This window comes from Peromyscus maniculatus, chromosome 4, assembly GCF_049852395.1.
Source record: "Peromyscus maniculatus bairdii isolate BWxNUB_F1_BW_parent chromosome 4, HU_Pman_BW_mat_3.1, whole genome shotgun sequence".
NCBI lineage: Eukaryota > Metazoa > Chordata > Mammalia > Rodentia > Cricetidae > Peromyscus > Peromyscus maniculatus.
This window is the reverse complement of record NC_134855.1, coordinates 154,715,563-154,784,805: the sequence shown is the minus strand read 5'-3', so window position 1 is coordinate 154,784,805 and position 69,243 is coordinate 154,715,563. Positions and strand designations below refer to the sequence as shown.

The 69,243-nt window shown below is 45.4% G+C and overlaps 3 long non-coding RNA genes across 4 annotated transcripts; 1 reads left to right on the top strand and 2 right to left on the bottom strand.

The window, feature by feature from the left end:
* Positions 1-38,946: 38,946 nt before the first annotated feature.
* On the bottom strand, positions 38,947-45,621 carry LOC143272797 (uncharacterized). The gene is made up of 2 exons (XR_013050377.1): positions 45,496-45,621; positions 38,947-39,255 (listed from the first exon to the last, which is right to left on the bottom strand). It is a non-coding gene; the product is annotated as an uncharacterized LOC143272797 (long non-coding RNA).
* Positions 45,622-46,118: 497 nt separating this feature from the next.
* On the bottom strand, positions 46,119-60,531 carry LOC143272795 (uncharacterized). Of its 2 annotated transcripts, XR_013050374.1 has the most exons (4): positions 60,386-60,531; positions 55,228-55,441; positions 49,130-49,237; positions 46,119-46,628 (listed from the first exon to the last, which is right to left on the bottom strand). It is a non-coding gene; the product is annotated as an uncharacterized LOC143272795 (long non-coding RNA). The 2 variants fall into 2 exon arrangements; XR_013050375.1 differs by lacking the exon at positions 55,228-55,441.
* On the top strand, positions 60,489-69,023 carry LOC143272796 (uncharacterized). Its single transcript, XR_013050376.1, has 2 exons — positions 60,489-60,524; positions 67,961-69,023. It is a non-coding gene; the product is annotated as an uncharacterized LOC143272796 (long non-coding RNA).
* The last annotated feature ends 220 nt before the right edge of the window (positions 69,024-69,243 follow it).

Here is a 69,243-nt window from a genome sequence, read left to right as displayed (position 1 = left end):
AGCATTGGGGTTTTGTGATTTTTTTTTTCTAGTAGCTTGATTGCATGGCTCTTGGGCATAGATTTTTGTAGATGATGATGCCATGTTGCCATTTCAAAAGGTTGGGCATATCCCTTAGCATTTCAGAGGCGCAAAGACCACGGGGCATAGTCAAGGTCGACAGGACTCATGCAGTCTGCCCACTGGCTACCTCTTATGCCTTCCTCACTAGCCTGCCATCCCCTAGACCTTCCAACAGGGCACATAGAGCCCTTCCAGTTCTGAGTGACCTTCTCCTCCTCTCCCTCCTCCTCCTCCTTTCCCACTGGGCTTTGCTCAGGTGATCTCTCTTCAGAGAGACCTTCCCCAGCTGCTGACCTCAAAGATCCTTCAAGGACTAATGAGGCATGGAGAAGAGTGGACATGACAGAGATGTGAATATATACATTGGCCACAGCTTATCAAATCTAACACTTCACCCCAACAGAGCAGTGGAATTATGCCACATGGAATTATACCAGGTTGAAATGCAACAACACACAATGAAGAGCCCCCTCTCATTGGTGTTACCCCTCCCTTCCTTTAATGGTTAGTGTCAACAGCTTGACAACCTAGAATCACCTGGTCTAGAGATGGGCCTCTGAGGAGGCCTATGGCAGACTGTCCAGATTGAGTGACTGGACTCAATTGAGGTGTGGCCATTCCTCTAGCTGGGATCCCACAATATAATAAGTGAAGAAGGGGGGCCAATCAGCAGCATGCCCTCCTTGCTCTCTGCTTCCCAATTGTGGATGCATGTGACAGCTGGTTCCAGGTCCTGTACCCTGATGTCCTCACCATGACAGACCAGACCCTGAGCCGTGAGCCACAGCTGAGGACAGACTGGACCATGAGCAGGAACAAATCCTTTCTCTGTCAAGACACTTCTATCAGAATATTTTATCACAGCAACAGGAAAAGACATTTCCTCAAAAAATAATTGTTTTTAGTCTGGGTCTCCTGTAACGCAGACTGGCCTTGGGCTCCTGATCCTCCTGCCTCCATGCCCAAAGTGCTGGGATGACAGGCATGTGCCACCACACTCAGTTGACTTGACTCTGAGCACAAAACCTAGGACTTCGTGCATGTGAACATTCCACCAGTCCAGCTCATGTCCAGCCTCATGCTGATTGACATTTGTCATGATTTACATCATCCTTTTTGTTTGGGTTGCTTTTTAATAGAAGGTCTCTCACTCTGTAGTCCAGGCTGGTCTCACAATTAGTCTTCCTGGGATGATCAGGTGTGCTGCCATGGTCCACCTCGTCTATTGTTTGAGATGTCTGTCCTCAGACCCACACATGTGTGTACATGCACACATGCACTTGCAGTGCCCTTACGAGGCCTAGTGAGCTGAAGACTGACTGGGGATTCTGCATCTCCTGTGCCTAGTTTGGTGCCTGGCTGCACGTAGAGCATAAAAGTGTCCACTCTTCTCTTGTCTTGGCTAGAAAGTCCACTCGGATCCACTTACCTGGAAGCTGATGTGGTACTCAGTGAAGCAATGGACACCACAGTCACCAGAACAGCAAAGGCCTGTTCTAGAAGCCACTCTAGGCTACGAAAGTCCCAGGATCAGAGCACAAACACCTCACAAGTAAGGTGTCAGAACAGACACAAAATGAGGCCAGTGTGCTGAGCATGGATGAAGGAGCGAGTGCTGAACACACAGGGAACTGAGAGCCAGAATCCAAACCACAGACATGGTGGAACAGCAGAAGAAGCTCAAAGGGACTCAGGTGGCTTGAGGAGGTAGGGGATGTGGGACAAGGGCTTGGGACCCTTCCCAGGAGAGAGGGATGCCTCAGGAAGGTGTGCCCATGGCTAGGGTAGGCTCTGATTTGGGTCTGAACAACACTCCACTGAAGAAGGATGTCAAGACTGGGGATCAGGGTAGAAAGACTGTCACCCAAGGGACGGGTCTGACTGGGCTTAGGAGAAGGGAAAGAGGGCTGGACTTGGTAGTCCAGCAATCTAGAAACTGAGGCAGGAGAATTGCCACATAGTGAGTACCAGACCACCCTGAGCTACTCAGAAAGACCCTGTGTCAAACAAACAAAAAAAGAAAGAAAGAGAGGGAGGGAGGGAGGGAGGGAGGGAGGGAGGGAGGGAGGGAGGGAGGGAGGGAAAGAACCCTGCAGATACGAAAGGAGGGTAAGAAACAAACACATTGAAATCCTTCTCTAAGGGCAGAGCCAGAAGGATTTGCCGGTAGACTCCATGTAGGGTGAGAACCAGATAACACAGCCAGAGCTCACTCCCAAAGTCCTGTGTGCAGAACAGGAAATAGCACTGGAATGGACTCAAACAGTGAACACGTGGGTCGGGGAGCTCCCTGAAGACACATGAAGACAGCTGCAGTGTGGAGAGGCCCAAGATCAAGCGTGAACTTGGAGCCTAGCACATGGGAGGCAGGGAAAGCCGTGATTCCTACACCTCATGAGAGAAAAGCAGGAAAAGTTGTCCTCAGACACAGCAACATGGTGGCACCAAAGAGGAGAGGCCAACAGAGTGACCACTAAGGGGGTGGAGAATCCAGGGGACCAAGGAAGGACTGTAAGTTTGAGGTCATCTTGGTCTACAGAGTGAGTCCAAAGCCAGCCTAATCTATATAGCAACACCCTGCTTCAAACAAATCAAGGGCAGGGCCGTGGCTGAGTGGTAGAGTGCTCACTGGCATGCACAAGGTCCTGTGCTCAATTCTCAGCCACCACAACCCAAAAACTATGTTTCTAGAAAAGAAAGGAACCAACTGCATTTAAGGTCACTGACTAGAACAATGCCAGCCCTGATCTGTGGCAGTATCGGGCCTCCTGTGAGCTCACAAGAGCATCACCCTTGGGAAGCGGGTGGGGTGAGAGCTGAGAACAGGGACAGAGAATGGTTAACTCTTCGGAGAGAACAAAATAAGAAAGTAGCCAGAGACACTGAATCAAGACTGGAGAGATTTCTTCTTTACAATGATAGAAATAACGGCAAGAGCCGTTACAAGAGCCCTTGGAGGGGGCGCAGTTGGAAGGGGCACAATCAGGGCTGGGGATGGAGCGGGATGAACAAGGAGGGAGGTGGCTGTGTGCCTGGAGAGGCTGGTGGAAGACAGGAACACAGACTGGGTAAGAAATTGCATTTCCTAAAAACATCCACTTGTCTCCAGTACTGAAGTGTGTTCTGCCAGCTGGGGACTTGAGCATAAGGAACACTCGGTGAATATTTGTTGATGGATTGATTTTCAAGAACGACTCCCACTGAGCTTGAACACACTGAGGGTCGTCGATAATTGGGGACGTCTCTTTGCATCCGCCCTGTGAGCCAGAATCCATGGAATTCACTTACTCTCCACTGCACGCTACCTATCCTGCAGCCCAGCCTCCACCTCAATTAGCACCTCAGAATTGGTGAGGTCTAAATTAATGAGATTTCTCTGTGCTCACAACTCAAGATTAAAATCGATACCGTACCCAAATGGGAGTCAATGAAAAATAGTTGGGCACATCAGAAAGTAACTGCTGGGCCTCCATCTTTCTGAACATTGCTCAATTCTGGCCCACCGTGAGACTTTGCAATCCACACAGCCAATGCCTTCTTCTCTATCCCTGTTAATGTGGGTTCGTGCATGTGGGAGTGAGTGTGGGGGCAAAGGTCAACTTCAGGTGTCCTCCTTAGCTGCTTCCCAGACTCTGAAATGAAGCTCTCTGCATCAGCGAGGCCTGCCAATGAGCTTCAGGCGGCCTCCTGTCTGACCTCCCAGTGCCAGGGTTATTGCTGAGCTACTAGCTTTGTCTTTTTACATGGGTCCTGAGGATCTGAACTCACGTCTGTATGATTGCACAGCAACCTCCTCACCCACTGAATCATCTCCTCAGCCCCCTTGAGCCTCCTTTTTGTTTTGCTTTTTGTGGTTCGCTTGCTTGAGCTGCCTTTCTTAGAGCCCTCGGCAAACATCATTTTGAGTCTCATAGGTCAGACCCAGCACAAATCAAAGGCATGAGATGGCCAGAGCTGACGATCAATCATAATTCATGCCTGCCTAGGGATGACAGCTTCACCCTCCTACATGTCCAGTGTGAAGGAGGCCAGCTACCCAAACCAGTAATTCTTGCTGGGGCAAGATCCCTATGTTCCACAGTGAGTGTCTCACAGGACCCTTCCTGCTGGAGGGGCCGAGGTTCAGAGAGGCATGATGTAGCCAGAACCCCGACTTCCCACTACAAGTTGGTGTCTCCTTGTGGGACCTTTTTCTTGTCAGAATGTGAGGATCAGGGTCTGAAGTGGCTGCTCCTGGACACGCTGTGCCCAAGGAGGCATTGAGCCCCCCGAGAAGCCCACTTAGGTACATCTATAATCCCCAACCAGATGCTCAGAGTCAACAAAAGCCAGACCCACAGCTAATTATGGTTGCAAAACCCAAATTATCAGAGAGCTAACCCTGGACAGATGGTGAGTTGGGTACACAAAAACAAACCCTGCATGGCATTGGGGGACATTGCCAAGGGACAAGAGAGGCAATGATTTTATTCAAAATCAGAACCTGTGCACACTTGTGCTTCCAGCCGGCCAGTCCTAACATGAGGCCAGACAAGGCCACCAACACAGCAACCATGTTTCTTTGCCAGTGGGGCCTGAGGGATGACCCTAGAGACAGAAGTAATAGAACATAAACAGCCGTGTTCACACACATACCCCGAATCTTGGGAATGGAACAGCCTTAGCAGAGGAGCCTTCATTTACCCCCAGCCTCCAGAGAATCACCTGATGTTGCCACCAACACAGATTATTTTGCATCAGGCTCCCTCCTCATTCCCTCCACTCTCGACACCTGAACCAACATCGCTGACCTTCACAAGGAATGGCAGATGTCTGGCAGGAAGGGACCTGTGTTGCCCGCTTATGTCCTGGCTGAGCGAGTTACCAGACAAAACTTCAGTATCCTCTAACCTGGCACCCACTTCACACATGCTCTGCAGGGCTTCCAAACTGGTCTGTGTTCAGTGAGAGATGTTGGAAGAGAGCCCTGCCGCTAAGACCCAAGGAAGGCAAGGTCCCCTGAACCTTGTGATCAGTGCAGGGAAGTCTCAGACTCCCAGGAATTCACAGAGGCCCACACCTTCACCCCAGTGACCTTCACCCCAGTGACCTTCACCCCAGTGACCTTTGCACCAGTGACCTTTGCACCAATGACCTTTGCACCAGTGACCTTTGCACCAGTGACCTTTGCACCAGTGACCAGGAAGTTGCGTCACTTCCACACCTGTCTCTTTGTTGCTGTGCTGGTCTGGCCTTGACCACCCTACCTGGCCCAGATTGTGCCCACCAGTTCCCACTTGGCTGTGGACTTAAGGCGGTGACCCTGTCAGCCTCTAGACCCTTTCTCCAGCCTTGTGTAGAGCCTCCCCCAAGGCAAAGCAAAGCTCCCCGCCCCGGCAGACTTCCCGGCAGAGACGGTGTTCCTGGCTGCAGCGCACCTCTGCAAACGCACATGGGTATTTTCCTACCATTTATTTGCTATGCATAACATTTCCACGCACGACTGGTGATTTTTCTCCCACAAAGAGATGCCCCAAACTTCTTTCCTCTCTCCCTTCGTTAAAACCAACATCTGGTCCTCTATGTGGAGGTGCCGTTCTGCAGGAGGCAGTGAGGGATGGCGGAAGCAGTCCAGGGACCAGAGACAGTTTAGACCTCAAGCTTCAGAAACTATCTGGAGAGTCTGGGCACACTCAACCTTCCCTTCAGCTCAGCTCTCTTTTTGACAAAGTGGAAAACTCTGTTAGTCTAACCCCTCCTGGCTTGCCCATCAGGGAAGAAATGGGGACTCAGAATTGCATTGAAACTTAAAAACTGTGACATCAAACCCTGAGCTCCCAAAACATGGCACCATCAGGACTCTCTTAGAAGATTTGGGATCGGGTTGGGTCTCCTCTGTTTGACTTCAGTGATTCTGAAGAGTCGGGCAGAGTGACCATGACAGTCAATGTAACTAATGGCAAGCAATGGTCTCAGACCCACTGCAGGCCAAAGGTTGTGCCAGGCTTGCTGCGCCAATGTTAAGGTGACGCCCAGCTTCCGTGATATTTGAGAGCCACCAGACTTGCACAGCACCTCACAGCTAGGCATGGTCTCGCTGGCATCCACGTCCAGAGCTGGCTGACTTCAGAGCCGAGTGCAGCCCTCTCGTGCTACTGAACATGGAGCAACCTCTCTAAGCCTCAGTTTCCCTTCCTGCCAAAGGAAGGCAGGAGCAGGGGACTGGAGGTTGTAAGCCCCCTCTAGCTAGGCAAGCTCTGACCCTGGGAGTGAAATTTGGCTAATGGCAAACTGCAACTCTTAGAGGAAACACTCCAAGGCCATGCTTCCTGCAGCTTCCTGGTTGTGCAGTTCTCTCCAACTGTGGGATGGGCCATGATGAGGAAGTGCTTCCTGTCACTCCCTTTACAGCTCCCAATTCAGATGATACTTGCCTCTGATAGGCCATCAAGGGTGTGAAGGAGAGATGTTGGGGAAAGGCTTTTTAAAGTTAATCCCATCTTCATTTTTTTATAGTCCTTTGCCTTTCCAGATTCCAATCGCAACCTTGTTGTCAAGGCAACGCTAGATTTCTCTCTTAGCACTCTAATATCTCAATGGAAGTATCCATGGCAACAAGAATACCTTGTGCTTTCAAAGTCAGTGACCTCTCAAAGCTTCCGGACTTGTATAGCTTACATTGTGTTTAGACAACTTTTACCACAGCAGTAGTGCCTGCTCAGAGCCCAATAAGCCTGATGAGTGATGTCTGTAATAGTTAGCTTTTGCTGAGTAACAAATAACCCCAAAATAGCCTCGGACAACAAGCATTTTTCATAACTCTGAAGGTCAGCTACATGGTTCTGGGATCAGCTATGTACACAGGTGTAATTCTGGTGAGTCACCCACTGTAGCAGAACTCTTAGGTATCTGATTGTGGACTGGATCAAGATAACCTCACTTAAGATAACAAGATTCTCTCCCCCAAAAAATTCCCATTCTGACCAGGCTGTCTCAAGCTCTTCCAGCAAGGCAGAAGGTTCCTGGGGAGCCCCAGGGGCAGGGAGGGTGTGAAAACAAGCTGAAGTCCTCAGATATTGGGGTGGCCTGGCAAAACCTCCATTCTTCAGACATGACAGTCCCAGGCTTGGGCAGCAGAAAGCAGTGAAGAGGCAGACTCCACTTTTGGGAAGGTTAGGGATGGAGGGCTGCTGCTGACATCTTTTCAGCCATCTTCCTCGTTAACTTTCCTGTTTGTGAGGAGACTCTGCATGTGACATGAGTTTAGTAGTCATGGAGCAGCCTTGGCAGAGATGAAGCTTCTAAACCCTCTCCCTGATCTTCTAGAGACAGTGTCCTGGGCTTCCTGTCCTAGGCAGAGCTATAGTTACTTCTATGAAAGCTGAACAGCCCCTTTGAGCTATAGGCTGAGAACACAGTCCCTACTCACCCCCAGGGAAAGGGAAATTGGTCACCTAGAAAAAGGAGTTTCTCTTGAGTTCCAGACAGCCCAACACACAGATGACAATCTCCCCACCGTTACAACCTCCTCCAGCCGAGATGTAAGACACTAGGTCAGTGACTGGCTTGTTAACAAAAGGAATCAGGGCCTTGCTTATGAGGTTGAACCTTTTCCTGTGGTGAAATGCTGGGAATCTTTAGAGTTCTGTCAAAACTCTTTAAAAAACAAGTTCTAACGCCTCAAATGTAGCACAGTTGGTAGAGTGCTTGCCTGACATGATGAGGCCCTGGGCTTGAGCTCCAGGGCCACCTAAACCAGGTATGCTAATGCCTATAATCCCAGCACTTTGAGGTAGGAGCAGGAAAACCAGAAGTTCAAGGTTATTCTTGGCTACATAGTGAGTTCAAGGCCAGCCCGGGTAACTGAGAACCTATCTTAAAAATAAATTATTAAATTAAAAAAATCTGAGACATATCAACAGTCCCAACCCTAGGCTGAGATGACAAGAACTGCCATCTTCTGAACCATGATGCAGTCTCCTTCCCGAGACTGTGGAGACCCAGAGCGAGCCGAGCTTCACACCCGTGCGGGGCTTACCTGCAGCCCAATGGAGTGATGAAAGCCTGACACTTCCCCACACCACTGGAACCACCTCAGTCAACAAGTATTAGCTTCCTGTTGTTTACTCAAGATTCTTGGGATGACAAGTGACAGAGACCCAGCCTAGACTGGCCTTTTCTGATCGACTCAGGATTGCCAGGCCAGGTTCCTGAAGACAAATTTAGGTGCATCCAAGTAAGGATGTCAAATGCACCTGAGGCCACACCCCGTTTTGTCCCTGGTTATAAACACAAGTGATCCCAACAGGAATTCATCAGTGAGGTGTCATGGCCTCAGTACAACATTCTGGGACATTTCCAATGCTTGAACAACAAAGAACTAGAGAACAAAGATGATGGGAGAAAAATCGTTTACATATCAGAGATTTGGGGTTATCACTGAGTTTCTTTTAAGCACTTGAGAATTGATAGGTAGATCATGAGTTCAAGACCAGCCAGAAAGAATGCGACCCTGTCTTAAAAGACCATTGGGTTCAGAAGATGGCTTTGCTGGGCAAGAATGAGGATCTGAATTTGGATTCCTGGGCAAGGAAGCACATGGCATAATCCCAGCACAGTGGGCAACAGCAAGATCATCCCAGGGAATGTGCTGGCCTGTCTGTCCACCTAGCCAAATCAGCTTTGGGTTCAGTGAGAGACTGTCTCCAAAACGAAGAGCAGCTGAGAAGGACACTTATTGTCAACTCACCCTGACCTGCATGCTCCCCTGAACACACACACACACACACACACACACACACACACACACACACACACACACCAGTGTTAACAAAACCTCTGCTCCAGCGGGACAAAGCTTAAGCCCGACACCCTCTGGGACAGCCAGGCCCTCAGAGGCAAGCTGAGGGTTAAGTCTCTTCCCCAGGGCAAGATCCACCTGTCTCTTCAGTCAGTACCCTGTCACCCACCATCCCACCCCCTGCTCTCTGTGCGTCAGCAATTGTCTGCCATTTGGCCTTCACAAAGGCAAGTACCATGTCGCCTTTCAGAATAAGCCCCGAGAGCTGCTGTGAAGCCTCTGCCTCCAGCTGCTGCGGCTTCCTCTCTAATCCCCCATGAGTCATCCACTTTAAAATTCCCGCTTTCCACCCACTTCCTGAAATGTCAGGAGCTGCCTGTCACCACATAATCAAGTCTCTAATCCCCAGTTTGAAAACCTATTTAAAAAAAAAAAAAAAAGAAAAGTGATTGTTTTAAACAGAAGGAGAAGAAGAAGAAAAAAAAAAAGAAAAAAAAGCACCTCAGCATAAAATGATGAGAACCCAGGAAGACAGACACCAAGGACAGACAAACGATACATGAGGCTGTCTGCATGTTCTCCTTTTATTAGCTTTTAAAGTAACTTGAAAAATGGATCCCGAAGAGGATTCTTTCCTGTTGTCTCAGTGGTGTGTGAAAAACAATGGCTCAAAACTGTCACCCTAAGTAACCCAAGAATGCGTCTTAGCCCTGATTTAATGAGATGAAGCCTTGTCTGGCCTGTGCTAATAAGGCAGCTTTTTATGAAATACCCTTTAGATCAGCAGCAGGTTCAATGGTCACGAAGTTGACAAAAAAGCAATATGTCAAAATTGATTCATCGCCTGCATTTTTAATGCTTTTAGATCATTTCCTAATTCACAACCTGCTGATTTTCCATGACGAGGTTCCATTTTTGTCTACATTTGATATGAGGAAATTGAGCCCATCAAGAAAATAGGAGGCCGGGTCACCTCACGGGTCAGGGAGTAGGCGATGGGCTGTTTCAATAAACAATTTGCTTTTGGCCTGGTCTAAAGCCTTTTTTCTCCATAGGTTTCGTCTACTTTTGCTGTATGGTTGAGGGGGGAAGGTGTTTGGTTTTTGCCTTTTTGAAGGGACAGGCTTTTTTGTAGAGCTTCACCATGGATCCGAGACTGGCCTAGAACTCATTTTGTAGCTCCAGTCTGGCATGGAATTTACAACCCTCCTGCCTCCACTTCCCAAGTTCTGGGGTGATGGGCTGCACCACAGAGCCCTACTGCCTGGTTTGTGACATAGGAATAACTGTGACCCCTCTCTTGATACTTCCCTGGGTTGCCTTTCACAGAGGTCTGGAACCTCTGAAGTCCGTGGGGGAAAATGAAGCTTCAGCGTGTTGCAAAACAATTCTTGGGATGGAGAAAGATGCTGGCCTCACTCCTTCCTCCATCTTTCTTGGCATTTCTCCACACTCTGACATAAGACATAATATATTTGAGTGACTGAAGAGAGCTAATCCCTTTGGAGACAGGGCTGAAGCTGCCACCTGTCCATCCCATCAGTCACGCTGGGAATAATTTATGTGTGCATCTTTCTGGTTTTACTCAGTGGCATCCATTATCTCACACTTGGCAATATGATGACCTTCAGAAAGCCCTTCCTCCCATTTTTCTCTCCTGTCTCGGTGCCATTTCCCCACCAAGACAGCTGGTGATGGAGACAAAGAGATGGAGTACCATTGACCCCTTGAGAGCAGGAAGTTATCTATCACTAGTCCCCTGGAGTTGGCTCAGGGATGGGGCTTTGAAAGTCTGTCTAAAATGAGCTCAGAAAGTTTCATGCCACATTAGGAAACCAAATGATGACTTAGAAGATCCTGGGAAATACAGTTCTCCATGGCCTGGAGCCACAACTACTTAGGGGCATTTCTCAGCAAGGTGCAGAGTGCTGAGTCCCAGCTGGGTGCCGTAGAGGAAAGCTGACATCGTGGATGCAAACACCGAGGGCAGGGGCTTGGAGAGGATGGGCATCTGGGCATCTGTCGTAATGACAGTAAGATCTTAGCTCCCTCCACTAGACATATTTCCTCTAATGCCAGCTTGAGTCAGTCACCCTCTGCAGAACACAAGCACTGACCATTTTATGTGAAGTCCTGCAGCAAGATAAGACCATTTCAGAGCATGTGACCAACTTGAGGATATCTCGGCTTTTGTGACAGCCCCCCAACACACATGCACACTTCTCTGCTAGACCTTAGACACACTCTCCCAAAGCATAAGGCTTTCACCATGCTCTGATTCTAGGAGGTCCCCAGGCCCACTCTAAGATTGAGTGTGCGCTGCCTCCATTCCTAAAAACAAAGACTTGCAGGTTTATCGGTTGTCAAGGCAACAATAGCAGTTTTCTCTCTGACTCCTTAATGCCTAGATTTATGTTTCCATAGTTACAAGAAATCCCTAGTTCTTCAAGGAATCAAAAATCGGTCTACTGAAACTTTCAGAAATGGGATTGTGCTCATCTGTTCCTCACCTTGGGGCTGCCCCTGGCTCTTGCCCATCCTGAGGTCCCTTGTAGCTAGCAGAGGCTTCTCTGGCCACCTGCTAAGTCACTCAAGGGATTCTTAAGAGGACAGGGAATAGAAAGGACCTAGGATATGGTACTCATTCAAGAGACCTACTGTGACCAACACTGCCACAGGGAATTCTGCCAAACGGGCTGTCCCTGGGGATCCAGGCACAGCCTTGGCCTAGGAACAGACCAGAAACTCTGAGATATCCCATCAAGACCTCAAGCCCCAACTCTGTAACATCCATGCATAAGGCATAGGAGTTTGCCTTCAGGATTCACTCAATGCTCTGAAAGGATTTTATTTAAGCCAACTGACTAGCAAGTCATGTTTGTGCATATGTGTGGTACTGGGCATAGGAGCCATACTAGGCAATTGTTATACCACTGAGCCACATCTCTGGCCCTCTTCTCACATCTTAAACAGGGTCTCACTAACTCATCTAAGCTTAAACTCACTCTTCAGCCCAAGAGGACTGTGAACTTCTCATCCTTGATCCTGCTACCTCAACTTCATGAAGAGCTGGGATTATAGGCCTGCATCAAGGCCTAGCTAAATAATTTTTCTTCCCTTCTTTTAAAGCTTTTTCTGAGGCTTTACTATATATACCAGGGATGACCCAGTAAATAGTTGACTATTGTTCTGGCAGAGTAAAGACAAGTCATTGAATGTGTGTTTGTATGGGAATGCATATATGTGGGAATATCAACCACACTCAGGGCAGGTCCCATACTCAGTAATAGTGGGCCAATACAAATCATACCATGGGTTTGTTATTGTTGTTGCTGTTGTTTGCTTGCTTGTGTGTGTGTGAATGTGTATACATTCTTTTGTTTTGTTTGGGGGTTAGAATTTTTTTTAAGAAAAAAGACATAAAATTGGGTAGGTAGGAAAAGTTGGGGAGGATCTGGAAAGAGCTGGTGGGGAGAAAGAATATGATAAAACATAGTACATGAAATTCTCAAAAATATATATTAAAAAGTAAAATAGAAGGTATGTCCAAGACAAGACACCCAAACAGAAAGAATACATCACAAGGTATACCCTCTAGTTTTGAAGATCTTCTTTGCCATGGCAAGAAGAGCTGTGTTCATCCTTTGAGACCTGATGAAGAGACTGAACCAGGCTCATAGGAAATACAAGTTCAGGGATCACAGATGTAACCTCAGCAATTGGCAGTCTACTAGGACAAGTACCACAGACTACACGGCCAGAGAAAGTCATTGTGATGTGGATCTGGAGGCTGGAGATGAGAAGCCAAGGCTCCTTCTGAGTTTAGAAGAGGAGATCTGTTCTGGGCCTGGCTTCTCTCCTGCAGGTGACTTGCCCTCCTGTTCATCACTTTCTCCTGAGTAGCTGTCTATTCACTCCTTTAAAAAGTCTTTACATGTATTTATTTGTTTGTGTTGTGTGTGCATGTGGGTCTCAAAGGACATCATGCAGGAGTCAATTCTCTCCTTTCCATCATGTAGGTCTGTGGTGATTGGAATGAAACTGTCTCCCGTAGGCTCTACCATTTGAAGATTTCATCCTGGTGGCTCTGGTTGAGGAGGCTTGCAGAAATGGCCTTCCTGGAGGAAACATGTCACTGGCAGTGGGCAATGAGGTTTCAAAGCCATGTGCCATTTCTAGTTTGCTTTCTCAGCTGCCCTTGAACTGGGGTTCAAGATGAAATCTCTCAGCTTGCTGATGCAGCCACTGTGCATGTCTCTGCTCAGCCATCATGGACTCTAACTCAGGAACCAAAAGCCCACATAAACTTTCTCTTCCCCAAATTGCCTTGATCATGCCTTTTTATCACAATAGTAGAAAAGTAACTAATGCAGGACCCCAGGGATGGAACTCAGGTGGTGAATTTTGTCAGCAGGGACCTTTACCCACTGAGTGATCTCATCAACTCCGTCAAATTCCTCCAGCCACAAGTTATGACCCATTCCAAGCATAACAAAATACACCTGGGGTAACTCTGTGCCAAATAATGTTGCCTTTCAAGGGGTGAGATTAGACTGGATTAGACTGGATTAGACTGTCTCTACACGTGCGGTTGTTGTCTCTGGCTGAATTACAGCCCACAGTGTTCAAGTAGCTGTCTACAACTGAGGCAGAGCATTCTCTTGAATGTGCCGTGAGGAGTAAGGGGCAGGTGTCCAACATCACATGGCTGGATTGGAAATATTGATGTCAAAGCCTAAAAAACCACTGGCTAGTTCCCTGTATCCTCCATTCAGGACAAGGATGGTCCTAAAACCTCATGGGGAGGGCTATTTGTGGGGAGGCAGGCCGCAAAGAGTCCCAGTGGAATGAGACCTGGAGGAGGCCTGGGGCAAAGCAAACCAAAAGCTTTGTACATCAGATTTAGAAAGTACAGAAACAACTCACAATGGCTTTTATTATAAAAACAGTGTTGCTTTCATTTTAACTGTTTGTAATAGAAATGATCAAGTCCGCAGAAGCCATCACGGAAACAACAAAGTAACTCTCCATGTATCCACCACACAGCTTCAGTGACTTGTCAACGTCTCACCAACAATTTTTATCTACACAACACTTTTCTTCAAGGCCTTTAAAAAATTTCGAATTTATTTATTGTTCTTTCACAATTCCATACATGCCTACAATGTGTGTTGATCTTTTTCATCCCCTATTGCCCTCTCTTCTCCATCCCATCGTACTGATCCTCTTCCCCCAGTGAGCTCTCCTTCCTAGTTGCCTTGGCGTGTGAACCTGTCTTTAGTATTACTGGCGTGAGCGTGGTGGGGCTTACTTACTGAAGCATGGGAAACTTACCAATGGTTACAGTTTTCTTACCCTGAAGAAAAATGATGCCCCCACCCAGAAGCAATCATTAATGGCAAACTGGTCACTTGGACAATTGATTTGTTTCAAATAATTGTAGTTATTATCTTCCTTGTTGCTCAAATTTCCCCATCCTTGGCCAGTGAGGACAGTGACTAGTGTTGGCCCTGTGTTCTTTGGTAACTTTCTTGGTTTCATCAGTGGGATGGAAAATGGTACACAGAGCCAGGCACATGTGAATACAATCAGGATTCTCTCTGTCTCTGTCTCTGTCTCTGTCTCTGTCTCTGTCTCTGTCTCTCTCTCTCTCTCACACACACACACACACACACCACTGCCAAAGGGGCCCAGTGGGGAAGTGGAACGTGAATGGAAAGTGTTCCTTCCCCACATGGGACTCTTCGCTCTGTCCCATTTTTCAGTCTTAGTCTCCGATGACACCTTTGTCTCCACAGCAATAGTCCAGACTGTCCTTGCTCAGCATCTCTTGTTGGCACAAGTCACCAGTCACTTCCAGACCTCCACTGCATGTCTGTTTCATCAGACATGAAACCCTGGGTTAGTGAGGGCAGCAGTCCATCCCTGCCCTGCTCTCAGGCCAAGCCACATTCACTCAGACCCTGGGCAGACTGTTCATACGAAGCCCTGACCTCAGAGCAGCTGTGAAGCTGAGACTCCAAAACACTCAACTTTCCAAGAGAGAAAGACAAAGAACATCAAGCCGTCCCCCCAGCCAACCTCCGTGATTGCTGGCACAGAGAAGCAGTCATGGGAAGATGCTGGCCCAGGCCAGAGGAAACTGGCGTTCATGGTCCTGCAGAATGCCTCTGGGGCTCTGAGCAGGGCCTCGGAGTTTTCAAGGTCGCCTCACAGGGCAAAGGCCAGTGTGGGCAGAGCATCATCCAGAACTCTGCAACAGGAGCTCATCTGTTCATATGGGGTGCAGTGCCCATGAGTGCCAGAGAGGGTGTTGCATCCTAGAGCTAGCGATACAGGGAAACCAACCTCCAGTGTTCTGTAAGGGCAGCAAGCACTCCTAGCCACTAAGCCATCTCTCCAGCCCCAAGAAAGTTGTCTTAAAACAACTTGGTATAATTTAAGTTACTCACTAAAGACGGAAGTAAATTTGCGTACTAATGAGATGTATATGCTTGTTTATTTCACTTAAAGAATTAAATCTCTATCAGAATATTTGATCCTAAAGGACATAAAGCATCTTCAATGTTTTCCAGAGTGGACAGATATTTTGATTTTATAATTGACAATTTATAATCAGCAATTAAAGTCAATCACACTGCTTTGAGTGAGTATGTAATCTAAAATGGAAGAAGTATATTTAGGACCATTTCAGAAATTTTTGGAAATTCTATCCTAATACTGAGCCAAAGTCCACTGACTGACTGCTTATGAAATTCAAACAGCAATTTTGATACAATATTTTAATTAATTCTTTGAGAATCTCATGCATTCATTCAATGTATTTTGATCATATTTGCCATCTCCTTCTGACCCTAACCTCTCCCATCTGCATGTCCTCTTTGTCTAACCAAGTCCAGGCTATGCTGCTCATCCATCCTTCAGTATGGGGCCATGGAGGATGCTGACCCACCAGGAGCCACACCCTTGAAGAAAACTGACTTCCCTCGCCCAGGAGCCATCAACTGTCAATAGCTTCTCAGCTATCGGAGGGGGTCTTTCAAATCCCTCCTTACTCCGTGCTCAAACAACAATATTTAAAATTAAAGATTCTAACACAACAAAGACAGACTAATTTGATATATACTGAGGGATGATAGGGGCAGAATGCTGTCTTTGTTTTCTGTTATTAATGAGCACCATTTTAAAAGCACAGTAATCTGTAGCATGCCAAGGCCTTGAACAGGTGTGAGGTGTGTCAGGCAGCCCCATCAGTGGTACAAAGTGCACAAGTGTGTTCACCAATGCTATGGTGACATACCTCACTGCCTCATGGGTGAGAGCTGTCACAAACGCCTCAGATGGGAGTGTTGCCACCTTACATATTCGATTTTGAATTCTCTTGAATTGGTTGTGTGTTCAGAAACCACCTATTGTGGATGAATCATTTGTAACCCTTGAGTGTGGTTGATATATTGTGCACCCCAATAAACTTATCTGGGGGTCAGAGAACAGCCACTATATTAAACATAGGTTTGGGCAGTGGTAGCACACACCTTTAATCCTAGCATTCTGGAAGCAGAGATCCGTTTGGATCTCTGTGAGTTCAAAGCCACACTGGAATAGTGACACATGCCTTTAATCCCAGGAAGTAATGGCAGGAAGCAGAAAGGTATATAAGGGATGAGGACCAGGAACTAAAGCCTTTTTAAAAGCTTTTAGGCTTTTAGCAGCAGTTCAGCTGAGATCCATTCAGATAAGGACTCAGAGGCTTCCAGTCTGAAAAAACAAGATCATCTGAGGAATTGGTAAGGTGCAGTTGGATGTGCCTTGTTCTGTTTCTCTGATCATTCAGTGTTCACCCCAATACCTGGCTCTGGGTTTGTTTTTATTAGTAAGACCTTTTAAGATTCGTGCCTCACGTGAGTTCAGTTGCACAACCCCACACAGGCTCAAAGCATGGTTCAAGAAGCTTGGTTGGCTTCTAAGCAATGAGTCCAAAGAATGCATTGCAGGGGTGGATAGAAAAGAGGACATGGGGTGCAGCCTGTCCTGACAAAGTGGAGGAAGATGGGTCGTGAGTGTCCTGTGAGATCAACATGTGTAGCACTGAGCCACCGTGACCTTGTTCCTGAGTCTAAAGCTAGTGCCCAGACAGGATCGAGCAAAGACTTGACTTCCCATACTCAGGACTTAAGTTGAACAAGAAAATAAATTCGCCAGGCGGTGGTGGTGCACGCCTTTAATCCCAGCACTTGGGAGGCAGAGGCAGGCGGATCTCTGTGAGTTCAAGGCCAGCCTGGGCTACCAAGTGAGTTCCAGGAAAGGCGCAAAGCTACACAGAGAAACCCTGTCTTGAGAAAAAAAAGAAAAAGAAAGAAAGAAAGAAAAAAGAAAAAGAAAATAAATTCCCTATCTTCCAGCCAACTTCAAAATCCAGGAAGAAATCCACTGAGACCTAACCTCAGAAGCTAGGGGTCATGGAGAGAACAATGCAGAGTATCCAACCTTCTGACCTAGGAAGGGCTCACAAGCACAGGGGCACTTGCATGCAAGATGCCTGGAGGGCCCATAAGGAAAGGCAGCTGCCATACATTTGAGGGGCCAGAGCAGAAGCACTGGCTCCTCTGCTTGCCTGAGTGTGTCCTTCCAAAAGTCACATTCTTCCTTGGAACCTCCAAATATGACCTTGCTTGTTGGGATGCTAAGTTCAATACGACCCGTGTCCTTATAAAAAGGAGAGAGACAGGAATGCATGGAGGGAAGGACTCGTGACTAGGAGACAGAACTGAGACTGGTGTAGCCGCGTATCATAAACACCAAGGACGGCAGCAATCTCCAGGAACTGGAGACAGACTTGGAATTTGGCCCTCGCTGCAGCTCCTCCCTGAAGGTCCCATCAACACCTACACTCCAGAAGGTAGAGAACATAGCTCTGTGTTTTTAAGCCCACTAATGTGTTATGGCCCCAGGAAAGCAACACAGTTCCTGTTTAGCTGAACAGTAAATCTGCATTTCATAGCTTCTCCGCAGAGGGAGGCAGTCACCCACAAGCACCACAGTGTGAGCCATCGTGGCTCACTGGCCTTCCGGGGAAACTTTTCTGAAAGACCTGTTAGAAGCGACTCACAGATGCAATCTCCATGAAAGTTCAAGAAGCAGAGGCGGGAGAATTCTGAGTTCCAGGACAGCCTGTGCTACACAATGAGCTCCTTCTAAAAAACATTTTTAAATTAAAGGAAAAATAACATGCAGTTGGCTCTGAGATTCAACCAACTGAAGGTGAGGTGTTTTTAAAGATTTTTTTTAATTAGTTAGAGGAGCCGGTTTGAAGCTGCAGGATGTCACACTAGATTTTACACCTTCACTTCAGTTTTTATGCATTTATCTAAAACACACACACACACACACACACACACACACACACACACACACACACACACACACAATTAAAAATCAATGACAGTTCAAACTAGAAAAACAATGAGTTTTATATCCTCCTTGCTCGATGCCTGTGTCCTGTACAGGATCCTACCCTTACTCACCACCTGGATTTATTTGTATGTATGGGTGTATGTCTGCCACGTGTGCTGCTGCTCAGGAGACCAGAAACGGCATCAGATCCCTTGGAGCCCAAGTTACAGGCAATTATGATCCACCTAATATGGGTCCTGGGAACAGAACTTGTGTCCTCCTGAAGAGCACCAGAGCCACCTCTTCGGCCCCATGGGGCATATGCATGTGTCCTGAATATGAAAAGACTTTCCTTGTCCTAACATGAGTCCCCAAGCACTATGGCACAATTATTTACACAGACGTCTGTTCTGTACTGGGTGCCATTGACCATCTGAAGGTCATTTAAAGAGAATGGGAGTGTCTGGAGGTGAAGGGCAGAGGCTAGGAGGACCTTGAACGTCCACAAGCTGTGGACATCCCCAGGGAGAAGGCTGCGTGTGTGGCCTCCTGCTCTGAATCTCACCTTTTCCCTTCTTACCCCTCCATCCAAAATTCCATGACGGACTGAAGCACAGGGTTTGTGGCACACTGGGAGGGAAGGGCCAGAAGTGTGGCAGAGACCTTGGACTTGGCGCCCTTGAGCTACAGGCCCTCCTGAACACCTTTGGGGCAGCGGGGTTGGGGGTTGGGGGGTAGGAGGTGGGGGATGGGGGTGTCAGGCCCGGCCTTGCTTATATTGTCAAATCAGAGATCAGGAAGGAGATGGGGTCCTGCGCACAGAGTACAGGGCCGGATGAGAGGCTGGCGTGCCTCACTCTGGAGGTCTTGCAGGAGCAATAAAAAGAGAGTAGCAGGCCAGAACTGACTGCTGATGTACAGCCAAGTGAGAGGACTCGGGTTCCTGGTTGAGATATCTCAGCCCAGCCCCCAGCCCAGCCCTCTCTTCGACCTAAGTAGGAAGATTCTAGAACCTAGATCCCACACGTGTACTTATACTTCTGACCACAAGGCATGTGGGGACTTTGGAGTCATTCTGTCGATGTTTGGTGTGCTGAGTCGCATTATTGTGTGAAGGGACCATGGTGGTGAGTGAGGGTCAAGAAAAGAGTCTTTCTCTCCGGAGTAAGGAATGGGCACAGGAGGCTTGACTTCTCCAGGGTAAGTGTGTCTCTGGAGCAATTCCGTGACCTGCAGATACAAGGTGAGTGCGTGAGGAAGTAGAGGCAGTGACTGGGCACAAGGTAGTGACCACCTGGTGCCCCTCACTGGTGCCGCCTCCATGTCTCCCATCTCCAAACCACCCTTCAACTCCAATCAACCCTAAGAAGACAAAAATAACCAGAAAGGAAGGGGAAATGAGCCAACAACTAAACCAGATGAGCCAGTGACAGAGGGTCTGCGATAAGACTCAGACAGCAGCTGGGGCCAGGCTGCCACCCGCCAAGCCAGGCGTTCCCAGCCCACCATGGACCGCAGGGCTTACCACCAAGTCAGCATTTCCAGCTCTGCAAAGAGCAGGTCTCTGTGTCAGACCTTTGGCCTGGCAGCCCAAAGTAGGGGCCAACCGACATCCACCTTCACCCAGTTGAAAACTAAAGGCTAGGTCAAGGAGGACAGCCAAGGAGACACTGTGCAAGATAGCAGAGCCCAGGTATCCTTCGGGAGAACCCTGGAGGAGACCACGGCTTTCCACATGGGTGCTCCCACTGGGAACGGTGGAGACTATGAGCAAGGCTTTCTTGGAAACTTCCCAGGCCCTGGCAGCCCAGTCACTACCCTCCCAGCAAACTTCACCGCTTTCTTATGTTGCTGTTACAGTTTCCAAAGGAAATACAAACATAATGCGTTCAGCCCAGAGTGAGTGAGACATTACCCTACAGAATGTTCTAATGAAGACAGGGTTATTAGACACAAAGGAAAACCTTCCAAAGCTTATGTTCCCCACTGAGGTCCTTTCAGGAGGGCAAATGATTGGCAGGTTGGCTTCCATTTCCGATCCACATAGGGTAGAGGTTACAAGGACACTGTCAACAGAAGAGTCTCTAGGGTAACTCTCAAATTTGGTGGAGGTGACATGTGACCAGTGTCCTGGACACTGTGGGGTGAACAGTGCTGCCAACCTTCAGGCGCTTGTATGAGGCCCATGGCACTCCCCAGAGCTGTAATCAAGGGCTTCTAGACACTGTCCATGTCCTCTAGGGGGCGGAACAGCCCCAGTGGTAACTCTGACCCAAGCGCGCTCTGCTATCTGCCAAGGGTCTGACCTTCAGCAACCCCCCTTCACCCCACAGAGCCTCACTTTCTTAACAGCTGCCCTGCTGGCTCTGAATTCTCTTACTTTAATAAAAAGTGTGTGTGTGTGTGTGTGTGTGTGTGTGTGTGTGTGTGTGTGTTCCCATGCCTATGTGTCCTGGTACATGTGGAGGTCAGAGGTCAGACACTCTCCATTTTTTTTTTTTTGAGACAGGGTCTCTCTTCTGGCCTAGAACTCACTGAGAAGGCCAGGCTGGCTAGCTAGGGAGCCCCAGAGATCTCCCTGACTCTGCCTCCCACCCCTAGTATTATAAACACGCACCATCATGCCCAGCTTTTTAATGTGCGTACTGGGGATCGATCTCAGGTCCTCGTGCTTACACAGAAGGCATTTCACCCACCTTAGCTACATTCCCCTAGAAATTGGGGCATTTCTGTTATCTTCTACCTAGAAAGTACTTAGTAAACACCTATGAGTTTAAGGAGCAAAGTCTCACAACTACAACTTTGCTGGTTCCCTCTGCCTCATGTCCCACAGAGACTCTGAGAGAACCAGATGTCACCTACATGTACATATAGACTATATAATGGAGAGGGACTCCAATACTCTGAATCTAGAGGTCTTCAGAGATGTTCACAGTGGCCCTTCCAAGCCTGAGAGGTTGGGAAGCTCCTGCTCCTTTAAGAACCTTCAGAATATGAATGATTCATTTAGAAAGAGGATGGGGGAAGACTCTACCCACCAGTGCAAGCATTTGACCCTGCCCTTGAATGAGACTGAGTAGGGTGAGAAGATTGTCCAATGGCTTTTGATAAGGCTTCCTTAACATGCAAAGCTGGAGACTTCTCACCCCTTGGCAGTCATGTCCTTGGAAGTCTTCCTTGAAGAGTCTGTCACCCTTGTCCCTCTGTCTAGCTGGTAGTCTCAGGTCTGTCTTACCTAGTCCCTGGAGACCTCCCTAGCTGAGGCACTGTCCCCCTGGCAGCAATCCCATGGAGGTCCCCCCCCTCTCGTTTATTGTCATCAGGGGGTTGTGTCTCCATTCAACATTTTCAGCAGTGCCTCACTGATTCATCAGCATGGTCCAAGCAAGCAGATGGTACATCTATGGCCCATAGCATGACTCCAGCTAACGTGAGATGGCATGCAGATACATGCCTCTCCTCGTGTTGATGGTCATTTGTCCAGGGCCATTTCATAACCACTTACAGCTGAATTATGATACTTCCTTCTGAAAAAAAAAATTTATTTTCTAAGTACAAAAAGATACTTCCATTTAAATAGAATTTTTTAATCCTGTAAGATGTTAGTAATCGCTAAAAATACTGCAAAATGTCCAAAACACTGACTCTGGGGGCCAGTGGCCCACTGTTAAGGACTATGGGAGTGTGGAAGATCCTCCCTGATATGATCCCTTCTCTTCGCCATTTGTCGCTCTTCACCGTCCCTCACCACAGGCCACCATTCACCTCAGCAGGGCTGTGTTCAAGGATTCCGCTACCCACCCAGCCCTCTACTTCCCTGTTTCAGTGTAAAACGGACTTCTGAGTGGAGCCTGTGCAGACAGCATCACCATCTGAAATGATGACTGCCTGAGCTTGCTTGTTCATGTGCACAGAACCACACCCTATCAAGTGATCCAGCCGGGATTTGAACCCATCACTGGCCTGGGTCAGTATCACTGGTTTATATCTACAGTCTCCCCATATACCAGTAAACAATGCCACCCAACACCAGGTATGCATTTATATCACCCCCACTGCCCCACTCTGAACCCTCAACTCCCAAGATATGAGCTGACACACACAAGGCACCCAACTGAAGCTTGCAGCTTGCAGAGTGACTGGCTTTTATATTGTCAATATCACTTTGAGATTTCTTTCCTTTCTTTCTTTCCTTTTTTTTAGAAAACCAATATTGAGGTTCTGCTGCATGGTGAAGGCTGTCTGAACAAACACTACTGACAGCTGGATGCTCAGACCTGACATCTATTGAGGCAGCAGCTTGCCCTTTGACCCCTCTTCTCATAGATCTAAGAAGTGTCTTTGACTTTTCCATTTGTTCGACTTTTTATTTGTTGTGAGGAAGGAGTAGAAAATTCTAAGCTCTTCACGTCCTGAACTGGAAACGTGAAGTTCAATATTGGTTTTCTGAAATGAAATACAGAAAAAAAAAAAAATCTCAAAACGAGACCAGCAACATAAGAATCAGTTACTCTGCAAACATCATTAGTGCCTCCTGTGTGCCAGGTCCTATCATGGGTAGTGAGGCCTCAGAGTACAGCAATGGGGGGCTGCACATCTACTCTGGGGAGGGGAGGGGGCTTTATTGGTGTGTGTGGAGCCTGGAGAAATAAGCCAGTAGTTACCTCACAGTAATTTTGACTTTGGAAAACTGCTTGTCTCTGTGGGTACCCACAACCTGATTCTTCAGGTTCAAATCCTGGTTGAATATCTTTAGGGGTCTGGACATGTAATTTAATCCCTCTAAGCTTTCATTTTCTCACCTGCAAAGTCGAGAGCTCATAGCTCTGATAACTTTGGAGGATTAAGTGAGTTGCCGTGAGCAGCATGCTCAGCCCAATGCTATGACATAGAAAATCATACCATGGTGGAGCTTCAGCTATCACTGATGAGCTGGTGGAGACTTGGTATGAGCATGCCAGGGAATAAAAAGCCTCAGAGGGACAGCCCCCATTGCTTCCTGTCGCTGTGATAAGACACTGACCAAAAGCAGCTTGGGGAGAAAGGGTTCTAGGTGGCTTGCAAGTTACAGTCCATCATCCAGGGAAGACAAGACAGGGACCTGAGGGCAGAAACTGAAGTAGAGACCATGAAGGAACACTGCTTACTGGCTTGCCCCTCACCCCATGGCTTGCTCAGATATCTTTGTTACATAACCTAGGTCCACTTGCCTAAATGTGGAATTGCCCACAGTGGGCGGGGCCCTCCATCAGCAACAGTAAACAAGAAAATGCCTCCACAAACATACTCACAAGCCAATCTGATGGAGGCAACTCCTCAGCTGAGGTTCCCTCTTCCTCAGTGATTCTAGTCTGTGTCAGGTTGACAAAAAAACTAACCAGCCCATGAGAACCATCTAGGACCCCTATACTTCTGTGAACTGGACCCATTTCTTTCAAAGATGGGGGAAACCCTCACTGTGCTCCACTGGAGGTGGGGAGGTGGGAGTGAGGAGTCACTTTTTTGGCATTCTACAGCTTTCAGTTATGTTAGCAGGGCCCTCCCTTGAGAGAAAGCAGTTACCAGAGCTAAAGCTGGGCCCTTATTTGGGATCTAACTGAGCCAGGAAAAGGGAAACACACAACTCCATCCCAACCCACATTCACAGGAGATTACTGAGAAGTGCACGGTTTAGAGGTGTGGGCCTGCTGCAGAGATGGAGCAAGAGTAAGACTCAGGTGAGGCAGAGATAGTGGAGTCTTCAGGCCGAAGACAACACTAAGAACCTCAGTGAACGAAGTACTCAGCACAAAAAGGCAGGTTGGTGGTGTGGGCAGAGACACAAAGATTCCAACTAAGAACTAGGACATGAGAAAAGTTTCTCCTGTGGTTTATAGCACAGCAGACGAACAAGGCTGCAGGAGGCACAGGAGTGTGCAAGCTGGAGACATCCTCCTCGGGATGCTAGAACAAGAGACCAGAAGGAAGAAAAGAGATACAGACAAAATAGATAATGAAAATTAGAGCCAGAATCAGTGAAAAATGGAAATCCATCAGGAAGATGAACAAAATCAAAAACTGGTTTCCTGGAAAGATCAATAAAATTTATAAGCATCACTACTAAGAAGAAAGGATAGTACAAGTTACAAATGTCAGAAATGAAAGAGACATTACTACAGATCCCACAGACGTTAAAAGAACATATACAGTGTATTCCAATACTCTCTCCCACTGTCTCACATATGAACAACCCTATTCCCTCTATACCCATTGCTTTAAAAACCTGAAAAGGACAAATGTCTGGGAAGATACAATCTGCTAGCAGTCAAACAAGAAGAAAGTTACAATCTGAAGAGGTTTTGATCTACCAAAAAAAAAATCAATAACTGATAGAGCATACTAGGAAAAATAGTAAATCAAACTCAACCATGCATAAAAGAAATTACATGTCACAACCAGCTGTGATTACAAAGCCAGTTCAACATTCTAAAACCAGGTAATAAAATGCATTGAATTAGAAGATTAAATAAGAAAAAAAAGTTGGGCAATGGTGGTGCATGCCTTTAATTCCAGCATTCAGGAGGCAGAGACAGGTGGATTTCTTATGAGCTTGAGGCCAGCCTGGTCTACATAGTGAGTTCCAAGACAGCCAGAGCTACATAGTGAGACCCTGTCTCAAAATCAAAAAGGTTAAATAAGACCACAAGTTCATAGCAATAGATGCAGAGAAGGCACTTGACAGAACCCAACTCATATTTGTGACAAGAACTTCTCAACAAACTAAAAATAGAGGGGATGTCCTTCATCACAACAAGATATAAAATTCCAGTTAGACAGGGGAACTAATTTCAAGAGATCAATTGTCTAATATAGTAACAATAGATCATAATAATATAATGTGTCCTTTAAATATTCTAGGAGGGTATATTTTTAGACAGTGCCTCTTAGTGAATCTGGGGCTTCCCAATTCAGCTAGACTAGTTGGCCAGCAAATTCATGGATCCACTTATCTCAGCTGCCAGAGTATTGGATCATCTTGTCCTGCTTTGTGTGCCAATGCTAGGGAACCAAATTCAGGTCTTCAATCTGGTTTGAGAATCATTTTACTGGCAGCCATCTCTTCAGTCCAAGAATCTTTAAAATTCAATTAGCCTTAAAAAAATGAATGAAAGTCATTGCTTAGGTATCTCACCTAAAGGAAGTGTACAGATGGCAAATAAGTACATGAAATAAATGTGCTGAACCAAACCTCACTAGGAAGACAAAAATTCAAATGGCGTTCAGTTATCACTACACACCTGTCAGGAAGGTCAGAAACTCTGGCAAAGCCAAAGACTGCCAGGGCAGAGCCAGGGGAACACAGCAAGTTGGAATTCCCTGCCAGTAGAAAGCAGAATGGCACAACCACTTTGAAGGGCGCCCTGGCAACTTTTTATAAAATTAAGCATACTGTGTGACCCAGCCTTCACACTCTGTGGTATTTATCTGTGAGCTGAAAGCTGACCTCCTCGGGGAAACCCATGGACAGCAGCTTTATTCAGAGCTACCAATGCTTGGAAGCAAGAAGTCCTCTGGTTGGAGAACAGGTAAATAAACTGTGGTACATCTAGACAGTGAAACCTTATTCAGGGCTTAAAAAAAAAAAAAGTGAGCTGCGGAATGAAACAGGGGCCAGTGTGGAGAGAAGGCCTCTGTGTGAGTCCAGAAGATGACAGACTTGGGGGTGGGGACCAGTACTTGCCAAGGGTTAGCAGAGAGGGATTTTTAGGGTATCAAAACCGCCATGAACAATACTACAATGGCAAAGACACGTCATTAATTTATCCAGGCTCACAGAGAATATGCCAGAAGTGCATACTGATGCAAGCTGTAGAGTTGGGGTGATATACGCCCAACTTCCCAGTCACAGCAAATGCACCACTCTGGTTGGGGGCATTGCTCATGGGGGAGGCTGTGTGGATGTGGGAAGCACAGGTGTATAGGAAACGTCTCCATCTTTTGCTGAATTTTGCTGGAAGTGTAGAACATCTCTAAAAAATAAAGTGTGTTTAGAAGAAAGAAAAACCAATTAACAGCTTATAAATGAGCCCAAACCAAAACATCCAATAGGCAAGCATTTACTACAGTCACGCAAGCGCAAGGCTCTCAGTTGTTTGCCATTTCTGATCTCGCCCAAGGACGTCAAACACCGAGCAATGTAAATTAACAGAGGATTGAAGCTGGAGAGGAGTCACTGGACTGAGAAGGACAGGCAAGCAAAGAGGACAAGGATATAATCTGTCCCCGAGCACAGCAGCCAAAATCAGACAGGGAAGGATTCAGCTTTACAGCTGATTTACCTGCACAAAAATCCGGCCAGAGCTGAATGGGAATAAGGAAGTGGTCTACTGCCTCCCAGATATATTTTTTAAAAGGACAGAGTTTGATCCTGTAAGGTATGGTGAGAAAAGATAACAAGTTGATTTTCTGGTCTGGAAACAGACTTTGGAAGAAGAGAAACTGGTCTTATGTTTGTTTGTTTATTTTTATATTTGTTTTTTAATTGACTTATTTGCACACCGATCGCTTTGGGAACTGATGATAGCTGCTTATAACATAGATGTCCCCAGTTGCCACCCAACACCGTGTGGGAATCACAGTTATACCATTCTGGAGAATTGATGTAACACCTTGTCTCTCGAGAGCTCTAGGCAGTATTCAAATTATATTTAAACACCAAATTAAAATTTTAACTATAAAAATAAGGGCATAAACAAGAGAGAATTGTATTATAATATTATATTAGTTTAAAAACCATGTCTGGAAGAAGGAAGTGGATTTTCCATTTGCCATTATGCAAAATATACCATTCTTCCTATTAGAGCCACGAGGAGCTCATGGCCCACTCAGCGCCAGTCTCCATCTTCGTCTTGTGGCTTGTGAACATCTATTATGGACTCCAGGACACCAGCCACTTTCCAAGTGTGGTCACTAGAGATGAGGGCCATACAAGTTTTCCTACCAGTGTCTATTGTACACCTCCAGTTCCTTACTTTCCAGGAGATATTTTCAATGATCCTAAGAAAGGAACCTGGCCAGCCTGAGAACAGACCCACCACTGAGTTAGCTCTTTGCATTTGTCCAGATGTTTTGGCTCAGGAGGCCAAAGCCTTGTTGGACAGTTGTACTGGGCAAGAGTTTTCTTTCCACTCTCAGGGACTTCTGTCCCTCCCCAGAGCAGAGACCGCAGAACTGTTTCAAGCCACGGAAGCTTTTGAAGCCATGTTGGAACTGGCTGAAAGACACATTTAAGGAAGAATTTGGTGTCAAGATTGATTTATGTCAAATAATAAATGGTGCCACTTGGCTGTTTATAGAGTTAGAGATAAAATTAGATTCCAGACAGTCCTTCCTTGTGTGCTGGGTCCAGCTCTGACAGACCGCTGCCTTCGTGGGACTTAGGATAACACAGTGCACGGAAATTTACAAGGACCTCCTTGAGAACACTAGCCACAGCTAGTCGGTCGTTCAGATGCATACCTTGGGTTCCCAAAATGCCTGAAATTTAATCTGGGACTAATACTTGGAAAGAGTTGTATGATGAAAAGCCCCAAGTGACTAACGGCTTTAAAAGAGTAGGTTCTACAGTTTTACAATTCTAAACTGGAATTATTTCTACCCAGTTTCTAGCTGGTTCTATCCTTTCTGGTTCACTCTCACCCTGGCCACCCATCTGAATGATAAGTAAAAAAAAAAAAAAAAGAAAACAGTCCCTGAGGGAAAGACATGGAAAGATGAATGTTCCATCTACTGGACCAGTAGTAAAAGATACAGATTTTAGGAAGAATTGCCATTGCCTTGTGACTTTTACCCTTTCTATGAACAATTTGAAGTCAAACAGAACTGAGTGTGAGGATCTTTCTGGGTTTTAGTCTCTACAGGATCTCAGGTAAGGCGCCCCAGGGCAACAGGCAGCTGTGTTGACCCAGTTGTTTTCTCCACACAAGTTTTTAAGACAGCTTCTGAGTGGTGCCAGCCAGCGCTGGAGCTTCCCACTGGCCACTGGAACACCAGGGCTTAGAGCAGTCCACAGTGTAATCACAATGTAATCACAGTGCTGAGTTATCTCTTAGGAAGACAAGGAAGACAGTAGTATGGAATGAGAGGAGCCAAGCTCAGAACTGGAGGAAGAGCAGACTTCTAGACAGACTCTCAACACGTGGGGCGGGGAAGATGTCGCAGAAGTTAAGTAGAAAAGCAAAGGTTCTAGATTGAAAAGCAGAAGAGGGCTAGAGTAAGCAATGAGACTACAGACGAAGGAGTCCATTGATAGATCGCCTGTCCCCCAGCCACCTAGATGAGCCTGGCATGGTGGCAACATCCCCACATGCCCATACTTTAGGGGGGAAAACCACTGTAGTGCAGATTTTGGATCAAATGGAGTCAGATTGGAACAGAAAACCAGGAGAGTCCCTTCTGGCTGCCACGATGAGGGCAACCACAGCCCAGACCATAGGGGAGACAGCTGGAGAGGTTCCAGACAAGATTAAGGGTGGAATCCCATGGCTTGGATAGGGAATGAGAAAAGAGGGCCTGACCTTTGGAGACGGTGGGTGTTCTAGGCTAAGACCTGAGAGAAGTTTCTACACATAACATATGAGTTTGAAAATGTTAATAATATTCAACCGGGTGCAGAAAACTTAACAGCTAGTCGGGGGCCATCTCCCTTCACCCTTCTACTATGGCTTGTCCCTGGGGCAAATGGCAGACTGTGGGACAGAAACTCCAAGTTCTCAGGCACTCAGTCAAGCCGGAGCGCTGGGAACCACCCAGCCCACTGACACTGGGCGTCCATGTTGAGTGAAATGTTGGAGGTCAAAGGTCAGGGCTTCCATCTGAAGGCGGCTTGGTGGATTAAAGCTCTCCTCATGGTGAAGGTGATGGACATGGTCATGTCCAGAGCCCCTATTAATCTCTCATGGATGATATGAAGGACATAGAATGTGAATCAATTATACAGAAAATACAGGATTTTTATACAGCCTTGAGAGTCTGTGGCCTTGGATAGAGACCACGTGGGAATGTGACAGTTACTCTGTGTGTCCTTGAGTCTCATCCCAAAATCACCTTCGCTTCTTCTCTTCTTCCTGAAGCTGGTTGGGCTACTATACCTTGATGACTGAAGTTCCTGGCTTCGTGTTCTTCTCTCTGAATCTAGGCCAAGAGGCATCCAGCACAAGCCAAATCTGTTGCTTGAAGTTTGCTCTAGTATGTCCATTCTAGGATAAAATTAGAGGGCAAACTAATGCCAATGAAGCAGCTCATTGAACTCACTGTCTCCTGAATATCTTCTGAATTATTAAGACAGACCATTTGTGTGCACGTTAGATCATCAGAAGCTAGTGCATAGTTTGCACAAAAACATGACTTGTGAGATAATTACACGTGAAGGAGAAGATAGCCACAGTCTGGCCAGGACATGCCGGTCAGCACCACTGTAGACTATGGGACGCCGAGCTTCACCTTGTCCTAAGTGTGACAGCAGCTAACCCACCCTGGGCTCTGCCTGTCTATCCGCAGCCCCCCTGAGCACCGTGTGTGGTGTCAGACAGGTTGCAGTTCTGGCTCCAGTGCTGACTGCAGTGGTCCAGTGACTTAGTGTCTCTGTGCCTCCATGTCACACGAGAAATTGGAAGTGAGTGTGCTCACTGCTGGGACTGTTGAGAGGGCTAAATGGAAAATTGTATGTAAAAGTATCAAGAACAGAGTGGGCCTGAGCAAACACTTGATGAGTTTTTGCTGTTGCTCTTACTTTGTATCACAGAGATTTGTGTGCATGCGTGTGCACGTGCTAACACTCGAGTGTACATGTGGGTTGTATGTACCTGTGAAGATCAGAGATCGGCACAGAATGTCTTCCTCAGTTGCTCCCCACCTCCATGTTTGAGACAAGAGTCTCTTGTTGAACCTGGGCCTTCCTAATAGGCTAGGCTGCATGGCCATTGGGCTCTGGGGATCAGGTGTCTCTGCAGTCTCACTGGTGGGATTATGATGTGCACCACCAGACTTGGCTTTTCCTGTGAAAACTGGGTCCTCAGGCTTGTGCGGCCATCACTCCTGCTAAACCAGCTTCTTCAGAGGGCAGCGTGTCAAAGGCTGGATTTCCAGTCTCCACTTCTTGATGACTCTGTGAGGACAGTTGGACATGAGTGGTGACAGAAATCAAGACAATATGAATGACGAACTCAAGACCTCTGGTTTCCTTCAAGCCTATGATGGCTTCAGAGCTCAGAATCACCAAGTGCAGCCACCGCACATGGTCCTAAGCTCATGTCTACACTTAGCATCAGAACTGAGCAGGGGAGAAGGAGGAAATCGAGGGATGGAGAAAAATGGAATTCTGTTCCAGCTGCTGCATCCTCATTTCCCGCCGTCTGTGCTCTTTATTCGCAGCTTGTCCATAAGTAGGTCTCATAATCTTAGGAATGACAACTTTATTAGATTTTTATTTGGAGACCATTTAAACTTACATGAAAGTTGAAGGAATATTACAAAGAGTCTTCAATAACCTTTTACGCAAATGCACCAATCACATGCGTTTCACTACACTCCTTTTTATCATAAACGCTCTCTGTCTGAACCTTTTGAGAATCAATTTCGTACATCATGTCTCTTTATCCCTAAATACCTCCATATGCATTTCCTAGGAAAAAAGATTGTCTCTAATGTAATCACAATACACTTATCAAATTCAAGAGGGTTTGCATGGGTATAAGCCTCCTACCTACATTAGAACCAGGGGGAAAGTGAAAGAACAGCAGGCTGGGAAGCAGGATGAGCACTCTCTGTGGTGCTCCCTCCAGCTGCCACCTCTGCCAATGGTGCCCCAATGTCCTTGAAAGCAGTGTTTTTTCTAACCGGTATCCAACCGAATACCATGCCTTGGGTTTAATTTGTCTAAAACTAATGAATATCTCTTTTATCAACCTGAACATTTAGGACACTTTGCACTGAGTACCCATTTACCTTGAAAAAAATCATACGGAATGTAAATTATGGTGGGCGGATACTAAAGTTCAAACAGCAGGATGTGTGGCTCAGCCATCAGAGTGCTTTCCTATCATGCACCAAACCCTGGGTTCTGTTACCAGCACTACATAAATGCACCCTGGTGGTCCATGCCCATAATCCCAGTGCTCCAAAGGTAGAGAGGCAAGAGGATCGGAATTCCAATAGTATCTTTGGCTTCATATCATGTTCAACACAAGTCTGGCCTATATGATATCCAGTGTGGAAAAAAAAAGAAAAGAAACTAAAAGAAAGGAAAGGAAAGGGAAAGAAAAGGAGAGAGAGAGAGAGAGAGAGAGAGAGAGAGAGAGAGAGATCCATACAGCATGCACCTGCTGACCTTGTGTTTCCAAACCATCTTCAATGAGGAAACTGATGCAGCTGGGATCCTTGGACACACATGATGAGTGTCCCCTTCTGTTTAGACATCACAGGGACATTGTGGAAACAAGGCCACAAAGATTGGCCGAGGCTCTCAGGAGATGACAGTCAAATGCAGACCACAAACACACCAACAGATTATTTCAATGTTGTGAGGTAAACTCTGAGAGCCACGTGCCTGTGGACTCATCGTGTTCTGCCAATTTGTTCTATTCCCTGTACTCAGGCTGAGAGTTGTTTGGCCTGAGCCCCGAGGTGTCATTTCTACTGGCTGTTTTGCCAACACAGATTGCTAACCTCTCATCATAGGATTTAGAGGGCATCCTCCTGCCTGCCATCCACTCACTGTGTCCTGGTAACCACATACCAACCCCTTCTGTAGGCCTTGCCATGGTTTGAGAATGTCCTCCAGGTTTCACATGCCAAAAGCTTAATTCCTCATTCATATATCAAGGGTCTCAGATAGGTGTGATCATTGATTTATAAATCAAAGGTGTGATCATAGGTTTGTAAATTCATCTGTGAGCCAGTGAGTTAATACAAGAGGGACTTTGGATGAACTGGAGCTCTTCCAGACACCTGACAGCCCCCACTATGGTTCAGCACAGCACAAGGCCCTCACCAGAACCAGGCAGATGCCATACTCTTGAACTTCTCAGCCTCCAGAGCTGTGAGCCAAGACAAACTTCTTCTCTTTGTCTTTGACATGGTTTGAGTACTGTGTCACACCGGCAGAAAACAGTGTGAACTCTTCAGTTGGTTAAGAACCTGTGTTGACTCAATCCACCTCACATAAGGGTCCAAATGTTGGCTGAAGCACAGGATCAGGGAGCCTCAGGAAGTGGAAACAACTCCGTGAAGAAGGCTTCTGAGGTACTGGCAGGCGTCCACAGCAGATGGTAGTCAAAGTGAGGCCATTCACATGTATAAAGTTGTTTTTTGTTTTTGTTTTTGTTTTTTAATTTTCTTTATCTTTTGAGAGAACAAGAGATAAGCCATAAGACTTGCTTGGTTTTGCTTTTAGAAAAGAGCCTTGCAGGTGGAATTCAAGGCCAGCCTGATCTACAGAACTAGTTCCAGGACGATTAGGACAACTAGGTTGTTAAACAAAGAAATCCTGTCTCAAAAATAAAAAACAAAAACAAAGAAGAAAGAGCCTTGTTAAAAGAATGTTTCAGCCCACGTCTTTTATTTATTTACTTATTTGTTCTCTCTCTCTCTCTCTCTCTCTCTGTGTGTGTGTGTGTGTGTGTGGTGTGTAGGTCAGAAAATCACTCACAGGGAATCCATTCTTCCCTTTCCACCACATGGGGACCAGGAATGGAACTCAGGTTACCGGGTTTGGCAGCAAACACCTTTGCCCCCTGAGTCCCGATCACCAGCCCCGCACTCTAGCTCTTCTAAAACTGCACATGGGAGAATGGAGGTGGAAGATTTGGGGCATGGAGGTTGCCTCTGCATTGCTACCAGCTCAGGGCTTCCTGGCATTCCGCAGCCTTCCTGTAGGGACAGCCGAGTCCACGTCTGAGGCAAGCGTGTCTTTATGGCTGGCCTCGGGAAAGGAGAAATTCATAACAGAAAGCGTTGACAACGCAGGCTGAGTGGCCTCAGCACAGATGATAGCAGTCGCTTCCCCCACCTTGCAGTTCAGCTGTTCCAGGGCATTTAGTACTTAAAATGAGAACTAAGTTCTAGTAGAATGGCCACGCTGAACACACAGTTGTCATTGAGAAGGATGCTCTCCAGCTGAGGATGCTGCTTCCTGCTGAGTACAAGCAAGACCCTGGGTCTAGTCCTCAGCAGTGTGCATGTGCTTGCTAAGCTGTCTGCATGGCTGCACACATTTGCTCAACGGAACAACAGTACACTCAGAGACGACTTTGTTAGGCAGCTATCCATACCTTAACGAGCCTGACTTTTGCCGAAGGACAAAGGTGAGAAGATTTTAGAACGGTGGTGGGTTGGGAACATCGCAACCGTGTCTGATAGAGATGGGGGCACTTGAATCCACAACACATTATTATAATTCAACAACAGAAAGGACTGTTTTAACACAGGCATGAATTGGAGGCCTCAGGGAGTTGAATGTGGAATTGTAGTGTGATGTGGTGGTTCTGTTCAAGGCCTCTATGCTCTAATAATTGAAAACAGGTCTTCAAGCAAAAAAGTCCTGTTCGCTGCAATAGCTGCCAGGTTGAAACACCTCCAGTGCCTGTCTCCTGACTGCTGGACGAGCAAACTGTGGCATGTACACAGAGTGAATTAACGTCAACCGATGGTGTGGATGGATCAGAAAAGGGAGAGATAAAATACCACAAGGTGTCCAACTCCATGGATGTGATGCATGCTCAGCGGGCCAATCCAGATACACTGAGGGTGGATGGGCTGGGGCCAGCCTGGAGGTTTGATGAGTATAGAGTGTCCTCTGTAAGCCAAATGTAGAGGTAGGTGGAAGCTAAGGTTACAGGAGGTTGTAGTTGCAGGACCCTGTGACATATTGAGTGTCACTGGTTCGCTCTAAGATGACCAGGTTTTTGTTGTTAATTTCATTTCAGCGATAAAGCTTTCTTTTTATGTATGTGTGTGAGAGAGTATGTGTACAGGGTGGGAAGCACCTGTACATGCATGAGAACTAAAGGAGGGTGTTGAGTGTCCTGCTCTGTCACTCTTCACCATATTCCTTGAGACAGGGTCTCTCACTGAACCTAAAACTGGCTGGAAGCCAGCAAGCTCCAGTGATCTTCCCATCTCACATCACCCTTATTACAACTCCTAAGCACCAAAAAGCTCTAGTTTACATATGCATTTATCTACTTACTGTGTATGAGACTGTATACGTGTGTGTGTGTGTGTGTGTGTGTGTGTGTGTACCTGCCCCTGAGCTTTAACAGAAGCCTGCAAAGGGTGTTCTATCCCTCAGAGATAGAGTTACAGGTGTTCTAGCTCATTCTGTGGTACTGGGATCGAAATTTCTACCCTTGGGATTTCACAACAAGCACTTTTAACCAATAAACCAATTTTCTAGACCACAATAAAGCTATCTTTTTAAGGGGGGAAATGGCAGTGTTTATAAAAAGTCTTTCCAAAATACATGATCTGCACAATGCTGCTCCCAGCTTCCTATCCTATAGAGTTGGATCAGTGTCACACGGAGTGGCACACACCAAGGCACAGAGGGTGTCTTGGAACCCAGTAGAAAATCCAGAGGACCTGAGAAGACTGGACTCTGAGGCAGAGCCCATAGGATCACAAAGATCCCATGAGATCAACAATGATGTCTTTACCTGCGATTTCAGCATGCTAAGGCTCTAGAGACCTGGGGAAATTAGAATCTCTTGAGATAGTGCTTCCCTCCAAGAAGTATCAATGAACACATTGCTATCAATGTGGAGGAAAGTGCCTGTTACCTCTCAACTCCATCGGGACCCAAGTATCCAACTAGATGAAAATCCAAGGCATAGCTTACCAAGGCTAATAAGACATCCCCATTCTTTGAAAGAATCCACTGAGATTCTCAGGGGTTTACAAATGGAAAATGGAGCAAAAATGGACACCTAGGTTTCCTCTCTCCTTCCTTTGCTTTTAAATAAACACTAAAGGATCACAGCAGCTTGGTAGAGAGCATAAGGTACCATTCACTACACAGTGCTGTTTCTGCTGCTCTTCATATGGTCGCACAAATGGAGTGCCTAGGAACTCTGATGACCAAGGAGATGAGGTACTTGGCTCAAGGTGACTTGTCAGGTTGAGGCCAGGTGAATTCAAGTCCTCAGAACCCCAAACTCCATCCTCAGGCTCTCCACAAATAGATCTTCCTAGGGTAAATCTTAGCCCCAAGCAAAATTTGTATGAAAAGACCTGGAGCTCCAGCTGAATCTAGTAGGGCTTCAAAGAAGGTGTGGATGGAAGGCTACATGAGTTAAAACCCAAGCTCCCCACTTTGGGGGACATAGACGTTCCACTATGTGCCATGGAGCCATTAGGCCATAAGACTCAGCTCTGGGAGTGAGCACAGAGCCTCAGAGTCAGTTCGTCTAGTCCAGTCTCTGGGAAGGCTTAAAAGCATCTTAACCACTGAGAACAACCCCTGGGGAACTCTAAGAGACAAGGCGCCCCCTGGTGGTGCTCTTGACCAGGGACAGTTGCCCATTCTAGAGCATTCTACCCACCTACAGAGGTGGTCCAATAATTAATTTTATCCCTAATTAAAAATTAAGGGCTTGGTGACCCATACCTTTAATCCCAGCACTCAAGAGACAGAGTCAAGTAGAACCCTACAAGTTCAGGCCTGCTTAGTCTACATTACAAGTTCCAGACCAGCCAAGATATCATAGTGACACTCCATCTCACAAAACAAAACAAAGAATTGTGTCTTGGGGGTGAGGACGATGACTCCGTGGATAAAATGCTTCCTTCATGAGCATGAAGACCTGAATTCAGGTCCTCAACATTCATATGAAAAGGCAAGCATGACAGTGCATGTCCATAACCTCAGAACTGTCAAGTGGGGTCAGGTGGATCCCAGAGACTTGCTCAGCAGCCAGTCCAGTGGAAGTGGTGAGCTCCCAATTCAGTGAGAAACTCTGTCTCAGAAATAAGGTGAAGAGAAGTAAAGAAAGATCCTGAGCATAAATTCTGGCCTCCACACACATCCACACAGGAAAATTTACACACACTATGCTTTGAACATTGAAATTATTTTCATTCTTACCCTTATGACTATATATAGTACTGAAGAAAACACCAAGTTTTGAAACCATACATCTGTGTAGTTAAAAATTTAGCTCTCCAGCATGAATTAATGTCTTCTCATTGGGAAAAAGAAAAGTGGGGTGAATATAGGTTGATCTCCCACCATGTTGAATATTCTTCCAACAGCCATGTGGCCTTGATGAAAAATCTGCAGAACCAGGGAGAGGGGTTTGTTCAAGCGAAGTTACCGCTTCCTGTAGCTACTGCTGGCCTACCAGTCTGAGGGCAGTCTTTAGCTCTGAACTGGAATCTTATTACTTATAACCATGGTATGTCATTTTCACTCTCTGCCTCGTTTATTTTTAGGAAAACAACTTGCGGAAAGTTTAGTTCTGGTGACTGGCTTGGTATTTTTTTTTTTTTTTTAAGCATTGATCAGCCACGAGTTCTAAAATAAACACATTATTTGTTTTGGGTATATAAAAACAAACAGAAGCAAAATGGGTTAATTCGTCAGTTCATACACTTAAAGCACCCACGAATTATCGCTATTCAGAATCAGAGTAAAGGCCAAGAGTCGGTAAACTTTCTCATCCAGGACCAAAGAGGAAATAATTTACACTTAGCAACAAGCAAATGGGTCTGCCGTGACTGCTGTCCTTGCCTCTGAAGCACAAAATTAGATACAGGTCATATGTCAATTGGTTGGTGTTGTCTCGTGTCAATAAAACTTTATTTATAAAACCTGCTTGCTGTTTGTTGAACATCCTTCTTCCAGCAGCATCTTCCATGTTGGAACACTCACGAAATATACATATTAAGATTGTGGCCACAGCCAGGCACAGGAATGCATACTTGTAATCTCAGCAGGGAAGCAGAATCAGAAGTATCAGGACTTCAAAGCCAACCTTGACTACATAGTGAGTTCAAGACCAGCCTGGAGTACACAAGGTCTCTCAAAAAACAAGACTGTAGTAATAATATGAGTTTTATAATTTTACTCTTACTCTGATAGTATTTTTGTCTTTTCTTGATTATTTGCTAATTAATATAATTAAATATTTAAATTGTAACTGTTTGCATCTGAATAAGCCATGTCAAACCCTTATCTCATCTTGTTGTCTATAAATCTTCCTTATACTTTAGTACAAAAAGTTTATCAGCCCGTTTGTTTAAATTGCCATCCAGCTCACCTCTAGCAAATTCTGGAACAAATTAAAGCAGCCTTTGCCACATGCTAGGGTTCTACTTTCTCAGGCAAGAGTCAACTTGTTCTTTCAACATTCCAAACTTGTACATCTTTGTTGTATTTTCAACCTAATGTCTGTCTTGTTCTGTGTAAAACCTTCTAAAGAGTGGCATGGATTTCATTGGAAGCTGCATACGCATTCTGGCCGATGTGTATTTTCACTGTTTGCGTGCAGTCAGATAAGCTCTGAAGGAGGTGCTGTAAAACCAGCCCGTGGAATCATTCGTTTCCTGTATGTCTAGAGGCACCAATAATCAAGACACATATCTTTGAAAGCAGCATATGCAGCTGCTGGATTCTGGCACTTCAAGAATTAGCTAGAGAGCCAAGGAGATGGCTCGGGGTGAAGTGTTTGTCATAGAAACATGAAGACCTGGGTTCAGACTCCCCAAACCCATGAAAAAAGCAAGGCATGGTGGTATGCACATGGAATCCCAGTGCTTGGGAGACTGAGACAGGAGGATCTCGGGAACTCACTGGCCAGTTAGCCTAGAAGCATAAGTGAGCTCCCAGTTCAGTGAGAGGCCCCACTGCCAGGCAACGATGGCACATATCTTTAATCACAGCACTTGGGAGGCAGGGGCAGACAGATCTCTGAGTTCAGCCTGATCTACAGAGTTCCAGGACAGCCAAAGCTACATAGAGAAGCCCTGTCTCAAAAACAAACAAAAAAAGAGGAGGAGGAGGAGGAGGAGGAGGAGGAGGAGGAGGAGGAGGAGGAGACCCAGGGAGATGGCTCAGTGGGTAAAGGCATTTGCCACCAAGGCTGATGACTTGTATTTTCCATCAGAGACTCACATGGTGGAAGGAGAAAACAATGCCTGTGATTGTCTTCTGACCCTACACATGCCACGGCACATGCATACACACACACACATACTGGCTAAGACCCTAAAGTAAAATTATGAGTCTGCTTTTGTAGTTTCTGGTTTAACACGTTTCCAGATAACCTTCATCTATGTGATAGATCTGTTAGAACCCTACTTTCCCTCCTGTTAAGTTAGAATTACCGACTTTAGCTGATGTCTTACTGGGTGAGCCTACTTCTTCATGACTCCAATGGGCAGAGCAGGGTGATGACTTTGGTAATGATCAGACCCCTCTGTCATGTAGTCCTGCTCTCATTCAGCCCTAGAAGAGTTTTGTCCAAACTTCCGTTTGAGCTGAAGGCAGAGATGGAGCCAGCAGCCTCTGGGAATCTCAGAGCGACTTGCAGCATTTTTCCTGTCCCTGAACTCATGGTCTGCCCCAACTTATGATATTATTCTGCAATAAATGCCAAAGTGAAGTGAAGCCAAGAGGGAAACAGTGGTGGTTTGTCCCACCTATAAAGAAAAATAATGTGATAAGACACCTCCATGAGTTTCCTTTTTTGTTACAATCCTGTTTTTAGCATTTGTCTGCAACTTAAAACACTGGCTGTGTGCCCAGTTATGTACAGAAATGGGCGGGGCTCATCTTTTCATCTTCAGTGGCAAGTGTCACTCAAATCTCTAGAGTGAAATGGCAATTGGCTTGTCAGCCCAGTGTTCCAAGGGAAATCTACAGGAAAGGCGAAAACTCAATAAAGAGGCCGCCATTTGTTTTCAGGTGCTGTCGTGTGTCTGCACTCAGACACGATGTCAGAAGCAACCCAGCTGTAGATGCTCCAGAGAGACTCGGTGATGTCGCCCTAGAAAACAAAAACAGAAATGACTACCAGCCATGCTCTCTGCTTCTTAGCAAGTAGAGCAGGAATCTTTTTCTAATTTATTTTCTTTGGGTGTTTTTTTTTTTTTCTCCTGTTTGTTTCTTTAGGGCAGTAGAGTGGTGTGTGTGTGTGTGTGTGTGTGTGTGTGTGTGTGTGTGTGTGTGTGTGTGTGTCAAGATGCCCATGCACTTGTGTGAGCATGCATCCAGAGACCAGAGTTAATGTCAGTTTTCATTCCTCAGGTACCATCTCTCTTGGGTTGTTTTGTTGTAGCTGCTATGTTTGTTGATTTGTTTGTTTGTTTTGAGGTAGGGTCCCTCATTGGTTTGGTACTTTCTAAGTAGGCTAGGCTGACTGCCCAGCATGCCCCAGGAATCTACCTGTCTCTGCTCCTCCAGCTCTGGGGACACAGACACACGTGCCTGTGCCTCATGTTTTCACATGGATTCTGATATCGAACTTGGTCTATATGTTTGTCCCTAAGTGTTTAATCAACAGACCATCACTCCTTGGCCCCTCCCTCTCTTCCAATACAGAGTGGGATGAAATGAGTTACTGTCTTAAGGAATGTGAGCAATCTCACACACAAATACATATACACACACACATACACATACACACACTCATGCACACACATACTCACAAATGCACACACACTACTGGAACACTGAAGTATGAATAACCTCTCCCTTTATAAACAGTAACATATAGCCATGCTTGAGTATATAGCTATAAGGGCCCAAGCTCCAGGCAACCCAGCAGTTCCTTCCCCGTAAGACCTCTACCAAAGACAGCTGGAACCCCTGATATTGTCAGGTGACTCTCGGGGTCAGAGTGGGCTTTGTGGTCCCACCAAGATCATTTTCAGCATGAGAAGAAATAACTCAGTGGGTTTCTTTTATTGGCACACACACACACACACACACACACACACTGTATATGATTAGATACATATACATTTCACACATGTACGTAATGTCCTTTGACCTTGTCCCCACCCACCTTTGCCCTCCACTTTCCTTCCTTCCCCCTCACACCAGCCTCATTGCTTGAGTCTCAACATCTACCAAGTTCCTAGTTCTTGGAGCAGTGGGACGTGTACCACTTGGGCACCTAAGATACTGGGTGTCCTGCCCAGACCCTCTCAGACTTCTAGATGAACACCTGCAAGAGGTCACACCCAGTCCACACGGGCAGCCCTTGGTCCTGGAAGAGGCTCAAATGCGCATGTTCAGGCCCATTAGGATTCCAGCTCCTAACACCAGTCTTCTGTTGATATTGATCTATAGATGCAGACAGCTTTGCCCACGACCTGAGATGGTGCCCTGAGCCCCTGGCCTGGAACACACAGAGACGTGCGAATACCCAGGCCAGGAGCAGGTATCACACGCAGGAACAGGAGAGCAGAAACTGCTCACAGCAACGCCTGCACATCTGGAGACCAAAGAGTCTGAAAAAGTTGGAGTCAGTCTGCACAAGTAGAGAAACTGTTGGAAAGGACTGTTCTTTTCATGGAGTGTTCACTGTTTCTTTAGTAACACCAATGGCAGTCACGTGGCTTCCCTGTTTGCTAAGTTTTCAGTTTGATCCATTTTCCTCTTGACATGAAAATACATATATTTTCACTTAGGGAGCTGCCTTTGAACAGTAGTCTATGTGGAGAACTGGTAAACAATGTGTCCTATTTTATTTCATCCTGGTTAAATTCATCATATTTTGATGTGCCTGCTACATAAAAGAATGAGCTCTTATTAATGATTTTAAGCAAATTACGGTTTATTAAAGGAGTATTTAAATGCACTATGTGGGTTTATTTTCTTGACATGATATTTCTTATAAGTATATTTGAGTGCATTTGAAAGTCATGTAACTTAATTGTGTGACTGTAATTGCCTCGGTATTATTTGAAATAAGAGGTTTAAGTCTTTGAACAGAAGCTCCTCGGAGCCTCTTTGGAGAAGCGGCTTGTTTGTTCAGCATGATACATCCTGCTCTTCACCCAGTGGGAAACACAGGGCTCGGGTGAAAGCCGCCCCTGTGATTCCTGATGCTATGGGCTCTCTTTGTGAACTGAGAGGCATAATCCCCACTTTATATTCCTATTTTTATTGAATCACTTATGCAACTTCTTTCTTAGTTCAAAACATTCCATGCTCGCCATAGATGAGGGGAGAATGAAATCCTTCTGAATAAGAATAATCCCACCACAGAATCACCCTGCCACAAATCATCTCTGATAGATGGTGTTGTGGTTGTTGTTGTTGTGGTTGTTTAAAAAATAATTGTAATAAAGAGTGGGAGAGATGGCTGGAAGTTAAGAGCACTTGTTTCTCTTCCAGCAGACCAGAATTTGTCTCCCAGCACCTACATCCAGAAGCTCACAACCACCTGTAACTCCAGTTCCTGAAGATCTAACACTCTTCCATGGGCACCCATGTGCATGCACGTACACACACACACTTTAATTTTTTTTAACTATAGTCAGTGTATGAAACCTGCTGCTGTTTATTCTGCATGTGCTCCACACATGCCAGTACAGTGGTGGTTTCCTAGGCCCACTACCATCTGCTTGCCCTTCCATTTCCCCCCCCAAACACTCTGTGAACATCTTCCCTTATGAAATATTCTTCTCCATTCTCTTTTTTTTCATATCAAGGAAAAATTCAGAGGACATAAGACCAAATTCTTTGAAGTCAATAGTTCAGTATCATTTTAGTGACTTGGCAATGCTGGGAGACAATTCATTGCCTCCTCTATGCAGTTCCAAAACACTGTCATCATCCCCTGAAGAAAACCTGTTCCAGGCGGCAGCCATTCCCAAGTCTGTTCTCCTCCCAACCCCTGGAAATGCTGACCAGCTTGTGTCCCTATGAAGTGACTTCTTTTCTGCCTGGCTTCTTTCACTTAGCTTTGTGTCTTCAGACTCATCCACTGTGGCATGTGTCCAAGGTTCAATGCTTTTTAACTGAATGGTATTCCAGCCCACACATGAGCACACACACATGAGCACACACACACACACACACACACACACACACACACATACACATAGTTCTTCATCACCTCCTCTGCTGACAGGCACTGAGCGGCTTCCACGCTGGGCTGCCGTGAACAGAGCTGCTCTGACCATTCATTTCAGTCCCCAGGCTTGGTGGCCTCTTTGTTGCACCCTTGGAGTGGAACAGTGCAAAGTGGGTTTGTTTTATGTTTGGCTTGTAAAGAATTGACATTGTTTCTGAACCATTTTAAATCCCCACCAATTATTACTTTTGGACTTTTTTTTTTTTATGGTGGCCATTCTCCAGTGTGTTGAATGATATCTCATCCTGAGTTTTTTGTTCTGTTTTTGTTTTTTGCATGTGTACGTGTGTGTGGTGTGCATGGTTGTATTTGTGTTCATAACTGTGTGCCCATGGGTGTGTATGGAAACTTAACACTGACATCAGCAGTCTCCCTCAATCACTCCCCACCTTCTCCATTGAGATAGTCTCCCAATCCAGAGTTCACTGATAGGACTAGTCCAGCTAACCAGCTTGCTCTGGGATCCCATCTCCCCGTCTCACGCACTGGAGTTCCAGATGGGCTTCCAATGCCCACACAACATTTTATGTGGGTGCTAGGGATCTGAAGTCAGGTTCTCATGGCAAGGACTTCATCCACTGAACCATTGCCCCATCCCTTCACTGTGGTTTGTTTTTTAAAAAGATCTATTTATTCATGTATTTTATGTACACACCAGAAGAAGGAATCTGATCCCATTACAGATGGCTGCGAGCCACCTTGTGGTTGCTGGGAATTGAACTCAGGACCTCTGGAGGAGCAGTCAGTGCTCTTAACCACTGAGCCATCTCTCCATCCCTTCACCACAGTTTTAACACATATTTTCCTTCCAACTTCCTTTTTTTTTTTTTTTTTTCAAGACAGGGTTTTTCTGAGTAGCCCTGGCTGTCCTGAAACTCTGTTTGTAGACCAGGCTGGACTCAAACTCACAGAGATCTGCCTGCCTCTGTCTCCCCAGTCCTGGGATTAAAGGTGTGCGCCACAACCATACTGTAGCCCGGCTTCCCTCTTAATGAGCGCCTGGCATGCCTTTGGCATGTATCATTCACTGACCAAGCACTCTGTGGTAAACATGTGAGTAAGTGATATTTGCCTTTGTCTGCAGCGCTGTGGTGACCATCTTCCCACAACTCTTCTATCAATTCATTATTTTGTCTTTAATTTACAACCACCCTTCTGTACCCATGGTTTTCACAGCCATAGATTCAACCAACCTCAGACTGAAGACTTTAGGAGGAAGATGCATGTGTCCTAAGCATGTCTGGACTCTCTGGACCCTGCCATCACTGCCTAAGTACATGCTGCTGTCTGCATGGTCTCCATGTCATACCAAGTATCTCAAGTCACCTGCTCCAAGTCTACAGGAGGGATGGACGCTTAGGTTGTTTTCAGTTGCCAAGGGTAGATCTAGTTAGACCCGGATCTCATGGTGCTTAGAATTTACAAAATGGAAAAACACCATTAATACCACAGCACATGTAGCTTTGGTTTTTGTGATAACAGGCAGGCCCGCAATAAGCATATTTACTTCTTTGTGTACTTGTGTATATCTACAATAATTTCTACTAGGGAGAATTACTTAAGACAGAGAATATCAGTTGAGAGGAGATGCTCAGGATTTACACTGTTGGGCTCTGGCACCAGCTATCCAATTTTGCTAGCTTTATTTCTTGGGCCCAAACCCTTCCCTTCTCTCTGCCCTGGTTTCTCAGGTGTCCATGAAAGCAATAAGAGTTCATTATGATAACTATATGAATTTAAGTGCACATTAAAGACATGATTTTTGTGTCACCATGTGGGAATTTTGGGGAGGGAGGGGGTAGTCATTTTACAATATTTAACTGGTTTGCATTACAAAACTTTGTCATTTGGAAATAAAAAGAGGAAGCCATTTGGATTGCTGGGTTTTTTTTAGTCTACAGGGGAATGTTCACCAATCATGTGCAAATGTGGAACTATGGGCAAAGTACTTGATGGTCACAGATTTTGGTATCTGCAAAGGAAGGGTCCTGGGGTCAGCGCCCCACCAGGACTGAGGGATGAGCAAGTGTACCCTGAAAATAGACTTGGTACAGCCAAGCAGACTAAAACTTTGATAGTCTAGACAGATTCCCTTCTAGAAAACTGAGCAACTTCCCTGGTTTTCATTTGGTTTAGATTTGAGATTTTATTTGTTTGTGTTGTTTTCTGTATTTTCAGTGCTAAGGGACAAACCCAGGGTCTCTCATGTACTAACTAGGTAAGCACACATCTCTGAGCTACCTTGTACACCCCAGCCTTTTCCTATAAGCTTGATCTCTTTTTCTAAGTCATTGATCCCCCCCAAAAAAAAATCTATAACAGAAATCTCCACCCATATTAAAACTTCCTCGTAGGGCTGGCAAGAGGCTCCGTAGGTAAAGGTGCCTCAGTCACGCCTGATGATCTGAGTTGGAGTCTCAGGACCTACATAGAAGAAAAGATCTGACTCCTGCAAGCCCTCTGATCTGCACATGTGCTATGGCACAATAGTGTCCACACACTAAATTTATTTATTTATTTGGTAAATTTGCCCAAATCTCTGTCATCTGTGCATGGATGGATTTTAGTGTATAGCTGATATTCTTTCTAGTCTTCCCCCCCCACCCCATCTTTCTTGAATCCAGTGCCTTGCACATGTTTGGCATATGCTCCATTAAGCTACAATCTCAGACAATCAACTAACATCATTCTTTAAAATTATCTCAGAGAGCCAGGCACAGTACTGTATGCCTGTGATCCCTGCATTTGGTTAGTGGAGGCAGGAGGATCAGGAGTTCAAGGCCTGTCAATACATAAATAAATAAATTTCCAAATGGCAACTTCTACTTTGGGGATTAGATATGCGCTTGAAAAGGGGGACAAAATCTATTCTTCTCTTGTCACATGACCGTGATCATATTGGACTTTAGCCTTTGTTGAGGATGTGGTAGTCGATGCACTTGCAAAAGTAAGGCAGGGCTGGCAGATGGCGTGGAGCAGTGGTTCTCAGTCTTCCCATGCGGGCCTTTAACACAGCTCCACGTGGTGGTACAAAGTGCCCTTCTGACCTCCACATGCATGCTCTATCCAACACACACACAAACAAACGCACAAATAAGTAACTGTAGCAATAAGTAAATAATAAGGAAGAAAAAACAATACCTCTTTTGTGGTGATTTCTATTTCCTTTTCTCTCATGGAGCCTCAAATAAAATTGTCTGTAGAGTTTGTCTCCAGTCCATTACCAGAGTGTCTTTCCTATAACTCAGAATTGAGGAATAATATTCTATGGGTAAGATAAATAGCAATTTTGTTTTGTTGTTTCTAGGCTGTTACACCTACAGTAATCTACATATTTCAGTTCTATGAAAAGTTAACAACTTACAATGATGACTTTCTTCATTAAAGGAATGTGTAAACACTTAGACACAACATAAGTAATTCATTCAAAACTTTACTTTTTAACGATTTTATTAGGTTTCTTCTCTCTCTCTCTCTCTCTCTCTCTCTCTCTCTCTCTCTCTCTCTCTCTCCCTCCCTCCCTCCATCCCTCCATCCCTCCCTCCCTCTCTCTCTCTTTGTATGTGTGTGTGTGTGTGTGTGTGTGTGTGTGTGTGTGTGTACCGTGTGTGTGTACCATGTGTGTATACCATGTGTGTATAGGGCAGTCAGAGGACAATTTGAATGACTGGTTCTCTCCTTCCATCATGTGGGTCCCAGGAATCAAATTCAGGTCAATAGCCTTGGTGGAAAACACCTTTACCTGCTAAGTCATCAGCTGAACCTTTAAAACACAGGGTTATTTAATTTCTCCCAAAGACTGCACAATCATCTGGTCCATCGGGAGCATCCACATGGCTGACTCTCTGGAGGCTGATGCAGCAAGGTTGCAAGTTGGTAGCCAGCTTCAGCCACTTAGGAAGACTCTGTCTCAAAATGATTTTTTTTAAAGATAGGGGTGTGTTTCCATGGGGGAGGGAGGCTTGCCTAATTCTTGTCAGGGCCCTGAGTTCAAACATCAGCACCACAAAAATAAAAGAAAATGGATACTTCTTGAGAACGAGGAGACAGTGTGAGATAGTTCAGGGGAAACCTCCGGTTAGATGCATCGTTTAGACAAGCTTCGTGGCAACAGTGAACAAACCATGGCTGTCCCCAAAAGAGTGCTTCTGACTTGGTTTAGGTGAACACGGTGGTCTTGAATGCCCACTTTTGGATGTGATCGTATCTGGAGGCAGGATTTCCTCAGGGTCAAGCTAGGCTTTATCTTGGGATGCACAGGGTAGGGACTCCATCTAGAAATGATGCCACAATAAAACTCACACCACCAATCTCAGCCACAGAGGATCTAATTAATCACTGTCTGCTTAATTGCTAATTTCCCATCTCAGTTCTGAAACTGTCTCCTCTCTACTAAAGTGAAGAACACTTTCGTCCTTACATTTTAGGGTTTGTGTTGTGCTTGATGCACTTTCCCATTTGCTTTTATAATTACTTACGCTGTTACTGTTCACACAAAGCCAAGATGTGAAGAGGACATTCCACAAGCTCCCCGGGCGGAACTGGCCCAGCAGACACACCTCCCCACCACCCTGGACTGCTGTCACGTGACTCCAGGAGCCAAAACCAACCCTTCCTCCCTTAATGTTGCCCCTGCCAGGTTTTCTGTCACAGTGAAACGGGAGTAACTAATGCGGAGGCTGAGAAACCGGCACATCGAAAAGTTCACCACAGTGGTACGGGAGCTGGGAGCCCTGAGCCTTTTTGGTGGTTCTGTGAACCACTGGTTCCCTTCCCATAAGAGCCTGTCCTTTCTAGTTCTTCAGAGTCACTTTCTGTTGTTAGCAATTGGATTGACAGGTGTACACCTTGGCTTAAAGTTGAAATGTGAATTTTCAGTTTGGAGTTGATTATGTCTACTAAGTGAGAACAAATTTGAAATTCAAATTTAGTAACTATTTGGGACTGCTGCTTAAGACTAAAGTTACCATGAAGATCAAAGACAGGCTGGTAGAGTCAACTTGTCTCCTGTTGACCACAGTGAAGACAAGTCCAGAAGAAGGCCTGGGAGGTAGGAGTCACACACGACTTCACCACTGACCTGTGGGAAATGATGCTCTCACTGAACAAAATGAGCTCAAGTGGCCACACCACTCTAGGCTGTCAGAAAAATCACACTGTCCAGTCTAGGACAGTGATCTGCTGAGAATACATTCTTAGCATGTTGGGACCATAAAGCAGAGACTTAAGGGAAGCCTCAGGAGAGTGCCTACTATACAGGTATGAGGACAGAGCTCCATCCCAAAACCCACATAACAAAAGCCGGGCTTGTTGGTAGGAATTTGCCATCTCAGCACTAGGGAGGCTGGAATGTGCAGACTTTGGGAGCTTACTGAGGAGCCAGCTTAACCCAATCCACAAGTTCTAGGCCAATGAGAAGACCCTGTCTCAAAAAACAAAACAAAACACCAGGACGAGGGTGGGAATTCCCTGAGAAACAAGACTAGAGGTTATCTTCCATGTGCACACACATGTGCATTCACACTCGTGCACACACAAGAATAAACCAAGGACTTATGCACTAACTCTTCTGTCTTATTCAGAAGCCCTAGAACCAAGGCAGCTGCCATCCAGTGGGCCTCACTATCTCACACTACTGCTTCTTCTCCCAGAAGAAGCCTGTTGGTGGTTCAAATCTTACATGGTCTTTTAATAAAAATCCAGAACCACATATCAGGGTGAAAGCTGAAAGATCAGAGAGGCAAAACAGCCAGTTACTAGTTCTTAACTCTACAAAATTCTCAGTCTAAAGAGAGTGAGTTCCTGTCTCCTCATGCCTTATAAACTTTTCTCTACCCTGCCATATTACTTCCTGGGATTAAAGGCCTGTGTGCTTCCCAAGCAAAAGCATGAGATCTCAAGTGCTGGGATTAAAGATGTGTGCTACCACTGCCTAGCTCTGTTTCCAGTGTGGCCTTGAACTCATAGAGATCCAGACAGATCTCTGCCTCCTGAGTGATAGAATTAAGGATGTGTGCCACCACTGCCTGACCTCTGTGTCTAATCTAGTGGCTGGCTCTGTCCTCTGATCCTCAGGCAAGTTTATTAGGGTACACACTATATCACCACATTTCCCCATTTTTGTCTAAAATAATGAAAGAAGGTTATAACTAGTATAAGGAAAAACTATATACAGTAAATATATATAATATATATAGTCAAGAATTACATTAACAATGTCCAGTCCATTAATATTTAACTAATTCAGAGAAAATACTCCATCATTTAACCTATTTTGGTGAGTCCAAAATGTTGTACCTAATTCAATACAGGTACAACAATAGATAATAGAATACCTAACTTGTATTACCAACCGAAAACTATCTTTTGATGTTTTTCAAACTTATACACTTTATACTTCTGTAGTAAGTTTCTTTTCTGAATTTGTTAACAAGGAAAACTATAACTATCTAATCTTCAATTTCTTCAGAGACCCAAGAAGAAAATAATATTAACTGAGTAAGCAGGAAGTACAAATAAGCAACTTCCAAAAAATGTGAGAAATGACAGAAACAGCTGGCTGCCTGAATAATCACCCAAGATTTCTCTGCAACGCTGGGACATCCACCCTCAGCCTATAACCCTAGCATATCTGACAGACTCACTTGTGAAGCAGGATTTTCTGAAGGGCCTTCCTACCTTGTCTTGACAAAATTAGGCAGTCCTTTCTTTTGGGTCCTGCTTGTATATTTTGGACAGCATACTGTCAGCAGTCGAGGCAAGGGCATTTTCTTACCTAATGGCTAACTTTTGCCATGAAGAAAGTAAATTCCATAAGGAGTTTCTTTGATGCCCATCATCTTCCCTGAAGTACATTGGTGCTGCCAGGAGCAGACATGTCTCACTGTCATAAAAAAAGAATCTGTGTCATTAAAACATCTTAAATTCCATATTCTGTAGATCTCTGAAGTGTTTGAAGATGACCTGTCTATCTAAAATGTATCTCTATTTGACCTTAAAAACATACCTAACCTGACTACATGTTCAATTGTAATAGGTGACTAAATACTAACTTGCATTTCTTTATATCTTAATTAGTTGATAATAACTTTTAAGGACTACCAATTTGAACTACATTGTTAAATGAGCTGTATAGGTACAATACTTGGAACAAGACTAGAAATATATGTACAGTATTTTCTAACAAAATCAATCTCAAATTTGTATCAATATATATAATTTGTATACAATATACAAAAATCCAATCCAATGTAAAATATTTAAAACTTGTAGTTGCTTTTTAAAAGTAGATTCAACAATCTACCTTTTTATCTTATCATATCTATATTCTCCCTTTTTTCTTTTCAGAGTATATTTAATAATCTACCCTTTCTCCATCATTTCTGTATCTTTTTTTCAAAGTAGATTCAATAATCTACCTTTTATCTTATATCTATATCCTCTTTTTTCTTTTTTTAAACAAGAACCCTAAATCATTTGTTTAATCTTTTTCTTCTTCTTTTTTGACCATTATCAATTAATAACTTGTAACCAACTATCCTAAACAATGACAATTATCCATAACCCATTGAATGACCAAAAACCACCCAACCCACCTCTTTGGAATGTGGGTGTCGTGTTCTTAAAATTACTTCCTACTGTCTAGGGGCAAAGGCATCTTTAGGGAATACTGAAAAGAAAATTTTTGGGTTAATTGTCAAGTCCTGGGATAGGTAGCTGTATCATTTGTTATCCAGTCTCTGCATAATGGGAAAGTGCAGGGCTTGTCTCATGTCCTTGCTGGAGTAGTCTGTAAGGCTGGATCATCTCAGCTAGCCATCTCAAAATTGTCCTGAGCACTTTGTAGTCTAAAGCCAATCTTTGGGTGGTGTTTGTCTGCTTGGTGACATTATCATTAACCTGATGGAATCAACATTGTGGGGGCCCATCATCTTTTTGGAGACTTCAGAGATTGCATTAGGTATGGTAATGGTTCACTGCAAAAAATCTCTTTTGTGGGACATTTTTTTCTGAATAATTTGTCCTTTTTCTTCAGATGTCTCATTTGTCCAGTGTTCTTCAGATTCCTTAGCCTTCATTGCCCTGAAAGACAAAAACAAAAACCCTTCCCCAACCCTAACTTTGGGGAGGTTCCCTTTTTGGCAAGTTATAGCTGATCAAATGAAAAGCATTTGTTAGTTGTATAAGTTAATTTAAATTGAATAGTCACATTGGTTGATAAACTATCACCTCATCTAATTAAGAGGTCTCTCTTGTTCAAATCAAACATTTGTCAATTTTGATGATATCCATAGTTTTCTTCTTCTATAGAAACAAAAGCAAAACCTCATCTCCATTCTGAGGTTAGTGCATCATTAAAATATACAGGCTAATTTAATTCCGTAGTTTTTTTCTCTTATCCAATGGCTCTCTACAGCTGTTGTTCCTTTCTCATTAGCATTGAGAAAATTCAAAGTTAATAAAGCATTATGTAATCTATTTCAGGAGGGGGGAGTTGTTACCTCTTTCCTATTTATTTAGCACATCCTTTAGAGTTTGATTTGATTTTTCTTTGACTGCTTGGCCTGTAGGATTGTGTAGTATACCTGTAATATGCTTTATATTGTAATAAACAAAAAACTGTTTCATTTTACCAGAGACATATGCTGGAGCATTGTCAGTTTTAATTTGTGCAGGTATACCCATGATGTACATAACTTCTAGCAAATGCATGATTACAGAATCAGCCTTTTTGGAACTCAGAGCAGTTGTCTATTGAAATCCTAAATAAGTACCAATTGTATAGTGTACATATTTCAGTTTTCCAAATTCTGCAAAGTGAAACACATCCATTTGCCACATTTCATTCCTCTGGGTACCCTTTGGGTTACATCCTGCTTGTAGTAGAATTTGATTGTAAAAAGAACAAGTAGGACATTTTCTTATAATTTCCTTGGTTTGTTGCCAGATTATGGGATAATCCTTTTTTAAACCCTTACTATTTACATAATTTTTTATGAAATTCTGAGGCCTCCAGCACATTTCCTATCAATAGTTTATCAATCTCATTGTTACCTCATGCTAGAGGGCCTAGCAGACCATATGGGATCAGATATGAGTTATATATAAGAATGGTTCCTATTCATGATTATTTCTTGTAACTGAATAAATAACAAAGTTAATTCTGACTCATCAGGGATAAATTCAGCAGTTTCAATATGTAAGACCACTCTTCAATATGTAAGGCCACTGAGAGTTAGTAACTATGTTGGAAGTTTCAAAAAAAAATCCATTAATACCATCAGAATGGCATATAATTCCTATTCTTGGACAGAATTATAAGGACTTTGAATGACTTTACTTAAATTTTCTGATTTGTAACCTGCTTTTCCTTTTTGGCTTGCGTCTTATGAAATGTAGGGGCTCTAGATATGGGTATTTCCTGTACAATATGAGGCAGGATCCAGTTGTTTCTCTTTATAAGTTTAATTCTATCACTTTTGGGATATTTGTTGTTAATCTCTCCCAAAAAATTACTGCAAGCTCTTTGCCAAGGTTCACCTTCTGCCCATAATTTGTAAATTTCATCATTTAGTTAAAGGTACTACAATTTCTACTGGATCTATTCCTGCTAACTGACAAAGTCTCAATTTTCCTTTTAAAATCAACTGAGAGATCTTTTCCATATAATTTTAAATTTTTTACTCTGTTTATTTGGTAGAAATATCCATTCCAATATAATATCTTCCCTCTGCAAGAGAATGCTTAGAGGGTAAAATAACCTTAGATGGTCTTTTAATAAAAACCCAGAACCACATGTCAGGGTAAAAGCTGAAAGGTCAGAGAAGCAGAACAGCCAGTTACTAGTTCTTACATCTATGAAATCCTCAGTCTAAAGAGAGTGAGTCCCTGTTTCCTCATGCAGTATATACCTTTCTCTGCCCTGCCATATTACTTCCTGGGATTAAAGGCCTGTGTGCTTCCCAAGCAAAAGCATGAGATCTCAAGTGCTGGGATTAAAGGTGTGTGCTACTGTTTCCAGTGTGGCCTTGAACTCATAGAGATCCAGACAGATCTCTGCCTCCTGAGTGATAGAATTAAGGATGTGTGCCACCATTGCCTGACCTCTGTGTCTAATCTAGTGGCTGGCTCTGTTCTCTGATCCTCAGGCAAGTTTATTAGGGTACACACTATATCACCACAGAAGTCCTAACTCTGGGTTCCAGATCTCATTTTAAAATAAATAAAGAAGACAGCTGTGGTAGCCCACACCTTCAACCCCAGCAGTAAAGAGGCTGAAGCAGGGGAATACTAGGTATGGACCACACAGTAAGGCTCTTTAACAATAATAATAACAATAACATTCAGCAGCAGATGTAGTCTTGAACAAAATGGGCCAGGGCTATCTGTGTGGCACCGGCTTTTTTTTTTTTTTTTTTTTTCTGGTTGCTTTCACATTATTTCCCAAATGTCTCCCTTCTTTCTCTCTATTACACACAGAAACAGAACTCAGCAAACAGAGCGGGAGACAGTGCTGGCACTGTGCTGTGGCTGCTCTGTGCTCTTGGGTCATGTCCATCTCGTTTTACCTGGTGCCTGCACATTCAAGCATGGCAAAAGCTAAATGCTACCTCAACATTAATTTCCCACAGCAAAGGAGGAAAGTGCCATAGGAATTGCCTTCCAATTGCTGCTGTGCGATGGGAGAGGTATTTGATGCATTATATCTTCCAATCTTGCTATTCTGCATTTAAAATGTATTTGCTCAGAAAATCTTAGTTTCAAATCAGGCATGGCAGTGCACACCTGTAACCCTGGGGAGGTGGAGGCAGGAGGATCAGAAATGCAAGATCATCCTTGGTTACATGGTTAATCCAAGAACAGTCTTGGTTCCGTAAGTCCCCTTCTCAAGGGAGAAAAAGAGAAAGGTGAGAAGAAGAGGAGGAGGAAGATGAATAAGGAATGGGAAGGGAAGAAGAAAGGAAAGAGGGAAGGGGGGAAGGAGATGAAGGAAAACTTTAGATTTATTTTGTCTGATTTTTTTTTTTTATTTCAAAAGGAAACTCAAGGGCTAGTAAGATAGCTCAGCAGGTAAAGGCGCTCGCAGCCAAACCTCACTACCCAAGTTCAATCCCAAGTTCCCGTGTGGTAGAAAGAGAGAACATCGTCCTGCGTGTTGCCCTCTACCCTCCACGCTGCATGCACTTTCCATTTGGCAAGGTCAGAGCTGAGGCTGAGAGGATCGGCTTATGGCTGGCGGGCAGAGGGCAGTGGCACTGGAGCATCCAAACCCAGGCCTTGTGGGCTGTGGTAATATTTTGTTGTACTCTAATAAAATTTACCTGAAGATCAGAGAACAGAACAAGCCGCTAGATTAAACACAGAGGCCAGGCCGTGGTGGCACACACCTTTAATCCTAACTCTCAGGAGGCAGAGATCTGTTTGGATCTCTGAGTTCAAAACCACCCTGGACTACATGAGATTGACTCAGTCTAGGAGAGAAACAGAGCCAGAGAGTCGTGGCACACACCTTTAATCCCAGTACTGGGAATCACACACCTTTAATCACAGCGCTTGAGAGCTCATACCTTTGCTTGGGAAGCACGCATGCCTTTAATTCCAGGAAGTGATGGCTGGCCAGAGAAAGGTATATAACACATGAGGAGACAGGAACTAGAAGCCTTTTCAGCTAAGGAAGTTCATTCAGGTAGAGGCCTATTGCCTTAGACTTTTTCAGGCTGAGGAGTCCTAGAGGTAAGACGAGGCTTGTTCCTTTGTCTTTCTGATCTTCAGGTAAATTTTATTAGGGTGCATAATATATCACCACAGTGGGCACCACCCTCTCTGCATTCACAGTGACTCTGGGGTTTTCATTTATCATCTGCCCTCACTTGGGGCGTAAAGAGCAACAGGGCCCATTGAGACAGCCTTTGACATTTAACATAGCCAGGAAAATCAGACATGTAATTAAGGAGAATGCAGCGAGGGGCATCCTGTTCCCCTGAACTGGTGTCACCGCTCCCTCAGCTCTGTAGGCACTCTGGCAGCACAAGTCGGCACCAAGCATTATTTGATGTTGCCTTTGCTTCCGGGCAGGCTTTGTGTAGATGCTCAAGACGTGTGCTACACCCCACCTAAGTGGATGGCGTTCACATTACAAACTAACTTACAGAAGAACACACAAATGGCACAAAGGTTTGAGGACTCCTAGACAAGCTCTGGATATCCCACACCTGGGCACACAGCCATGCGTGTGTGCCTAGGACCACATATTTTATGCACACACTCTGAGACACACAGAGGTCTATTCACCATCACTGCCCTTGAGTCCACATCCTCACCGGACTCTGAACCCAACTTGGTCCCCCAGCTTCAAGAGCAGGGGAGATGGGGGGCAAGTAGAGCAGCACAGCAGTGTTCCCTGCTTCTGTAGATGTCAGCCCCCACCCACCCCATCATGTAGAGCTCAGCAGCCCCCATCCTTCTGGGATCCATTCTTGCTGCTCAACACGGGTGAGACCTCTCCACCCTTCCCATCCTCAGCAGGTGAACAACCTATGTAAGAACACGACTGGACCCCTGTCTCTCACAGCCACTCAAACTTGCCACAGCTCTGTGGATAAAGAATCTGCTTTTCCTAGTGGCAGAAGAAGCCACAAGGCCACAGGTCACTTTCCCATGTTCAGTAATCTCATGGCACACAGTAGGGACTCAGGATGTACCAGTAGAGAGAATACAGGGTTACATAAAAGTCCTCAACAGCTCTAAAATGGTCTTTTCAGAGGAGACTCTTGCTTCCTCCTGGAAACTTCCTGATCCCTGAATTGACATTTTCTCAGAGAAAACCTGTCTGTGAGCACGGATTCAGGAGGGAACAAAACCTGGCTGGCTCACCTCCCTCGCACAGATACATTAGCAGCTCTCCTTTTCTTTAAAGGTCTTTCTTTGAAGTTCTGTGCCCAAGTACAGCGTCCACCTTCCAGGTCAGAATAGGACATGGAAATGTACAGGATCTGACTTTTCTCCAAGGTGTCACAGATCAGCAAGTAGAATATTGTCTTGAGTTGGGAAGTGTGAATCAGTCTTAATTACTTTGGGTTCTATTTTCCTGTTGGTTGAATAGACACACAAGTAAAAGCTCATTGTGTAAGCTCTCAGGCTCTGAAGGGACAGGAAATGAAACAAATCAAGGAATCCAGGCTTTTCAGCCCCAGACCTTCACATTGCTCCCACGGCCGCTTTAAGAAACATGGTATTCTTAAGTCATCCAAAATGCTGCAAATGTTCTTGGGAAAGAAATGAAGCCATTTTCAAAATTACAGATGAATAAAGAGCCCCACTTTTTCATTAGAACCTGACAATAGCTGTTGCATTTAAAAAGATCTTAAAGGATGCCAGAGCACTCCATTACCGTCAGGGAATCAGTGTGCAGAGACCAGAGGGGGGCCGCTGAGTCTATCATCTGGCAACAGGATTGCTAGTTTCAATGATGGATAGCCCAGCCCTGGCATGTGATGGTCAAGATAACTTAGGTCAAGTCTTGTTAGAATGGGAAAGTCTTCTCGAAGCTTCAGTGTGGTGCTGTGAGTCAGCTAGGTTGGAGTCTTTAGCTCAACAAGTACCATGAGTCATTGGAAATTATGTATCACACTCAAAAGCAGAAAACTTTTTAAATTCTGTTGTATCCCACCCACCTGTGACATTTGATTCTCTATAGAGTGGGAAAAAAACAGTATACATTGTAATTTGGTGTCTATTTTTCAGGTAATTGACTTAATAAGTTGAAATTAAATCATGTGCCACCCAGTTTGCATAAGCGATGGAAGAACTGAGCAGAAGCTTTCTGGAACATTGGGGAAGCTCATCCTTGTTATTCTTTGTTGGTTTTTTTTTTTTTTCCCTCCTCGGTGGCAGAAGAGGCTGTTGGGAGATTGGCAAAGTTTTTCTCCTCTGAAACACCACTCAGTTGCTCAGGATAGCATACACATCATACATTATTTTGAATTTTAAGGATAAAAGTATGATGTTGCATGATTCAAATTGTCAACAAGATGGATACATATAGGGTGCTTCTGTGGAGTAATGAGATAAGCAAGTGTATGTGCATGCTTTCGTGCATTCGTGTGTGTGTGTGTGTGTGTGTGTGTGTGTGTGTGTGTGTACATGCGTTCATGTGTGTGTATGTACATGGGGACATGTGTGTACACTTGCTTGTGCAGTCCACAGCCCTTCACTCTTGACCTTAATTTTTTGAGACAAGGTCTCTCACTGAGCCTGAAGTTCACCTATTAGGCTAGCCTGTCTGGCCAGCAAGGCCAGAGAACTCCCCACACCACCACCACCACACCACCACCACCACCACCACCACCACCACCACCACCACCACCACCTCCACCACCACCACCACCACCCCACCACCACCCCACCACCACCACCACCTCCACCACCACCACCCCACCACCACCCCACCACCACCACCACCACCACCACCACCTCCACCACCACCACCACCTCCACCACCACCACAACCCCACCACCACCACCACCACCACCACCTCCACCACCACCTCCACCACCACCACCACCACCACCACCACCACCACCACCACCACCCCACCACCACCACCACCACCACCACCTCCACCACCCCACCACCACCACCACCCCACCACCACCACCACCACACCACCACCTCCTCCACCACCACCCCACCACCACCACCACCACCACCACCACCACCACCACCACCCCACCACCACCACCACACCACCACCACCCCACCACCACCACCCCACTACCACCCCACCCCAGCCCCATCTCTACTTCTCAGAGCCAGGCTTACAAAAGTTTGTATCTTTGCCCAGTTTTTGTATGGGTGCTGAGGGATCCAAATGCAGGCCTTCATGCTTGCATAAAAGGCATTCTACCCACTGAGACACCCCCCCAGCCCCATGACAAAAGGGGACTTGCATCCTCTAACTCTGTGAGCTTCCTAGCTCAATGTGCTGACCTGATACTTCACTGAAGCCTGGTTGACTTCTATTCTTATTTTTTTAAGAACTTGCAGGATCAATTTAGAATTCCAGAATAAATACTAATAGATGCAAAGAACTCAGCAGAACTCGTGAGTCAAGAACTCCTCTCCTTCAGTGGCTCAGCCCGATCACAGTTGCTCCTTTTTTGTGCCTGAGAGGTGGAAGGGCTCAGGTACAGACTCCCTCTCATCCACACTGAATCCACTGTGTGCCTTTCCACCTTGGTCCCCACTGGAGAGGTCCCTACCACTCTACTTACTGTAACGGAGACTCAGCTTTCCATGCCTCCCCCCCCCCCACCTCCTTCCCAAAAGGGTTGATAAACTCATGGCAATTCATGCACTGGGAGATTATTGTGAAGTCAGTTCGTGCCTTCTTTTCCTCGCAGGTAGCAATCTTAAGCAAAGCAGACAGCAGGCCAACATGACCGAGTAACATTCCCAAGGCATTTGGTTTGCAAGAAGCCACTGAATGAATTTAGAGGAAGATGCATTACTCTCCATTCAGTCCAAGGACTGTCATGAAGCAACATTGGACCAGAATTGAGTGAGACCACATGTGGACAAACTGAGAGGTCTCAAGCTGTTGGAGGAGAATGATGAAATTTTGTTGACAGGAGTCCTTTAGCCCTGTGGCCTTGGTGACATGTTGGCGTAAGATGACTGAACCTGAACAGAGGCCACTTTGACAACAGCTAAGTCAAAGGTAGAGATGGAGTTCTACTGGTAGAGCGCTTAGATAGCATGCACAAGGCCCTGGGCCTGTTCCTTGACACCATACAAACTAGACAGTCTAGTGCACCTCTCTAATCCCAGTGCTCAAGAGGAGGAGGCATGAAGATCAGAAGTTCAAGGTCATCCTTTACTCCGTAGGAAATTAGAGGCCAGCCTAGGCTATATGAGATTTTCTCTCCAAAATAAGAAAAAACAAGGTAAACAACAACAAAGACAATGGGGATAACTAAATGGAACTTGACCACTGACAAACGGCAGTGACAGAAAGACAGGAAGCCACAGGTACTGAGAGTTCCAGTCTGGACCTGGCCAGATGATGGAGGAAGTCTAGGGTAGAATAAAGATAAGTGAGCTCACGCCCAACCTAGGCACAGCCTTGTGCAACTCTCTCTACTGGACCATCCTTGGCCAGGATCTGTCAAACTATCCGTAAACAGGGTAAGGGATTTTTTGTTTTCCTTGTATGAGAAGGAGAAGTCTGTGTAGAAAATCTTCAGCATATCTTTCTAAGAGAAGGATCCTGTGATTAAGGCACAAGTGAGACACTCGGGTCCCCTGGGGTAAAAGATCTAGTCTAGGACCTGAGGACCACATGTATGATCCAGACGATGTCACAGGAATAGCCCTGCCTGACTAGAAGGAGCTGAGCCATCTGTCCAGGCAGAAATGTAAGTAGATATCAAAAAACCTTCATGATCGTGGTAAATGTTTTCACAAACTACATATTTTTAAATAAAAATTAATGCAAGGATTGAGACGACAGCTCAACCAGTAAAGTATTTGCCTTGCAAGCATGGTAAGCTGAGTTCCATCCCCAACACCCACATGAAAGTCGGGCGTGGCAGTGCACAGCTGTACGCCCAGTGATGAGAAGGCAGAGACAAGCAGATCCCCGAGGCTTGCTGGTCAGTCAGTCTAGCCTAACCACCCAACCCCAGGTTCAGTGAGAGGCCCTGACCCAGAAATGTGAGATTGAGAGTGGCTGAAGAAGGGGGAAGATCAAGGCTGCCTGGTACATGAAGAGTTCTGAACAGCAAAGCTGCTATGAGAGGACAAAGCCAGAAGAGGAAGGTATGCTTCCTTGCAGGGCAGGGTCATCCTCTCTGAACTACATGGACCTGAGGGAAATATGTGCCACAGCCACAATTTGATGGTCACTGTATGATGGTCACTGTGTGATGATTATTGTGTGGTGGTCACTGTGTGATTGCCACAGTATAATAACCATTGTGTAATGGTCATGTTGATTATTGTGTGATGGCCACGGTGTGATTACCACTGTGTGATGACCACATTGTGACAGCCACCAAGAGAAGGTAATTCTATGTTGACCACTGTGTGATGGTCATGTTGTGATGATCACACTGTGATGGCTACTATGTGATGGTCATGGTGTAATGTCAACATGTGATGGACACTCTGTGATGGCCACAATTCAATGGTCACTGCATGAAGGCCACTGTGAAGGCCAATACTGTGTTGTGGTGACTGTGTGATGGTCACTCATGATGGCCACTGTGTGATGGCCACTGGTTGATCATTACTGTGTGATTCGAAGGGCTGGAGATGGCTTCTGAGTAAGAAAGAGGCTCCTTTCAGGCTTCTTGATGGCTTCGGATTTTGCCAGTCTCTTGTCTACTTTATGGGGTTTATTCCCTTCATTATCCCTTCTTAAGAGAATAAAATTAGTGTCCCTAGTGAATGTGGCCTTAAAGGTTCTCACTGCAGCCCACAACAATCCTTTGAGAATCTTGACGTGTGAGCTTGGCGTCAAATGTGTCTGCTGTGGTAACACTGGACTTCCTGCCTTCTGGATCATCACAGATACCTAACTCACCTCAACAGACTTCTCAGCTTAGCTCTCTATTAGAAGCTGGCTGCTATTTACAGGAATTATTTCTCTAAGAAGTGAATTCCTACTTCAGGTAATCTTTGGGGGCATAAGCTGTTTATGTTTGAGAATTTCCCATTCTTTCTGTCTGTGTCTCCTCTGTTAATGTTGCCTCAGATCTCTCATGCGCGTTGATTCCACCCACCAGCAGGGGTGAGCTCCCTGTAAGGTACCAAAAACAAAACAACAAGAAGAGAAGCCCTGTCTGCCATAGCAAGGATCTTGAAAGCTGGTGCTCTCTATACAGTAGGTCCCAGGCACCCACATGGGCACCCTCAAACCCTTTGATCTCCTCCTTCAAGGTGCAGCTCAACACTTGGCCCTCTGTGGTTTCCTGATACTGAAGACTGCTCAGTTCATCAACCGTGTTTCCTAGTCTCCATCCTTTTCACCTTTAACTGTAAGCTTTTCCAATCTTCACAAGTGGGCTGAGAACGGATCCCACAAATGCAGTGAGGTCACAGTAGATGTCTCCATGTATCTTCTGTTCTCATAGCACCAACATCGGAACAGGGCATCATGGGCCCCTCAGTAAGTCTTCTCTGTAATTAATTGAGGTTTTGTTTACTGTAATAAATAAATTCTAGAATAGTTTATAAACACAAAACATTTATTATGAATGTTTATTCTGAACCCAATTATTTACAAAAGAGTCACAAAGCCCTCTTATTAATATGAATAATTATATCATATTTTATGTCTTATAGACATCTAGACTTTTGTACTGGAGTGACTTTGGCAAGTGAGTTGGCCTATTTAGGAGCTGTAAATGACCAAGGGACTTGTTTGTTACAATGGTAATTTTCTTTCATTAAGTATTGTTAACTGAAATCAGCACACGATAGCACATACCCGTGACCCCAGGATAAGACGTTCAGGCCATCCTCCATGTCTCAGGCCAACCTGGGCTATGCACTTGAAGCTGAGTCCTGCTCTGGAAGCATGTTCAGTTGATTCAAAGGTTCACAGGTTCTTCCGAGGAGCCGAACCACTTACTGTCCTCATTTTCTCTCTGGGGATCTTGAAATGAGAAGCTAAAAGTTTCCCTCAGGCCAGGAGTTACACTGGGCACTTCTGATGGTGTGTTTTTGAAAACACTGGTAGAGAGAGAGTCACATGCACTCACATTTCTTGTACCCTACACACACACACACACACACACACACACACACACACACACACACACACACACACACATACAAGCCTCTCCTTCAAAATTATAACCTTTGACTAGGAGGCTACGAGAAGCCGCCTCGGGTGGGAGTTGAACTGACAGCTTCTGATTCATTTGTTATTGAGAAAAATCAGGTGCTTGTCACATGGGAGTTCTGGAATGTTCTGAGGGAGACAGCCTCCCCACAAGCACCCACCCGGGTTCCTCCCAGTAGCTTTTCCACCAGTGGTAACAAAAAGACCCTGAGGGACACTTGGCTCAGTCTGGGAGGAAGGGACTGGACCTCCCTGGACTGAGTCTACCAAGTTGATCACAGTCTTCGGGGGAGGACTTGTCCTGGAGGAGGTGGGAATGGAGGGTGGGCTGGGGGTAAGGGGAGGGCGTGGGAGGGGGGAGAATAGGGGAACCCATGGCTGATATGTAGAACTGAATGGTATTGTAAAATAAAAAATATATATAACAAACAAACAAAAAAAAGACCCTGAGGAAGCATCCGAGTGTTTATTGGCATCAGACCCTCTTAAGTCCCAGTGAGCTGCAAGGGGTACACCTGGGCCAGCATGTCAGTTTCCCCAGTTTCCATGACAACATGCCTCAGTTGGACTTAAACAGCACACACTTAGCACCTCACAGAGCTGCAGGGTAGATGTCCAAATTTCAGAAGCCACAGGGCTGGTCCCTCCGGAGTGAAGACAGGGAACCTCTGTCCCAGGCTCTCTGATAGCTTCTGTAGTCTACATTTTCCATTTTTATAAGAACATATTGGGAGCCCACGTTAGTGTTTGGTTTGGGTTTGAGTCTTTGAGGCAAGGTCTCCAGTATCCCAGGTTGACCTTGAACTCACTATAAAACCAAAGATAACCTTGACCCTCTGGTTCTCCTGACTCCATCTGTCAAGTTGGGGAATTACAGGTGAATGTCACTGCATCCAGTTTAGTCAGGGCTGAGGCTACAACCCAGGGCCTCATGCATGCTAGGAACTCGTCCCATCAACATGTCCCATCCCCAGCCTGGTTTAGGACTTGAGTGACGTCACCTCAGCTGCTTATCTGCAAAGTCCTTTTCCCAATAAGGTCAAATCTAAGGGATGAGGACTTCACCATCATGAGAACAGACATGGCTTACTCTGTAACAATGAATAAATTAGGCTTTGTGGGCCCAAAGGTCACCAACTGAAGCTATTCATCTCTCTGTGACTGCATAAAAGCCACCACAGTCAGCATGTGCCCTGACTATTTGTGAAATGTGAGTTCCATGTGGCTTTTTCTGTGTCACAAAGCAGAACTCTTTAGGTCAGAAGTTAGCACAAGCATCTTCAGCTCATGGGCCAGACAATGGCCAGATACGCCCTGACAAGATCATCCCACTCCAGCCTTGGAGAACACGAAGCCCTCCCTGGGGCTGTGTACATGGGAGCCAGGCAGGATCAAATTCATGTCTACCATGTATTAACAAGACAACTTGTAGGAAGCCAATATCCTGAACCACACAGAAGCCCTGAAAACCTTGGTCCAGAGAAGAGACCCAAGCAGTAGTATTCTTTGAGTCACTAAAGACGTTGTGAAAAATGGAGGAAATAGACACCAGCTCTAGATGAAAAACTGAGCCTCGGGTTTCACATCACGTAGCTGACCATATTTGTTGAGACACGCATGGTCTCCTCCATTTGAGTACTGCTCCCGACAGCAGGGTCTGGAAAGAACCGGAAATTGAAATGAGCCAAGTGGACATCAGAAACCTCTGATGTGAAAAAAGAAATGTTTTTGTGCGTTTGATAAACTGTGTTGGAGTCTCTACTGAGAGCCGTAAATGGAGAGTTTCATTGCTTCTCAGCTGCCAGGGTGAGAGAACAGGGCATGGCCCTGTCTGGGTTTAGAGACATGTTTACCATCCTTCTGTCCCAGCTGAGGCTAAGGGGGAGGGGCGAGTGAGGCCCTGGCGGCTGATACCCTCAGCACGGCCCCTGCTCCCCATTTTCCATCATAGCTACTGAGCAGTGTCTGACAGACATAAATTCCCAACACTCAGCAGGGATTTTTAGTAGCCCTGTGCTAATGGGTCCACCTGGTAGCTGGCTAAGTATCTAACTGCCATCAACTTTTAGCACTGTGGCGAGCCCAGACATGACTGCCCAAATTAAAGAATAACGATATTCCAGTTAAAGTATCCTGTCAGTAATAGTTCGATACCAGTTTTGACATTCTCAAACAACTGTTCTCCTGCTTTCTCTTTTATTGTTTTATGCTGTTTTGTGAGGATGAGTGCTTTGTCTGAGTGCCACTCGTGTGCCTGGAGCCTGCAGAGGCCGGAAAGGGCTTTGGGTTCCCGGGAACCTGAGTTACAAATGGTGGTGAACCACCATGTAGGTGTTAGAAATGGAACCCAGGGCCTCTGCAAGAGCAGCCAGTGTTCTTAACTGCTGACCGTCTCTCCAGTCCCCCCCCCCCCCCCCCCGCATTTATTTGTAGCTGATGTCCATAATTTAAGGAACCATCAGAATCCTGAAACTGCACCTCTCAGTGGCTGATGGGTGATAACAATCGAACATGACAGCAATTTTAAAGTAAAAGACATAACATACAAATAAGATATCTACTAAGATTTTTATTACTTTTTTAAAATTGAATTGTATCACTTGTCCCTTTCCATTTCCTCCCTCTAGCCCACCTCCCCTGCCCCCCATGATCCCTCTCATTCCATCTCATGTTGGTTGATGACCTCTTTTCTCTTTATATACGTGTGTGTGTGTGTGTGTGTGTGTGTGTGTGTGTGTGTGTGTGTGTGTATACAACCTGCTGAGTCCATTTAGTGGCTTGGGTATATATGATTTCAGTGCTGGCTACTTTGTATTGGGTAACCAATCAGGAGACTCATCACTGGGAGAAACTAATTCTTCCTCTCTCTGGAGTCATTAGTTTCCTGTAGTTCTTTGTCTAGGGGTGGGCCCCTTAAGATCTTCCCCCTTACATGTTAGCATGTCTATTGATGTCATTTTTCAGGTCTTGTTTAGGCATCCATATTGTTGAGGTATTATGGGTGAAGCGTCCCAGCCATTTCTAGGAGACACAATCCCACAGCGGATTCTGTGACCCTCTAAGTTCTTACAATCTTCCCGTCTTCTCCTCCTCAGTGTTCTTTGAACCTTGGGTGCAGGAGCTGTAACTGTGTAAGCTGCCAAGGGAAGAAAGCAGCCGATAGTCATATCCAGCTACAACACCTATGAACTGCAGTAATAACCAGCATGGCACAATAACCCTGAAGTTGCAATAGCGCCACTGCTGTCTTGGCGGTAACCAATGGCTGTCTAATTGAGGCCATGAACAGAAGAGAAATCATGCCCGAAACTAGAAATCCAACCAAGTACTGAAGGAATGGATCTCAGAAGAGAGGCTAAGAGCCATGTGACTAGACCAGCACAATTCCTAACTGCGTTCCAAAATGTATCCTCAAACCCACAGCTAAGTGTAGCTCTCTCCTCTCATCAAAGAAGCCTCTCTTGGCAGTAGACAAAGACAGAGAGAACCCTAGCTGGTCCTGATACAGAGAACAATAGATCACTGTGGGGAGCCAGCTCACAAGATACATTTGAGCTTGTTTGTTTTTATAAAACTCCTATAAGTTGGTAAAGCTTTGTAACTCTTGGTACTCGGGAGGCTGAAGCAGGAAGATGGCAAGTGCAAAGTCTGCCTGGACCACAAAGAATTCAAGGCTAGCCTGGGAAACTTAGCAAGACCCCATCTCAAAATAAGAGTTTGAAAAAGGCTGAGAATATAGCCCAGTGATAGAATAGATAGAATAAGCAAGGCCCCTAGATTCACTCTCTCTCTCTCTCTCTCTCTCTCTCTCTCTCTCTCTCTCTCTCTCTCTCTCTCTCTCTCTCACACACACACACACACACACACACACACACACACATGCACACACAAGCTGACAGATAGCACAGTGTCCAGATCTGAAGACTACAGTTACAAGAAACCTTTAATATCATCCCTGAATCTGTCAGCAAACCATGCTGACCACCCATTCTCCCCACTGTGTTGGAGATCACTGCCAGAAGTATTGATATCTTTCATACTGCGTGGATGGGGAGATGGCTCAGTTGGTAAAGCGCTTGCTACCCAAGCATGAGGACCTGAGTTTGAGTCACAAGCACCTATAAAAGCCTAAGAGGAGAGGCAAGCACCTTTAGTCTGAGGAGGACCCTTGAGGTCCACTGGCTAAGCAGGCAAGTCCAATCAATGAGCTTCAGGTTCAGTGAGAGAGCCCTAGGGTGGAGGGAAGATGCCTGATACCAACCTCTGGCCTCCAGATGTGCACACAGACCTCACACATAAGTGCACATACACAACAACATGTATGTGCGCACACGCGCGCACACACACACACACACACACACACACACACACAAATCTGTGTTTCCATTCATGTGTTAGCATTTGCCCTCTTGTCCTTAGCATGTTAATCAAAGGTATTGTGTGCTCTGAAGGGCTTTCCAGCTAGCTCCTGTTTCTGCAGATTCCATCTGCATCTACTGACTCTGGCCCCCTTGATTATTGCTCATATTCCTTTCTTATTATGCCAGGTAATTTTTTATTTTATGCCAGACATTGTGGATAATACATCAAGTTCCTGAATTCTATTGCCTTCTTATAAAACACGTTTTTAAAAATACTTCCCATTAATATTTTATAATCACAAAAGTAAGAGTATTGCAGACGGGATGCTTTTTATTTCTCCAGAGCCAAACTGACATCTTTAGCAATGATAAAGGCTAAAAGATTTCATCTGACACATACACTCCATTGTTCAAAATAACTTCGAAAGGATTCAACGCTGCTCAGAAGATGATCTCCTTCCTTAGACCGTTCTAAATTGTTGCAATTCAAATTGCTTCAATCCAATAGCTGCCTCTTTGTCATAAATGTGTTCTGTGCTTCTGAAGGTTCCAGAAGAAAAGGGCACTGCTTGTCTCTTCCACCGCGTGACAGAGAATGTGGCTTACCCCCCAGGAATCACGAGTCTTCTCTTGAGGAGAGAGTCACCCCTCCCACCCTGGTGCTCCCTCAGATATTAACTCGGCGGTAATTAGAGAATTAGAGTCATAACTTCCAGTCACCCCATCAGTTTCTTTGCCTTTCTTGATATTCCCCTATAATTTTATTTAAAATGTTTAATGGAAGCTGAAACATTTTATTTTTCATGTTCTGGTCCCAAGAAATCCCCACTGTGCTCTCCTTCCAGCGCCCTGAAGCTGCATCATCTCCAGGGCAGCACTGTGGTACTGTGCTCTTCGATACACATTCTCAGAGCTAACTATACGTGTAGCTGCCCTTCCTTAGCCAGCAGAGATAGAATGAAGCATGCTTGCCTTCGGCCTCCCTTGCTGCTTAGGATTCAGTTCTACATGGATATTAAGTCAAAGGAATAAAACACATGAAATGGAGCTAGGGAGATAAGGACTCATCAGATAAAGGTGCTTGCGGCCAAGCCTGAGCACCTGAGTTTCATCTCCAGGATGGACACAGTGGAAGAAGAGAACTGACTCCCACACATGCACTGTGACATTCGAGTGCACTGGAAACACACACACACACACATACACACACACACACACATATGCATGCACCATGACATGTGAGTGCACTAGAAACACATACAATAAATAAATGTCACAAAGTCAAGTGTACCTCAAACTTGACCATAACTGCTTGGTATACATACAGGCAAGAACAAAACAGGAAATGAAATTAACTTGTTTTATTAAGTTGTTCCAGGTTCCTATAGGGGAAAGAGGAATTTAAAAGTTCAGCAGCCTCCTGGGTTTTCTCTTTACAATAATTAAAAAAAAAAATCAGAGCTAATTTTATTTGAAAAGACTAAAATTTTAAGCCATACTTTAAAGAACTACCATGTTTAATTATTGCCTTTGTGAGACTTTTATAAATAGAAAATTTTGGTTCCACAGGTAAATCCTATTTTTACCTTTATTACCATCAACTTGTGAATCACTAGATGAAACAGACGCCCGCTTCCCACAGGTGATTGCTTTTATATTGCAAAATTGATTTTGCACTTAAAACTACAGATGTGCACCAACTAGTTATTTGGTATTTATTAAATGTCAGCCATGTGTCCAGCTTTGGGACTGTTTAAATATTATTTTTGTGATTAGATGCCTGCGTGGGATCATTCACTGGAGAATTTAACCACTTCGTATATAGACTGTGCCCAGAGTATGCCTTCAGAGGTTTTCTTGCTGGAAGGGAGGGTATTTTGGAAGAGTTAACTAATATCTATTTTCCATCAAGAGAAGAAAACCAATTAAATTAACTAAAGCAGATAGTTCTGAAGTTGGGCCAAATCTGGCATGCGGGCTCTCCTGGGTAAACAGCCATGCAAGCTTATGGCACACTCAGATCCACAGGCTTTTCCTTGGGGTTAGTGATGGCAACTTCCATGGTGAATACTGTTTTCCATATATTCTGATACATGGCTCTAGATTATCCAGAAGGGCCCATGAGAGACAGTGGATGCTGCAACAAGGCAGAGCCAGCCCCACGCGCCATGGTGGCTGAACTGAGTGTGTCCTGTGCCTTGGCCTCTAGAGCTTCCCTTTGGTTTTGTAAGTTAGGTGGTAAGTCTGCTCCAACTGCCTTGAGAGTTTCTGAACACTTCAGTACTTCCGAGTCTAGTTTGACTGGTAACTTTGACCCCCCTGAGGTCAAGAATAAATTACTTTTTCTTCTACAGAGCAATGTAACCTCCCGCCATCGATTTCATTTTCTCCCTGCAGGGTCATCCTGATTCATGGATGAGTCTTGACTATTTTTAAAGACTGGCTTCGGGCTGACGTCAAGATGCCCGACCTGCGTCCGTCTCCTGAGGTGCGGAGCCCTTGTCATCTGCACCCTCCTCCACACTGTCCCCTAAATCGCGGTGACTCACTGAGCTGTCCTGTGCATTCATCCCACGCCCACGCAGATGTGGGGCCTTGCTCGGTCCGGCGTGAAGCTTCGTGCCTGTCTCCAGTCTCTGGAGAGGCGAGGCCCGCCAAAGCAATTTAACAGGTCACAGAGAGAAAGGAAGATAAGACAGTCGAGCCACACTCCAGATAAATTACCAGCCGCAAAGAAAACAGGAAAATTATACAAGGCGTCGGTGTTTGGGGTTTGGGAGTTAGAGAGGCTGTGAGAGGAATACATAAATACATATTCACATTTTAGAGGAAAATGAAGCAAAGAAAACGGGAAGACAAGGGCAGTGCTCGGAACTGCAGACCTCCTAATCCCCAGGGGCTTCTGGAACATTCCTGCCATCTTGGCCCCAGAGTGGGGTGTAGCCTGGAAGACCCAGGCCCCATAAGGTTTTCCATGAAGCTTCATTTCTCTTACCAAGGAAAACAGAGCTTATGGACATGGCTTTGCCAGCATCAGACTCGTAGTTCTGCATGGTATACACAGTCTTTCCAAAGCGATCTTCCTCCATTTGGGCCTTTTAGTATGGGGGTGCGGGTCCTGGAGAGACAACCTGATGGCTTTGTGAGCCTGAGAGTGAAAAAAACAAAAACGGTCAACTTCTGAACATCATCTAAAAGCAGTTCTCTGTGGCATTCTGCATTCAAACATTTCACCTAATCTGCAGTCACACGGCTGTATCTTTTGAAGAACAATACTGTTTATTAACTAGATGTTAAGCAATAGCTACCAAAACTGTTCCCACCAGTTCAAATCAGGCAATTTTTCATTTTTTAAAAATTTTAGGTAGGTGTGTTTCAGTCTCACTTTCCTGCCCGCACCCCCGCCCCGTGTGTGTGTGTGTGTGTGTGTGTGTGTGTGTGTGTGTGTGTGTGTGTGTGTCATGAGTACAGCTGCCTGTGAGAGCCAGAAGAGGGCACAGAACTCCCTGGCACTGGAGCTGCAGGTGGTTGTGAGCCTCCTGATGTGGGTGCTGGGAACCTGACTCAGGTCCTCTGCAAGTGCAGTCCATGCTCATGCCGAGCCACCTCTCCAGCCTCGAAGGGGGCGTTTTTAGGGTCTTGCCACTGAACCTACACCTGGGTGGAGGCCACGCGGGCGG